The sequence below is a fragment of the Ranitomeya imitator genome, chromosome 1 (genome assembly GCF_032444005.1).
Source record: "Ranitomeya imitator isolate aRanImi1 chromosome 1, aRanImi1.pri, whole genome shotgun sequence".
Classification (NCBI taxonomy): domain Eukaryota; kingdom Metazoa; phylum Chordata; class Amphibia; order Anura; family Dendrobatidae; genus Ranitomeya; species Ranitomeya imitator.
In genome coordinates, this window is record NC_091282.1 from 596,423,027 (window position 1) to 596,495,115 (window position 72,089).

The 72,089-nt window shown below is 45.3% G+C and overlaps 1 protein-coding gene across 1 annotated transcript; it reads left to right on the plus strand.

The window, feature by feature from the left end:
* Positions 1 to 8,028: 8,028 nt before the first annotated feature.
* CHTOP (chromatin target of PRMT1) lies at positions 8,029 to 35,751 on the plus strand. Its single transcript, XM_069768038.1, has 6 exons — positions 8,029 to 8,168; positions 8,784 to 8,865; positions 9,491 to 9,641; positions 17,765 to 17,945; positions 34,996 to 35,127; positions 35,207 to 35,751. Exons 2-6 carry the CDS (start codon positions 8,801 to 8,803, stop codon positions 35,407 to 35,409), a joined length of 732 nt encoding a protein of 243 aa, XP_069624139.1. The 5' UTR covers positions 8,029 to 8,168; positions 8,784 to 8,800; the 3' UTR covers positions 35,410 to 35,751.
* Positions 35,752 to 72,089: the final 36,338 nt, after the last annotated feature.

Below are 72,089 nucleotides of genomic sequence, written 5' to 3' on the forward strand. Positions count from 1 at the left end.
GTTCTCGTGCCAGTGGGTTGCTTTTGCCCTTGCCGGTCCCGAAGAGGCCCTGGACGCATATTTCTATGGATTTTATTTCGGATCTCCCCGTCTCTCAAAAGATGTCGGTCATTTGGGTGGTTTGTGATCGCTTTTCTAAGATGGTCCATTTGGTACCTTTGTCTAAATTGCCTTCCTCCTCTGATTTGGTGCCATTATTTTTCCAGCATGTGGTTCGTTTACATGGTATCCCGGAGAACATAGTTTCTGACAGAGGTTCCCAGTTTGTTTCGAGGTTTTGGCGATCCTTTTGTGCTAGGATGGGCATTGATTTGTCTTTTTCCTCGGCTTTCCATCCTCAGACAAATGGCCAAACCGAACGAACTAATCAAACTTTGGAAACATATCTGAGATGCTTTGTTTCTGCTGATCAGGATGATTGGGTGTCCTTTTTGCCGTTGGCTGAGTTCGCCCTTAATAATCGGGCCAGTTCGGCTACTTTGGTTTCGCCGTTTTTCTGCAATTCTGGTTTCCATCCTCGTTTCTCTTCAGGGCAGGTTGAGTCTTCAGACTGTCCTGGTGTAGATACTGTGGTGGATAGGTTGCAGCAGATTTGGACTCATGTGGTGGACAATTTGACATTGGCCCAGGAGAAGGCTCAACGTTTCGCTAACCGCCGGCGCTGTGTGGGTCCCCGACTTCGTGTTGGGATTTTGGTTTGGTTGTCGTCTCGTTATGTTCCTATGAAGGTTTCCTCTCCTAAGTTTAAGCCTCGTTTCATTGGTCCGTATAAGATTTCTGAGGTTATCAATCCTGTGTCATTTCGTTTGGCCCTTCCTGCTTCTTTTGCCATCCATAATGTGTTCCATAGGTCGTTATTGCGGAGATACGTGGCGCCTGTGGTTCCATCCGTTGATCCTCCTGCCCCGTGGTTAGTTGAGGGGGAGTTGGAGTATGTGGTGGAGAAGATTTTGGATTCTCGTGTTTCGAGACGGAAACTCCAGTACCTGGTCAAGTGGAAGGGTTATGGTCAGGAAGATAATTCCTGGGTTTTTGCCTCTGATGTTCATGCTGCCGATCTGGTTCGTGCCTTTCATTTGGCTCATCCTGGTCGGCCTGGGGGCTCTGGTGAGGGTTCGGTGACCCCTCCTCAAGGGGGGGTACTGTTGTGAATTCTGTTGTCGGGCTCCCTCCTGTGGTCATGAATGGTACTTCGGCTGGTTCTGTCCATGGACTTCCTCTGGTGGGTGTTTCTGAGTTTCACAGGTGACGAGGTTATTTCGTTAGCTGCTGCTCTATTTAACTCCACTTAGATCTTTGCTCCATGCCACCTGTTAATGTTCCAGTATTGGTCTGTTCACTCCTGGATCGTTCTTGTGACCTGTCTTCCCATCAGAAGCTAAGTTCCAGCTTGTATTTCTTTGGTTTGCTATTTTTCTGTCCAGCTTGCTTTTTAATTTGTTGTCTTGCTTGCTGGAAGCTCTGGGACGCAGAGGGAGCGCCTCCACACCGTGAGTCGGTGTGGAGGGTCTTTTTGCGCCCTCTGCGTGGTCTTTTTGTAGGTTTTTGTGCTGACCGCAAAGTAACCTTTCCTATCCTCGGTCTGTTCAGTAAGTCGGGCCTCACTTTGCTAAATCTATTTCATCTCTGTGGTTGTATTTTCATCTTTACTCACAGTCATTATATGTGGGGGCTGCCTTTTCCTTTGGGGAATTTCTCTGAGGCAAGGTAGGCTTTATTTTTCTATCTTCAGTGCTAGCTAGTTTCTTAGGCTGTGCCGAGTTGCATAGGGAGCGTTAGGCGCAATCCACGGCTATTTCTAGTGTGTTTGATAGGTTTAGGGATTGCGGTCAGCAGAGTTCCCACGTCCCAGAGCTCGTCCTTATTATCAGTAACTATCAGGTCATTCCGTGTGCTCTTAACCACCAGGTCCATTATTGTCCTAACCACCAGGTCATAACAGTGGAGCTCCCTGTTCTATATTTCTGCACCGTGATATCAGTGGCCCAAAGTAATTTAACCCTTTAAAAACGTCAGTTACTTATTCAAATCTGTGAAAATCGGCCGTTTGCGCACTTTGATGCCAATTCTGATGCCCAGAAACCATTTCGGCCAGGCTACCGGGACCTGGTTTTGATGCGGGCGCCCTGTACTACACGTCTGCTCTGCACTGTGAGATCTGTAGCCCAAAGTCATTTAACCCCTTCCCGACCTTTGACGCCACGTAGGCGTCATGAAAGTCGGTGTCAATCCGACCCATGACGCCTATGTGGCGTCATGGAAAGATCGCGTCCCTGCAGAACGGGTGAAAGGGTTAACTCCAATTTCACCCAATCTGCAGGGACAGGGGGAGTGGTAGTTTAGCCCAGGGGGGTGGCTTCAACGCCCCCCCCCCCCCCTGTGGCTACGATCGCTCTGATTGGCTGTTGAAAGTGAAACTGCCAATCAGAGCGATTTGTAATATTTCACCTAAAAAACTAGTGAAATATTACAATCCAGCCATGGCCGATGCTGCAATATCATCGGCCATGAAGACACAAAAGAGAATAGTAAAACCAAAAACACTCAGTTTGAAAAAATGTTTGCAGTAATCCGCAAGTGCTAGTAAAAGATGTAAATAACAGGGTATTTGGTTGATACGTTTTTTGCAAAAAATGTATACTAAGCTGCTCTACCAATCTTCACGGTATACCCATATCAGAGCAGTCCTAACTAATGTATGCAATCCCTATCTGATGTATTTAAAAACCTGATCATCTGTATATTACCTGTGTGAACAGGGTTCAGAGAGGAAAAATCCATGTGTGCATACAGGGTAGAACAGCTTTTGTGCAGATAGCCCAAGAGGAGTGGTGGAACTCCCCAGTCTTGTAGACACAAGAGAACAATTATGGAAACAGGAACACATGGGCTACTTGCACAGTGAACAAGTCTGTAAGAACATGTTCACACACCACCAAGAAACCTGAAGACACAAAAGAGAATAGTAAAACCAAAAACACTCAGTTTGAAAAAATGTTTGCAGTAATCCGCAAGTGCTAGTAAAAGATGTAAATAACAGGGTATTTGGTTGATACGTTTTTTGCAAAAAATGTATACTAAGCTGCTCTACCACTCCTCTTGGGCTATCTGCACAAAAGCTGTTCTACCCTGTATGCACACATGGATTTTTCCTCTCTGAACCCTGTTCACACAGGTAATATACAGATGATCAGGTTTTTAAATACATCAGATAGGGATTGCATACATTAGTTAGGACTGCTCTGATATGGGTATACCGTGAAGATTGGTAGAGCAGCTTAGTATACATTTTTTGCAAAAAACGTATCAACCAAATACCCTGTTATTTACATCTTTTACTAGCACTTGCGGATTACTGCAAACATTTTTTCAAACTGAGTGTTTTTGGTTTTACTATTCTCTTTTGTGTCTTCAGGTTTCTTGGTGGTGTGTGAACATGTTCTTACAGACTTGTCCACTGTGCAAGTAGCCCATGTGTTCCTGTTTCCATAATTGTTCTCTTGTGTCTACAAGACTGGGGAGTTCCACCACTCCTCTTGGGCTATCTGCACAAAAGCTGTTCTACCCTGTATGCACACATGGATTTTTCCTCTCTGAACCCTGTTCACACAGGTAATATACAGATGATCAGGTTTTTAAATACATCAGATAGGGATTGCATACATTAGTTAGGACTGCTCTGATATGGGTATACCGTGAAGATTGGTAGAGCAGCTTAGTATACATTTTTTGCAAAAAACGTATCAACCAAATACCCTGTTATTTACATTTTTTACTAGCACTTGCGGATTACTGCAAACATTTTTTCAAACTGAGTGTTTTTGGTTTTACTATTCTCTTTTGTGTCTTCAGGTTTCTTGGTGGTGTGTGAACATGTTCTTACAGACTTGTTCACTGTGCAAGTAGCCCATGTGTTCCTGTTTCCAATATCATCGGCCATGGCTGGAAACACTGGTGTACCCCCCCACCGCCACCGATCGCCCCCCCAGCGCTCCGATCTATGTTCCGCTCCTCCGCTCCCCTCCGTCCTGTGCTCCGCTCCCCCGTCCTCCTGCCCGCTCCCCCGTGCTCCGATGCCACCCCCGTGCTCCGATGCCCCCCCCCCCCCCCGTGCCCTGATCTCCCCCCCCCTTATACTTACCGGGCCTCCCGGTGTCCATCCGTCTTCTCCCTGGGCGCCGCCATCTTCCAAAATGGCGGGCGCATGCGCAGTGCGCCCGCCGAATCTGCCGGCCGGCAGATTCGTTCCATGTACATTTTGATCACTGTGATAAAACCTATCACAGTGATCAAAATTTAAAAAAAAAGTAAATGACCCCCTCTATAGGTAGGGACAATAATAAAATAAAGAATTTTTTTTTTTTCCACTACAGTTAGAATTAGGGTTAGGGTTAGGAATGCGCACACGTATTCTGGTCCTCTTCGGATTTTTCCGCAGCGGTTTTTATAAATCTGCAGTGCAAAACCGCTGCAGATTTATCGCGGATTTACCTCGTTTTTTCTGCGGATTTCACTGCGATTTTCTATTGGAGCAGTTGTAAAACCGCTGCGGAATCCGCAGAAAGAAGTGAAATGTGCGGAATGTAAACCGCTGCATTTCCGCGCAGTTTTTTCCGCAGCATGTGCGCAGCGTTTTTTGTAAACTCATGGGAAACTGCTGCGGACCCGCAGCGGCGGAAATGCTGTGGATCCGCAGCATTTTCCGCATCGTGTGCACATACCCTTAGAATTAGGCTATGTGAACACGGTGCGGATTGGCCGCTGTGGATTCGTAGCAGTTTTCCATCAGCTTTACAGTTCTATGTAAACCTATGGAAAACCAAATCCGCTGTGCCCATGGTGCGGAAAATACCGCGCGGGAACGAGGTGTTGTATTTTCCGCAGCATGTCAATTCTTTGTGCGGATTCCGCAGCGTTTAACACCTGTTCCTCAATAGGAATCCGCAGGTGAAATCTGCACAAAAAACACTGGAAATCCACGGTAAAGCCACAGGTAAAACGCAGTGCCTTTTTTACCCGCGGATTTTTCAAAAATGGTGTGGAAAAATCTCAAATGAATCAGCAACGTGGGCACATAGCCTTAGGGTTAGGGTTGGAATTAGGGCTAGGGTTGGAAATAGGGTTAAGATTAGGCTTGTGGTTAGGGGTGTGTTGGGGTTAGGGTTGTGGTTAGGGTTAGGATTATGGTTAGGGTTGTGATTAGGGTTATGGCTAGAGTTGAGATTAGGGTTAGGGGCGTGTTGGGGTTAGTGTTGGAGTTAGAATTGAGGGGTTTCCACTGTTTAGGCACATAAGGGGTCTCCAAACGCAACATGGCGCCACCATTGATTGCAGCCAATCTTGCGTTCAAAAAGTCAAATGGTGCTCCCTCCCTTCCGAGCCCCGACGTGTGCCAAAACAGTGGTTTACCCCCACATATGGGGTACCAGCATACTCAGGACAAACTGGGCAACAACTATTGGGGTCCAATTTCTCCTGCTACCCTTGTGAAAATAAAAAACTGCTTGCTAAAACATCATTTTTGAGGAAAGAATTTTTTTTTTTTTTTCACGGCTCTGCGTTATAAACTTCTGTGAAGCACTTGGGGGTTCAAAGTGCTCACCACATATCTAGATAAGTTCCTTGGGGGTCTAGTTTCCAAAATAGGGTTACTTGTGAGGGGTTTTACTGTTTAGGCACACCAGGGGCTCTGCAAATGCAACGTGACGCCCGCAGACCATTCCATCAAAGTCTGCATTTCAAAACGCCACTACTTCCCTTCCGAGCCCCGACGTGTGCCCAATCAGTAGTTTACCCCCACATATGGAGCATCAGCGTACTCAGGACAAACTGGGCAATAATTATTGGGGTCCAATTTCTCCTGTTACCCTTGTGAAAATAAAAAATTGCTTGCTAAAACATCATTTTTGAGGAAAGAAAAATGATTTTTTTATTTTCACGGCTCTGCGTTATAAACTTCTGTGAAGCACTTGGGGGTTTAAAGTGGTCACCGCACATCTAGGCTAGTTCCATGGGAGGTCTAGTTTCCAAAATGGGGTCACGTGGGGGAGCTCAAATGTTTAATCACACAGGGGCTCTCCAAACGCGACATGGTGTCAGCTAACGATTGGAGCTAATTTTTCATTCAAAAAGTCAAATGGCGCTCCTTCCCTTCCAAGCCCGGCCGTGTGCCCAAACAGTGGTTTACCCCCACATGTGAGGTATCGGTGTACTCAGGATAAATTGCCCAACACATTTTAGGATCCATTTTATCCTGTTGCCCATGTGGAAATGAACAAATTGAGGCTAAAAGAAATTTTTTGTGAAAAAAAAAGTACTTTTTCATTTTTACGGATCAATTTGTGAAGCACCTGGGCATTCAAAGTGCTTACTATGCATCTAGATAAGTTCCTTGGGGGGTCTAGTTTCCAAAATGGGGTCACTTGTGGGGGAGCTCCAATGTTTAGGCACACAGGGGCCCTCCAAATGCGACATGGTGTCCGCTAAAGATTGGAGCCAATTTTTCATTGAAAAAGTCAAATGGCTCTCCTTCCCTTCCGAGCCCTGTCGTGCGCCCAAACAGTAGTTCCCCCCCACATATGGGGTATCGGCGTACTCAGGACAAATTGTACAATAACTTTTGGTGTCCAGTTTCTCTGTTTACTCTTGGAAAAATAAAAAAATTGTTGCTAAAAGATAATTTTTGTGACTAAAAAGTTAAATGTTCATTTTTTCCTTCCATGTTGCTTCTGCTGCTGTGAAGCACCTGAAGGGTTAATAAACTTCTTGAATGTGGTTTTGAGCACCTTGAGGGGTGCAGTTTTTAGAATGGTGTCACTTTTGGGTATTTTCAGCCATATAGACCCCTCAAACTGACTTCAAATGTGAGGTGGTCCCTAAAAAAATGGTTTTGTAAATTTCGTTGTAAAAATGAGAAATTGTTGGTCAAATTTTAACCCTTATAACTTCCTAGCAAAAACAAATGTTTCCAAAATTGTGCTGATGTAAAGTAGACATGTGGGTAATGTTATTTATTAACTATTTTGTGTCACATAACTCTCTCGTTTAAAGGGAACCTGTCACCTGAATTTGGCGGGACCAGTTTTGGGTCATATGGGCGGAGTTTTCAGGTGTTTGATTCACCCTTTCCTTACCCGCTGGCTGCATGCTGGACGAAATATTAGATTGAAGTTCATTCTCTGTCCTCCGTAGTACACGCCTGCGCAAGGCAAGATTACCTTGTGCAGGCATGTACTACGGAGGACAGAGAATGAACTTCAATCCAATATTGCGGCCAGCATGCAGCCAGCGGGTAAGGAAAGGGTGAATCAAACACCTGAAAACTCCGCCCATATGACCCAAAACTGGTCCCGCCAAATTCAGGTGACAGGTTCCCTTTAACAGACTAAAAATTCAAAATTTGAAAATTGCGAAATTTTCAAAATTTTAGCCAAATTTCCATTTTTTTCACAAATAAACACAAAAATTATCGACCTAAATTTACCACTAACATGAAGCCCAATATGTCACGAAAAAACAATCTCAGAACCGCTAGGATCCGTTGAAGTGTTCCTGAGTTATTACCTCATAAGTGGATAGTGGTCAGAATTGCAAAAAACGGCAAGGTCTTTAAGGTCAAAATAGGCTGGGTCATGAAGGGGTTAACCCTTTCAGTAACACGCTTCGGCGCCCACTTTGTTGCCCATTTTTGTGCCAGTTTTATAATTTATTTTTTTTTTAGCAGTTTTTAAGTGTATTCACATCAGGGCACCTCACTGCATTCTATGCTATTATTGTGATGCTTAATTTTGAGGTGAAACCTATAAAAAAACAAAGCAGAAAAAATTGCTGAATAAGAAACTGATCGAATAAGAAACCAATCGTTGCAGACAATGCAGAGTCAGTATACAGTCTGCCAACCACAAGATGGCACTCACCTGACTCTCCACAGGGCGCGCCGTGTGCATTAAGTTTAGGACGGTTGGGCGGGATCTTGATGGTGCGGTGACGTTGTGCTGGAAAGACGCCTCCATTTTGAATGTGAGGCTCCTTCCAGTGACTCCATTTTGTAGCGTTGTTACCCGTTGGGTGATTCCGGGCGCAGTATAAGAGCCGCCGTTCCTGCAGTCCTCTTCGTGTACACATCTGGGCTGACAGAGCAGGTCGCAGCGGTGGTCCCAGGACGTCAGGTGAGTGAGCCGGACTCAGAGAGGAGCGCATGTGCAGGAGGGGTGACGGGGTCAGAGCTCTGTGAGTGTATGTATATATAGTGCGGGGATGTGTATATATATATATATATATATATAATATATATATATATATACATACACACACACATATCCCCGCACTATATCCACACACACACACACACACACACACACACACACACACACACACACACACACACACACACACACACACACACACACACACACATCCCCGCACTATATATATACACACACACACACACACATACACATATATATATGGTCTGCGTGTGTGTATGGAAATATTATTGTCATTACTATCTAACTTTGTGCAAATGGGGGGGGGGGGGGCTGTATATATGAGTGGGGGACTCATTTTCGATGTTTGGACACTTGGGGACAGAACCTGCACGGTCCCGTATGGAAGGTGGGGGGGTTGATATGCAGCGTGTCACTATTGGTGCAGAAATGTATTAGTCCTCTCTATTTGGAGGGGGAGACTTGTCTTTATTTGAGGTGGGGAGGGCTTGCTTTTATTGGGGGGAGAGTTGAGCTGTAGTGGCGTTGCCTCAGCTGTGTCATCTCCTTGTTTTGCAGGTGGTCCCGCAGTAAGGATGACCTCTCCGTCAGCATCAAAAGTTGTATTAAAGAGCACTACCAAGCTGTCCCTGAACGAGCGGTGAGGAAGCTGAAATCCTCTGCACCACGTAACATAGAAAATGTAGCCCATGTCCTCCCGGCAGCCATGTTACACTGGGGTGTGGTAATACACAGTGAGGGGTGGCCTGGCACCCTCCCCCTTCTTCCACCTGTAATACATGGGTTCTGGCTGCAGCCTGGTAGCATGTGACCTGTGCTGCGTGATACCCGCTGTCGTGTCCGAGGCTGGCACACCGAGGTGTGGTCAGAGCTGTAAGAGGCATGATACGGGTCACCCTCCCTGCCCAGAGACCTTTGTTGTAGGGTCTTGTAAGAGGCGTCTGCTTTGCTGTCACATCTGTCATCATTTCCTCCATCTTCTTACCTGTTCTGTCTCCATTTGTGGTGTCCTCATTCTCCTCCCTGTGACTTTTGGGGTCCGCCCTCCTTTTCTGTGTTCCTATACTGTACATTCTTCTTTTTTTTTTTTAATTTTTTTATACTGCTGTGCACATGTGGAAGTTGCAGAGGATAGATCATGGGCAACATGTGCCCCCCCCAAAAAAAGTCCAGTGATGAAAGCTCCTGTGGGGGGCCTTGAGGTACGCACTAGTGTCTGTTGAATCTATATCTAAACCCTCCCCCCATTTTGTTCGACCTTGAAGCTTTACTAACATGCTGAAGAACAAACACCCGATGCCAGTGAATATCCGCGCCACGATGCAGCAGCAGAGCCTGGCCAGTGCCAGGAACAGAAGACTGGCGCAGCAGATGGAGAACCGGCCGTCTGTGCAAGCCGCACTGAAGCTCAAGCAGGTGAGACTCCTGCCCGGGGTGTGGCAGTCACCCACAGCGGGTCAGCTCCTGCTAACGGCCATGTATCCTTCTCTGCATGGTAATGGGAAGGTTCTGGTCTCATTTGCGGCTGTCACCCACAGCGGGTCAGCTCCTGCTAGCGACCATGTATCCTTCTCTGCATGGTAATGGGAAGGTTCTGGTCTCATTTGTGGCTGTCACCCACAGCGGGTCGGCTCCTGCTAACGGCCATGTATCCTTCTCTGCATGGTAATGGGAAGGTTCTGGTCTCATTTGCGGCTGTCACCCACAGCGGGTCAGCTCCTGCTAGCGACCATGTATCCTTCTCTGCATGGTAATGGGAAGGTTCTGGTCTCATTTGTGGCTGTCACCCACAGCGGGTCGGCTCCTGCTAACGGCCATGTATCCTTCTCTGCATGGTAATGGGAAGGTTCTGGTCTCATTTGCGGCTGTCACCCACAGCGGGTCAGCTCCTGCTAGCGACCATGTATCCTTCTCTGCATGGTAATGGGAAGGTTCTGGTCTCATTTGCGGCTGTCACCCACAGCGGGTCGGCTCCTGCTAACGGCCATGTATCCTTCTCTGCACGGTGAGGGGAAGGTTCTGGTCTCACTTGCGGCTGTCACCCACAGCGGGTCAGCTCCTGCTAGCGACCATGTATCCTTCTCTGCATGGTAATGGGAAGGTTCTGGTCTCATTTGTGGCTGTCACCCACAGCGGGTCGGCTCCTGCTAACGGCCATGTATCCTTCTCTGCATGGTAATGGGAAGGTTCTGGTCTCATTTGCGGCTGTCGCCCACAGCGGGTCGGCTCCTGCTAACGGCCATGTATCCTTCTCTGCATGGGAATGGGAAGATTCTGGTCTCACTTGCGGCTGTCACCCACAGCGGGTCAGCTCCTGCTAGCGACCATGTATCCTTCTCTGCACGGTGAGGGGAAGGTTCTGGTCTCACTTGCGGCTGTCACCCACAGCGGGTCGTACTAGCGGCCATGTATCCTTCTCTGCATGGTGAGGGAAAGATTCTGGTCTTGGCTGTAGTCCGCGATTAAAGCCCACCTTGTTTACTTGTGGAGCCATGTGCATGAGGAGTTCTCTGCACTGATGCATTGTATAAATCTTATAAAGAATTGGTACAAGGAGACCATACTGCAGAATTATTATTAAAGAAGACAACCTTTTATTTCAACAATATTCATAAAATATATAAAACCGCTGAACCAATGGGTGGTACCCATCAAAGAAGGAAAGCGCCGTAATGCATGTAGGGGACTTCAGTTACACGTTCAAAGTTTGGGTAAATGTATAATTTTTGTCCTTGCCTCTTCTCATTGCACATTTAGCTAGGGCTCTGCAGCAACCTATGATTAAATCCATGGAGGCACAGCCAGCACATATCTATACTCTATCTAGCTGTGCCCAGACAGTAACATTCTGTAAGCTCAAATTGCAGTTACACTTTACTTCATGTGATTACTACTGGTGCTTATGGTTTTCTTGGTATATGAATACCTGATCTGCCTTATATTATGAAATACTGAATAGGTTAATTGTATATGTATATAGCTGGCTACTATTATTCCGGACTATATACAACTCCTGTACTATGTAAGCTTAATGAAACTGGAGACAATGCAATCATGTGTACTTGATTTGATACCCCTTCTCTGACCTGTACTACCTATTGGCTCAGCTGCTTTATATACAGTACAGACCAAAAGTTTGGACACACCTTCTCATTTAAAGATTTTTCTGTATTTTTATGACTATGAAAATTGTACATTAACACTGAAGGCATCAAAACTATGAATTTACACATGTGGAATTAAATACTTAACAAAAAAGTGTGACACAACTGAAAATATGTCTTATATTCTAGGTTCTTCAAAGTAGCCACCTTTTGCTTTGACTGCTTTGCACACTCATGGCATTCTCTTGATGAGCTTCAAGAGGTAGTCGGCAAGAATGGTTTTCACTTCACAGGTGTGCCCTGTCAGGTTTAATAAGTGGGATTTCTTGCCTTATAAATGGGGTTGGACCATTAGTTGTGCTGAGCAGAATTCTGGCAGATACACAGCTGATAGTCCTACTGAATAAACTGTTAGCTGTTTTTTTTTGTTTTTTTTTTGTTTGTTTGTTTTTTTTTTCTTGCCATAATACAAATTCTAAGTAAAGAAAAATGAGTGGCCATCATTACTTTAACCCCAATTTTTACAATTCTGACCACTGTCGCTTTATGAGGTTATAACTCTGGAACGCTTCAACGGATCCTGGTGATTCTGATATTGTTTTCTCGTGACATATTGTACTTCATGAAGTGGTAAAATTTATTTGATATTACTTGTGTTTATTTAAAAAAAAAAAAAACACGGAACTTTGGCGAAAATTTTGACTATTTCGCAATTTTCCAAATTTTAATTTTTATGCAATTAAATCACAGATGTCACACAAAATACTTAATAAGTAACATTTCCCACATGTCTACTTTACATCAGCACAATTTTGGAACCAAAATTTTTTTTTTTTTTTTTTGTTAGGGAGTTATAAGGCCATGTTCACACAATGCGTTTTTTACTGCGGAACCGCCGCGATTTTGCCGCTGCGGGTCCGCAGCTGTTTTCCATGCAGGGTACAGTACAATGTAGCCTATGGAAAACAGGAACCGCTGTGCCCACATTGCGGAAATTCACTAAAAAAAGCCGCACTGAATTGCTGCGGTAAAAAAGAAGGACCATGTCACTTCTTTGTGCGGAACTGCAGCGGTTCTGCACCCATTGACCTCCATTGTGAGGGTAAAACCCGCAGACGAAAAAAAATATCTGCGGGTTTTCTGCGGTTTGTGGTGCAGAACCGCTGCAGCAGGAAGTGCGTGGGCGGAGTGTGACTGTCCCCCTGTGACCCAATCCCACCCCCCCGTGCCCTCAATCCCTCCCAGCCCCCCCCCTTATACCTACCGGGCCTCCCGGTGTCCGTCCGTCTTCTCCCTGGGCGCCGCCATCTTCCAAAATGGCGGGCGCATGCGCAGTGCGCCCGCCGAATCTGCCGGCAGATTCGTTCCAGGCATATTTTTATCACTGTGACAACCTCACAGTGATCAAAATAAAAAAAAAAGTAAATGACACCCCCCCCCCCTTTATCACCCCCATAGGTAGTAACAATAATAAAATAAAGAACTTATTTTTTTTTTTCCCCCACTACGGTTAGGGGTAGGGTTAGGGTATTTTCAGCCATTTTAACCCTAAAAAACTTCCTAGAAAACACAGACTCTGCAGAGAAAACTGCATAAAAAACCGCACTAAAATACGCATCAAAAAACGCACCTGCGTTTTCTGCCAAGAGCTGCGGTTTTTAGTGCAGAAAAAACAGCAGGGAAATCAGGAACGTGTAAACATAGCCTAAGGCCATGTTCACGCTATGCGGTTTTTACTGCGTAACCGCGGCGATTTTGCCGCTGCGGGTCCGCAGCTGTTTTCCATGCAGGGTACAGTACAATGTTACCCTATGGAAAACAGAAACCGCAGTGCACATGATGCGGAAAAACCCGGAAAAAAAACGCGCAGAATTGCTGCGGGAAAAAAAGGACCATGTCACTACTTTGTGCAGAATCGCAGCGATTCTGCACCCATAGAAATGCATTGATCCGCTTACTTCCCGCATGGGGCTGTGCCCACCATGCGGGAAGTAATGCGGATAATGTGCGGGTTATACCCGGGGTGGAGGAAAGGAGATCGGGACGTCAGAGGGTGAGTATACCATGATTTTATTATTTTTAACACTACTATTGATGCTGCATATTGCTGCATATGCAGCATCAATAGTAGGGGTAAATCCCGCAGCGGAACCCGCAGGATAAACCGCGATAAATCTGCAGGGATAACCGCAGCGGGTTTGCCCTGCAGATTTATCAAATCCACTGCGGGAAAACCCGCGGGACAAAAAGGAACGTGTGAATGTGGCCTAAGGGTTAAAAGTTGACCAGCAATTTCTCATTTTTACTTTTTTTTTTTTTTTTTTTGGGGACCACATCTCATTTGAAGTCATTTTTAGGGGTCTATATGATAGAAAATACCCAAGTGTGACACCATTCTAAAAACTGCACCCCTAAAGGTGCTCAAAACCACATTCAAGAAGTTTATTAACACTTCAGGTGTTTAACAGGAATTTTTGGAATGTTTAAATAAAAATGAACATTTAACTTTTTCATAAGTTTACTTCAGCTCCAATTTGTTTTATTTTACCCAGGGTAACAGGAGAAAATGGACCCCAAAAGTTGTTATACAATTTGTCCTGAGTACGCCGATACCCCATATGTGGGGGGAACAACCGTTTGGGTGCATGGGAGGGCTCGGAAGGGAAGGGGCGCCATTTGGAATGCAGACTTGGATGGAATGGTCTGCAGGCATCACATTGCGTTTGCAGAGCCCCTAATGTACCTAAACAGTAGAAACCCCCCACAATTGACCCCATGTTGGAAACTAGACCCCCAAGGAACTTATCTAGATGTGTTGTGAGAACTTTGAACCCCCAAGTGTTTCACTACAGTTTATAACGCAGAGCCGTGAAAATAAAAACATTTTCCCCAAAAAATTATTTTTTAGCCCCCAGTTTTGTATTTTCCCAAGGGTAACAGGAGAAATTGGACCCCAAAAGTTGTTGTCCAATTTGTCCTGAGTACGCTGATGCCTCATATCTTGGTGTAAACCCCTGTTTGGGCGCACGGGAGAGCTCGGAATGGAAGGAGCACTGCTACTTTTTTCAACGCAGAATTGGCTGGAATTGAGATCGGACGCCATGTCACGTTTGGAGAGCCCCTGATGTGCCTAAACAGTGGAAACCCCCAATTATAACTGAAACCCTAATCCAAACACACCCCTAAACCTAATCCCAACGGTAATCCTAACCACACCTCTAACCCAGACACACCCCTAACCCTAATCCCAACTCTTTTCCCAACCGTAAATGTAGCCCCAACCCTAATGGGAAAATGGAAATTTTTTTTATTTTTTCCCTAACTAAGGGGGTGATGAAGGGGGGTTTGATTTACTTTTATAGCGGGTTTTTTAGCGGATTTTTATGATTGGCGGCTGTCAGACTGAGACTCTTTTTATTGCAAAAAATATTTCTTGCGTTACCACATTTTGAGAGCTATATTTTTTCCATATTTGAGTCCAGAGTCATGTGAGGTCTTGTTTTTTGCGGGACGAGTTGATGTTTTTATTGGTGACATTTTTGATCACTTTTTATTCCGATTTTTATGAGGCAGAATGACCAAAAACCAGCTATTTACGAATTTCTTTTGGGGGGGGAGTGGGGCGTTTATACCATTCCGCGTTTTGGTAAAATTGATAAAGCAGTTTTATTCTTCGGGTCAGTACGATTACAGCGATACCTCATTTATATCATTCTTTTTTGTTTTGGCGCTTTTATACGATAAAAACGATTTTATAAAAAAATAAATTTTTGCATCGCTTTATTCTGAGGACTATAAATTTTTTTATTTTTTCGCTGATGCTGTATGGCGGCTCGTTTTTTGCGGGACAAGATGATGTTTTCAGCGGTAGCATGGTTATTTATATCAGTATTTTTGATCGCGTGTTATTCCACTTTTTGTTTGGCGGTATGAGAATAAAGCGTTGTTTGCCCCGGTGTGGGGCTTTTTTTTTTTTTTTTTTTTTACACTATATAAGATCGCTGATCTGACACATTGCCGTGCACTGTCAGATCAGCGTTCTGACGTGCACTTCTCCTGGCCTCCCGGCGCCTGCTCTGAGCGGGCGCAGTGAAGCCCCCTCCCTGTGCGATGCTTACCTATGCCCCGTCACACTGCGATCAATGTGCTGGGGGCGGTCCGTGACCGCTCCTGGCACATAGTGCCGGATGTCAGCTGCGATAGTCAGCTGACACTCTGCCGCGCTCCCCCCATGAGCGCGGCCGATCGTTATGACGTACTATCCCGTCGGTGGTCATACGGGCCCATCCACCTCGATGGGATAGTACGTCATGTCAGAAAAGGGTTAAGAAATGAAGGTTAGTCCGCCTGAAAAATTGTGAAAACTTTGAAAGAGTCCCCAAGTGCAGTTGCAAAAACCATCAAGCAATACAAAGAAACTGGCTCACATGAGGACCGCCCCAGGAAAGGAAGACCAAGAGTCACCTCTGCTTCTAAGGATACATTTATCCGAGTCACCAGCCTCAGAAATCGCAGGTTAACAGCAGCTCAGAGACCAGGTCAATGCCACACAGAGTTCTAGCAGCAGACACATCTTAATAATAATAATAATAATAATAATGAATTATAACAACGGTTAAGAGGAGACTTTGTGCAGCAGGCTTTCATGGTAAAATAGCTGCTAGGAAACCACTGCTAAGGACAGGCAACAAGCAGAAGAGACTTGTTTGGCCTAAAGAACACAAGGAATGGACATTAGACCAGTGGAAATCTGTGCTTTGGTCTGATGAGTCCAAATTTTAGATCTTTGGTTCCAACCACCGTGTCTTTGTGCGACGCAGAAATGGTGAACGGATGGACTCCACATGCCTGGTTCCCAATGTGAAGCATGGAGGAGGAGGTGTGATGGTGTGGGGGTGCTTTGCTGTTGACACTGTTGTGGATTTATTCAAAATTGAGGGCATACTGAACCAGCATGGCTACCACAGCATCTTGCATGCTATTCCATCCGATTTGCGTTTAGTTGGACCATCCTTTATTTTTCAACAGGACAATGACCCCAAACACATTTCCAGGCTGTGTAAGGGCTATTTGACTAAGGAGTATGATGGGGTGCTTCGCCAGATGACCTGGCCTCCAGTCACCTGACCTGAACCCAATCGAGATGGTTTGGGGTGAGCTGGACCGCAGAGTGAAGGCAAAAGAGCCAACAAGTGCTAAGCATTTCTGGGAACTCCTTCAAGATTGTTGGAAGACCATTCCCGGTGACTACCTCTTGAAGCTCATCAAGAGAATGCCAAGAGTGTGCAAAGCAGTCATCAACGCAAAAGGTGGCTTACTTTGAAGAACCTAGAATATAAGACATAATTTCAGTTGTTTCACGCTTTTTTTGTTAAGCATATAATTCCACATGTGTTAATTCATAGTTTTGATGCCTTCAGTGTGAATGTACAATTTTTATAGTCATGAAAATACAGAAATCTTTAAATTAGGTGTCCAAACTTTTGGACTGTACTGTATCTTATGAATATTGTTGAAATAAAATTTAGTATTTAATAATTCTGCAGTATGGTCTTGCACAATTTCTTTATAAGGATTTATTCATTAATATGTCCATGACCCATGGTCCTATAATAATGATTATGCCTCAGTTTGTTTAACATTTGCTAATACTGATACACTGTAGCAAACAATTTCTGCTCCTGATGGATGTGTGTGCAAAATCTATAACTCTAAAGTTACATCCACATATAAATATGTGAGGAAAGTTATGTATTATCCTCGATTCACAATTATTCAGCCACGGCTTGGGGTCTGGAGAAAATGTTGACATTCGTGGATGCTTTTTTGCACGAGAAACACAACTGTCGAGCATTCATAGGATTATTGGCTGCTGTTAACTTGCCAGCGGTGTTGCGATGCACAGGTGACTCTTTACCTTTCTTGAAGGACATGATGTGCTGGGAGAGTTTGGGGCTCCGTTCATCAGATTGTGATGGGATCAGCCGGCCGCTAATGTATGATTGCCTGCCAACTTCTTCTAGGCGGCCACATGAAGGCAAGAAGCTATGGTGTACTGTGCAGGTCTGACCTCTGCCACTCGCCAGACAGTGATGATGATCGGATTTGTGGTGTTCCCTGCACATCAGATGGTGGGGGTCCAGAGTGCAAGGAATGCAGCGCTGCATCAAATGGGGGCTCCAGAGGTCAGAGCGCACCAAGCGTAGGGATGCCTTTCAACCTTTAGGTTCTTGTGATGAGATTGGTTGTGTCACTAGGAGATGCAGGGCAGGTATTGCATTCACCCCAGAGACTGAGTCCATGGTGTATGGCTGGATGATTGCCTGATTAACTTACAGCTCTGCCTGCTGCTGTATAATTTTTTTTGTTTGTTTCTCTTCTCCTTTCACTGTCCTTTGGTTCAAAATGTGTAATCTGTCTAATTTCTTCCGCTAGAGCTTAAAGCAGCGGCTCGGTAAGAGCAATATCCAAGCCCGATTGGGGAGACCGTTGGGAGGGCTTCAGCGAGGGGCCGGTGGAATGCGTGGAGCTGGGATGGGGCTTCGGGGGTCACAAAGAGGAATCATGCGTGTTGGCCGAGGAGGCAGAGGAATGCAGCGTGGCGCTATGATACGAGGTGCGTCCATTCTGTTGTTCTGTTAACACCTTACATTTCTCCTCCCACAAATCCCCCCCCCCCCCCCCCAAAAAAAAAAAAAAAAAGCCCCTTATTGGATCCTATCCCTCCTCCAGAACCAGAAAAGAGATTGGGGAAAATCAAAGCACAGATGTTGTCCCACATGTGATAGAACATTACCAGTCACCTGGGACAAGAGACTTTGCATAGGACAAGTACTATGCGAAGAAACCCAGGACTTCGCCTCAGAGCTAAGATCCTTAATCAAAACGGAAGTCAAAAGTGCCTTTAAATCCCTCACGCAGGGAGATAAGGTCAGCGAGCAGAAAACTGCGAAATACTCCCAGTCTGAGTCCTCCAGGGACATAGGCTCAAATATATCATATTCCTCATCATCGGACATCACGGTTTTCCCTTAGATGAGGTAGTCTGGTTAAGGCGGTAAGAACTACTATGGGGGTGATAGACCCTCACCCTGACAAAACAGTACAGGACATGTTTGGGGGATTGGGCCAGAGGAAGCGGATAGCTTTCCCCTGAATGAGAACATTGAGGCCCTAATCAAAAAATTCTCAGGCTTTTTCCACTCTATCAGTACCTTCTGTTAAAAGAAAATACCCTTTGAGGCATCAACCTCCGTGGGATTAAGCCCCAAAATTAGATGTTGCCAAGGCCTCTAAAAAAAAAAAAAAAAAATAAAGAGAAAAAAATTTAATTGCCCTCCCCGTTGAAGACATGGGGAACCTTGAAAGACCCTTTAGATAAAATGGCTGACTCCTTTCTTAGAGACTTAGGAATCATCGGTGGGGGGGGGGTAATCTTAAGCCCGCTAGAGTGGCAACTTGTACCTCCTAGATCCCTTATGATATGAGTGGATCAGTTAGAGAAACTGTGAGATGGGATACCCAGAAGCAAGAAACTGAAGTTCATTCCCTTGATATGGGGGCAGCTGCTTCTTTAGATTCTTCGGCTGACTCAGGTTAACATCCAAGTCTGCAGCTCTCTCAAACGTAGCCTGTAGAGCACTTTGGTTCAAATGCTGGCTAGAAGATTTGCAGACCAAGTTAAAGGGAAACTGTCACCCCTAAAATTGAAGGTGAGCTAAGCCCACTGGCATCAGGGGCTTATCTACAGCATTCTGTAATGCTGTAGATAAGCCCCCGATGTATCCTGCTTTTTCTCATCTTTCAGATTATACTCACCTAGGCGGTCCGATCGATGGGCGTCGCAGTCCGGACCAGGGCCTCCCATCTTTATAGGATAATGTCCTCTTCTTGTCTTCACGCTACGGCGCAGGCGTACTTTGAGGGCAGAGCAAAGTACTGCAATGCGCAGGCATCGGGCCTCTCTGACCTTTGCTGGCACCTGCGCACTGCAGTACTTTGCTCTGCCCTCAAAGTATGCCTGAGCTGGAGCCGCAGCATGAATACAAGAAGAGGACGTCATTGTAAGAAGAGGAGGCCCCAGACCGGACCCAGACGCCCATCGGACTGCCCCTGGGTGAGTATAGTCTAACCTCTATTTATCATCTTTCAGGATACATCGGGGGCTTATCTACAGCATTACAGAATGCTGTAGATAAGCCCCTGATGTCGGTGGGCTTGGCTCGCCTTCAATTTTGGGGGTGACAGGTTCCCTTTAAAATTGTTCAATCCCATGTGAAGGAGAGGGTTTTTTTTTGTTTTTGTTTTTTTTTTTTTCCTTTTGTTTTAAATTTGGGGAAACATTGGATGACACTCTCCAGAAGGCAGGGGACAAGAAAAGTTCCCTAATCTAGCCACCCCCACACTCAAATGGTCATTCCTGAGCAGAAAATTCCTCTGTAGAAGGCCCCTGTGGGAGCAGGGTAGATTGGATGATGGGAAGAGGAAAGACAAGGGTTTCCTCTTCAGAAACTCTTCTAGGGATAGGAAATCCTCAAAGTAACTTTTTCCTGGGTGGGGGGCAGAGTATCCAATTTCCTTCCGGACTGGGAAAAGATCTCGACTGGATACTGAATCTTGTTGGATCAGGCCTTCAGATAGACTCCCTCCCCATAACTTTGTCGTGACTCCCTTACGGTCCTCTCCAGGAAGCCCTGGAGTGTGAGGTTTTGGATCTTATAAACCAAGTCGTTCTTCAGGAAATGCCCCCTCAATAAAGGAGGGAAGAATTATTCTCCCTATTGTTTCTGGTGAACAAACCAGATGGGTCTTAGCGGACGATCATAAAATTGCGGAAACTGAACTGCTATGTAAGGACTCAAAAATTCAAGATGGAAGTCAATGTCTACCGTCAAAATACTGTTTCCAAATTGTATGACCATTCTGGATCTCTGAGACTCATACTACCATGTCCCTATTCACAAAGACTCTGAGGTTCCTCAGGGTAGTGGTCTCCATAAAGGGGAGATAAGGTATTTCCAATAAAGTCTTTCCCTTTGGGTTATCAATAGCCCCTTGGGTGTTCACCAAATTAGTGGCAGAGGCAATGGCACACCTGAGAGAACATGACATTTTAATAGTCCCTTATTTGGCCGATTTTTGTGGGTGACTTGTCTCAACTCTGCAGAGGGCAGCTAAACAGAGTAATGACTACCCTAGTAGACCCGGGCTGGCTCCTAAACCTGAAAAGTCAAGGCTCTAGCCAAGCATTGCACAAGAGTTCCTAGGGTTAATATTGGACTCCTAGAATACAAATTTAAAAAATTGTCCGTCACATCCAAACATAGACTAGGTGAGAACAGGTGCCTACCGAGTCACCAACTCGTACACAAGGCAGCACTCTGTCGTGCCATAGCTTGCAAAACCTGAAATATGAAAATTGAATTGCATTACTGCACTAGAAATATGAAAAATTGAGAAAGCTTAGTGCATAAATTGGCCAATTCACGTGTACCTGGAAGCCACTTTAACCCCTATCTGACCTTGGACGGGATAGTACGTCCAAGGTCAGATCCCCTGCTTTGATGCAGGGCTCCGCGGTGAGCCCGCATCAAAGCCGGGACATGTCAGCTGTTTTGAACAGCTGACATGTGCCCGTAATAGGCGCGGGCAGAATCGCGATCTGCCCGCACCTATTAACTAGTTAAATGCCGCTGTCAAACGCAGACAGCGGCATTTAACTACCGCTTCCGGCCGGGCATGACGTCATCGCCGACCCCGTCACATGATCGGGGGTCGGCGATGCGTCTCCATTGTAACCATAGAGGTCCTTGAGACCTCTATGGTTACTGATCGCCGGTGGCTGTGAGCGCCACCCTGTGGTCGGCTCTCACAGCACACCTGCATTTCTGCTACATAGCAGCGATCATCAGATCGCTGCTATGTAGCAGAGGCGATTGCGTTGTGCCTGCTTCTAGCCTCCCATGGAGGCTATTGAAGCATGGCAAAAGTAAAAAAAAGAGTTGAAAAAAATGTTAAAAAAATAAAAAAAAATATAAAAGTTTAAATCGCCCCCCCCCTTTCGCCCCAATCAAAATAAATCAATAAAAAAAATCACATCTACAAATATTTGGTATCGCCGCGCTCAGAATCGCCCGATCTATCAACTAAAAAAAAGCATTAACCTGCTCGCTAAACAGCGTAGCGGGAAAAAAATTCGAAACACCAGAATTACGTTTTTTTGGTCGCCGCGACATTGCATTAAAATGCAATAACGGGCGATCAAAAGAACGTATCTGCACCGAAATGCTATCATTAAAAACGTCATCTCGGCACGCAAAAAATAAGCCCTCAACCGACCCCAGATCATGAAAAATGGAGACGCTACGAGTATCGGAAAATGGCGCAATTTTTTTATTTATTTTTATTTTTTTTTTATGCAAAGTTTGGAATTTTTTTCACCACTTAGATAAAAAATAACCTAGTCATGTTAGGTGTCTACGAACTTGTACTGACCTGGAGAATCATAATGTCACATCAGTTTTAGCATTTAGTGAACCTAGCAAAAAAGCCAAACAAAAAACAAGTGTGGGACTGCACTTTTTTTGCAATTTCACCACACTTGGAATTTTTTTTTCCCGTTTTCTAGTACGCGACATGCTAAAACCAATTATGTCGTTCAAAAGTACAACTCGTCCCGCAAAAAATAAGCCCTCACATGGCCAAATTGACGGAAAAATAAAAAAGTTATGGCTCTGGGAAGGAGGGGAGTGAAAAACGAACACTGAAAAACGAAAAATCCCATGGTCATGAAGGGGTTAAGGCGTTTCCAGGACTTAACTATACCAATCCTCTCTTAGAATAAAGTCTTCATCTGTGTGGGAACCTGTGAATCCTCTTAGACTGAAATCTGTTTCTCACACCTAGTCTGTTTGGATGTGACCGACCGTTTTTATAAATGTGTTCATTAGCCTTAGGTGTGTTTAATCACAGCAGGACCCTATCCCTCCACAGAGAAATAGATTTCAGTCTAAGAGGATTCACAGGTTCCCATACAAATGAAGACTTTATTCTAAGAGAAGATTGGCATTGTTAGGTCCTAGAAACGAGAAACGCCTTACCGTGGCTTCCAGGTACACATTAATTGCCCAATTTATGAGCTAAGATTTCTCAATTTTTCAAATTTCTAGTGCAGTAATTGAATTCAATTTTCATATTTCATGTTTGCAAGCTGACGCTACAGAGTGCTGCCTTGTTTATTTGGACTCTTAGAAGCAGGAGTGCCCTTTCCCTGTGCAGAAAAAAAGGGTGTTAAGACTTGCAGAACCTTTCCATGACGTTGCGGAAGGCCATGTCCCTGCTGGATTTTTTTGCTTGTTTGCCAGGAGTTCAGTGGGCACAAAAAAACCTCATTGGGACACATGGCTTTGAATTTGACCACTATTCATTCCCTAGATTGGTGGAGAGATTGCAGTAATCTGTCCAAAGGTGTCCCTTGGGTAACAAAGGTGTCCCGGATAGTTGCCACCGATGCAAGCCCCACTGGATGGGGGGGGGGGGGGAGGGCTCACTTGGACGACCGGGTTACTCGGGGTTTGGGGAGACCAGGAGCTCAAAGTATCCTCAAACCAAAAGGAGCTTTTGGCAGGAAGTTGCACCCTGTTAGAATTCCTGGATGCTCTACAGGGTCATCCTGTGCGGGTATTTTCGGACAATCGGGTAGTAGTGGCCTATCTAAACCATCAAGGGGAACCAGGTCCTGGGCCTTAATGGACATAACATCCCAGATTTTCAGTTTGGCAGAGAACCATTCCCTATCGGCACTACACATTCGGGCATAGAAAATCAAAAGGCAGATTTTCTGAGCCGCACTCAATTAAGACAGGGCGAGTGGGCTCTGTTTTCAACAGATCGTGGAAATATGGGGGTTACCGGTCATAGATCTGTTTGCCAATGTCAACAACAAATAGGTAGAGGTTTTTTGATCCATAGATCCCAGAGGGAACCCTCAGATTTTAGATGCTTCTATGATCCATGGACTCAAAGCCTGACATATGCCTGTCCCCCGGTCGCTCTCATCCCAGCGGTTCTATGGAAGATCAGCGAGGACAAATCAAGAATACTGGCCTTTTGGCCAAAAAGAACTTGGCTGAGGGTGATGTCTATCACCGATCCTTTTGGGTTCTACCAGAACTTCTGGACCTTCTTAGGGACCGGTGTTCCACTCCCAGGCAGGAAACCTTCGTTTGACAGCATGGAATTTGAAGGGATGCTGTTGGGAGATGGCGGGGTTTTTCTCCAAATTTAGGTTTACACCCTGCTAAAGAGTAGGTAAGTTGCTACCATAAGTCCAGGATGGGGTTTCAATCACTGATATCCTGGAATTTCTGCAGAAGGGGTTGGAACAAGGCCTGGCGATAAACACCTTTAGGCCATGTTCACACGATCCTTTTTTACATGCGGAATTGCCGCGATTTTCCCGCTGCGTGTCCGCAGCTGTTTTCCATGCAGGGTACATTACATTGTACCCTATGGAAAACAGGAACTGCTGTGCCCACAATGCGGAAAATAAAAAAAAAAAACCGCGCTAAATAGCTGCGGGAAAAAAGAAGTACCATGTCACTTCTTTTTTTCGGAGCCGCAGCGGTTCTGCACCCATTGACCTCCATTGTGAGGTAAAACCCGCAGATGAAAAAAATATCTGCGGGTTTTACTGCGGTTTGTGGTGCCGAACCGCTGCAGCAGGAAGTGCGGGGAAGCGGGCGGAAGTGCGTGGGCGGAGTGTGGCTGCCCCCCCGTGCTCCGATGCGTTTTCTGCCAAGAGCTGCAGTTTTTTAAAAAACAGTCCTGAAAAAAAAAGGATGGAAATCAGGAACGTGTGAACATACCCTTAATAGTTCAGATGGCAGCCCTAGGGGCCTTATATAATCAAGATTATACCGGTCAATCCATGGATTGCATTTATTAGAGGATTTATCTAGGCCAATTGTTAGCCAGAAGCTAGCACCATGGGATTTAAATCAAATCCCATCAGCCCTAACAGGTCCTCCATTTGAACCTCTAAATTCAGTCCCTCTCAAGGTTTTGTCACTCAAAACGTTCCTCCTTGTGGCTTTAACATCAGCCCGGAGGGTAAGTGACATACAGGCCTTATCTGTAGGGCCCTCCCTTAACTAAAATCCTAGATGATGGAGTTATTTTAACCCCTTCACGACCTTGAGCTTTTGTGTTTTCGCTCCCCTCCTTCCCAGAGCCATAACTTTTTTTTTTTTTTTTTTTTCCGGCAATATGGCCATGTGAGGGCTTGTTTTTTGTGGGACAAGTTGCACTTTTCAACTACATCATTGGTTTTAGCATGTTGTGTACTAGAAAACGGGGAAAAAATTCCAAGTGCTGTGAAATTGCAAAAAAGTGCAATCCCACACTTTTTTTTTTTTGTTTGGCTTTTTTACTAGGTTCACTAAATGCTAAAACTGACCTACCATTTTGATTCTCCAGGTCATTACAAGTTCATAGACACCAAACATGTGTAGGTTACGTTTTATCTAAGTGGTGAAAAAAAAAATTCCAAATTTTGCTAAAAAAAAAAAAAAAAAAAATTTAAATTGCGCAATTTTCCGTTACCCGTAGCGTCTCCATTTTTCGTGATCTGGGGTCAGGTGATGGTTTTTTTTTTTTGGTTTTTTTTTGCGTGCCGAGCTGGCGTTTTTAATGATACCATTTTTGTGCAGATATGTTCGATATGTCGGGCGATTCTGAACACGGCGATACCAAATGTGTAGGTTTGACTTTTTTTTTATTTTTTTTATGGTTTTGTTTTGGATGGGGCAAAAGGGGGGTGTGATTTAAACTTTTTTTTTTTTTATACTTTTGCCATGCTTCAATAGCCTCCATGGGAGGCTAGAAGCTGGCACCACTCGATCGGCTCTGCTACATAGCAGCGATCATCAGATCGCTGCTATGTAGCTGAAATACAGGCTTGCTATGAGCGCCAACTACAGGGGACGCTCACAGCAGGCCGGCATCAGTAACCATAGAGGTCTCAAGGACCTCTATGGTTACCATCCTGACGCATTGCCGACCCCCGATCATGTGACTGGGGTTGGCGATGCAATCATTTCCAGCCGGAAGCGCCGGTTAAATGCCGCTGTCAGCGTTTGACAGCGGCATTTAACTGGTTAATAGTGGTGGGTGAATCGCGATTTCACCCGCCGCTATTGCGGACACATGTCAGCTGTTCAAAACAGCTGACATGTCCCGGCTTTGAGGTGGGCTCAGCGCCGGAGCACACATCAAAGCGGGACCCGACCTCTGCCGTAATAGTACGGCGGAGGTCGGGAAGGGGTTAAAAACCTGACCCACCTTGCTTGCCCAAGGTAGCATCTTGTTTCCACAGATCCCAAGAGGTAGTTCTAACCCTAAGAATAGGGAAGAAAGATTCTACACCTTAGGCCGGCCTCACACTCTGCGTATAAAAATACGGTCCGTTATTTACGGCCGTAATACGTAGAAAAGTCCCCAAAATAGTGATCCGTAGATCATCCGTAGGCAGGGTGTCAGCGTATTTTGCACATGGCATCCTCCGTATGTAATCCGTATGGCATCCGTACTGCGAGATTCTCGCAGGCTTGCAAAACCGACATACGGACATAAAATGGATCCATGGGCTCAAATAACCGTAAAAATATATATATCTCTATCTATCATACATTGCTAGATAGGTAAAGCCGGAAATTGAATTACCGGCTTTTAAGCGATCTCCTTCTCAAACCCGACATGATATGAGACATGGTTTACATACAATAAACCATCTTATATCCCTTTTTTTTTTTTGCATATTCCACACTACTAATGTTAGTAGTGTGTGTGTGCAAAATTTGGGTGCTCTAGCTATTAAAGGGTTAAATCGCTGAAAATGGCGTGGGCTCCCGTGCAGTTTTCTCCGCCAGAATGGTAAAGCCAGTGACTGAGGGCAGATATTAATAGCCTAGAGAGGGTCCATGGTTATTGGAAGATGCACCTATTCTGGCACTTGGCCACTCTCTTCCCATTCCCATGTAGAGGTGGGATATGGGGTAATGAAGGGTTAATGTCACCTTGCTATTATAAGGTGACATTAAGCCAGATTAATAATGGAGAGGCGTCAATTATGACACCTATCCAATATTAATCCAATAGTATGAAATGGTTAAAAAACGCACGCACGCACACACACACACACACACTATTTTAATGAAATAAATACACAGGTTGTTGTAATATTTTATTATACTGGTAATCCACCTGAAGACCATTGTCACCTGGAACAAATGTAAAAAAAAAAACAAAAAAAACTATTCCATACCTTCCGACGATCGATAAGTCACTTCCCACGCTGTAAATCCATCTGAAAGGGTTAACTAATTTTACAAGCAGAAGCCTGCTAATGAACCCGCCCCTGCCTGTAAAAACCCAGCGAATGAATGGAATGTAGGTGAATGACCTGTAGTTACCTCGAGTTGCGGTGATGCGCCCTCTGCTGGATGTCCTCATGAACTCGAGCGTGGGAACTTTTCAGAATGTGCCTTTTCTGGGGTGGCTGGGGGCAGATGTTGTTAGCCAGGGGAGGGGCCAATAACCATGGACGCTCTCCAGGCTATTAATATCTGCCCTCAGTCACTGGCTTTACTACTCTGGCGGAGAAAATTGTGCGGGAGCCCATGCCAATTTTTTTCTGCGATTTAGCCCTTTAATAGCTAGAGCGCCCAAATTTTGCACATGCACACTACTAACAGTAGTGTGGAATATGCAAAAAAGGGATATGAGATGGTTTATTGTATGTAAACCATGTCTTATATGTCTGGTTTGAGAAGGAGATTGGGAAAAGCCGGCAACTCTGCTGCGTATTTCTCGCAAGTCACACTGTTGGTCCGTGTGTAATCCGTATTTTTCTCGCCCCCATAGAATTTCATTGTCAATGTATTGCGCAAAAAATATGCCAAAAGCAGCATGCTGCTATTTTCTACAGCCGTAGAAGACCGTATAATACGGATCAGTAAAATACGGCAGATAGGAGCTGGGCAATAGAGAATCATTGTACCGTATGCAATCCGTATTTTGTGCACCTCTCATACGTCCGTTAACCCCTTCCCGACCTGTGACACAGCGTATGCGTCATGAAAGTCGGTGCCAATCCGACCTGTGACGCATATGCTGTGTCACAGAAAGATCGCGTCCCTGCAGATCGGGTGAAAGGGTTAACTCCCATTTCACCCGATCTGCAGGGACAGGGGGAGTGGTAGTTTAGCCCAGGGGGGGTGGCTTCACCCCCTCGTGGCTACGATCGCTCTGATTGGCTGTTGAAAGTGAAACTGCCAATCAGAGCGATTTGTAATATTTCACCTAAAAAAATGGTGAAATATTACAATCCAGCCATGGCCGATGCTGCAATATCATCGGCCATGGCTGGAAATACTAATGTGCCCCCACCCCACCCCTCCGATCGCCCCCCCAGCCCCCCGATCTGTGGCCCGCTCCCCTCCGTCCTGTGCTCCGCTCCCCCGTCCTCCTGTCCGCTCCCCCGTGCTCCAATCACACCCCCCCGTGCTCCAATCAAACCCCCCCGCACTCCGATCCCCCCCCGTGCTCCGAACCACCCCCCCCTGCACACCGATCCCCCCCCCCCCCTGCACACCGATCCACCCGCCCGCACACCGATCACTCTCCCCCATGCTCCGATCCCTCCCCCCCCGTGCTCCGACGCCCCCCCGTGCCCTGATCTCCCCCCCCCCTGTGCCCTGATCTCCCCCCCTTATACTTACCGATCCTGGCGGGGTCCGTCAGTCTTCTTCCCCGAGCGCCGCCATGTTCCAAAATGGCGGGCGCATGCGCAGTGCGCCCGCCGAATCTGCCGGCCGGCAGATTCGTTCCAATGTGAATTTTGATCACTGTGATATAATCTATCACAGTGGTCAAAATAAAAAAACAGTAAATGACCCCCCCCCCCATTTGTCCCCCATAGATAGGGACAATAATAAAATAAAGAATTTTTTTTTTTTTTCACTAAGGTTGGAGTTAGAACTAGGGTTAGGGTTAGGGGTAGGGTTAGGGTTAGGGGTAGGGTTAGGGGTAGGGTTAGGGTTAGGATTAGGGTTTCGGTATGTGCACACGTATTCTGGTCCTCTGCGGATTTTTCTGCAGCGGATTTGATAAATCCGCAGTGCTAAACCGCTGCGGATTTATGGCAGATTTACCGCGGTTTTTCTGCGCATTTCACTGCGGTTTTACAACTGCGATTTTCTATTGGAGCAGTTGTAAAACCGCTGTGGAATCCGCAGAAAGAAGTGACATGCTGCGGAATGTAAACCGCTGCGTTTCCGTGCAGTTTTTCCGCAGCATGTGTACAGCGATTTTTGTTTCCCATAGGTTTACATTGAAATGTAAACTCATGGGAAACTGCTGCGGATCCGCAGCGTTTTCCGAAGCGTGTGCACATACCTTTAGAATTAGGCTATGTGCACACGGTGCGGATTTGGCTGCGGATCCGCAGCGGATTGGCCGCTGCGGATCCGCAGCAGTGTTCCATCAGGTTTACAGTACCATGTAAACCTATGGAAAACCAAATCCGCTGTGCCCATGGTGCGGAAAATACCGCACGGAAACGCTGCGTTGTATTTTCCGCAGCATGTCAATTCTTTGTGCGGATTCCGCAGCGTTTTACACCTATTCCTCAATAGGAATCCGCAGGTGGAATCCGCAGGTGAAATCCGCAGGTAAAACGCAGTGCCTTTTACCCGCGGATTTTTCAAAAATGGTGCGGAAAAATCTCACACGAATCCGCAACGTGGGCATATAGCCTTAGGGTTGGGTTGGAATTAGGGTTGTGGTTAGGGTTAGGGGTGTGTTGGGGTTAGGGTTGTGGTTAGGGGTGTGTTGCGGTTAGGGTTGTGGTTAGGGTTACGGCTACAGTTGGGATAAGGGTTAGGGGTGTGTTGGCGTAAGAATTGAGGGGTTTCCACTGTTTAGGCACATCAGGGGGTCTCCAAACGCAACATGGCGCCACCATTGATTCCAGCCAATCTTTTATTCAAAAAGTCAAATGGTGCTCCTTCCCTTCCGAGCCCCGACGTGTGCCCAAACAGTGGTTTACCCCCACATATGGGGTATCAGCGTACTCAGGACAAACTGGGCAACAATTACTGGGGTCCAATTTCTCCTGTTACCCTTGAGAAAATAAAAAATTGCTTGCTAAAACATCATTTTTGAGGAAAGAAAAATGATTTTTTATTTTCACTGCTCTGTGTTATAAACTTCTGTGAAGCACTTGGGGGTTCAAAGTGCTCACCTCACATCTAGATAAGTTCCTTTCGGGGTCTAGTTTCTAAAATGGGGTCACTTGTGGGGGGTTTCTACTGTTTAGCCACATCAGGGGCTCTGCAAACGCAACGTAACGCCCGCAGAGCATTCCATCAAAGTCTGCATTTCAAAATGTCACTACTTGACTTCCGAGCCCCGACATGTGCCCAAACTGTGGTTTACCCCCACATATGGGGTATCAGCGTACTCAGGAGAAACTGTACAACAACTTTTGGGGTCAAATTTCTCCTGTTACCCTTGGGAAAATAATAAATTGCAGGCTAAAAAATCATTTTAGAGAAAATAAAATTTTTATTTTATTTTCATGGCTCTGCGTTATAAACTTCTGTGAAGCACTTGGAAGTTCAAAGTCCTCACCACACATCTAGATTAGTTCCTTTGGGGGTCTAGTTTCCAAAATGGGGTCATATGTGGGGGATCTCCAATGTTTAGGCACACAGGGGCTCTCCAAACGTGACATGGTGTCCGCTAATGATTGGAGCTAATTTTCCATTTAAAAAGCCAATTGGCGTGCCTTCCCTTCCGAGCCCTGCCGTGCGCCCAAACAGTGGTTTACCCCCACATATGGGGTATCAGCGTACTCAGGACAAACTGGACAACAACATTTGCGGTCCAATTTCTCCTATTACCCTTGGCAAAATAGGAAATTCCAGGCTAAAAATCATTTTTGAGGAAAGAAAAATTATTTTTTATTTTCATGGCTCTGCATTATAAACTTCTGTGAAGCACCTGGGGGTTTAAAGTGCTCAATATGCATCTAGATAAGTTCCTTGGGGGGTCTAGTTTCCAAAATGGGGTCACTTGTGGGGGAGCTCCAATGCATAGGCACACAGGGGCTCTCTAAACGCGACATGGTGTCCGCTAACAATTGGAGCTAATTTTCCATTCAAAAAGTCAAATGGCGCGCCTTCCCTTCCGAGCCCTGCCGTGTGCCCAAACAGTGGTTTACCCCCACATATGAGGTATCGGCGTACTCGGGAGAAATTGCCCAACAAATTTTAGGATTCATTTTATCCTATTGCCCATGTGAAAATGAAAAACTGAGGCGAAAAGAATTTTTTTGTGAAAAAAAAAGTACTTTTTCATTTTTACAGATCAATTTGTGAAGCACCTGAGGGTTTAAAGTGCTCAATATGCATCTAGATAAGTTCCTTGGGGGGTCTAGTTTCCAAAATGGGGTCATTTGTGGGGGAGCTCCAATGTTTAGGCACACGGGGGCTCTCCAAACACGACATGGTGTCCGCTAACGATGGAGATAATTTTTCATTCAAAGAGTCAAATGGCGCTCCTTCCCTTCCGAACCTTACCATGTGCCCAAACAGTGGTTTACCTCCACATGTGAGGTATCGGTGTACTCATGAGAAATTGCCCAACAAATTTTAGGATCCATTTTATCCTGTTGCCCATGTGAAAATGAAAAAAATTGAGGCTAAAAGAATTTTTTTGTGAAAAAAAAGTACTTTTTCATTTTTACGGATCAATTTGTGAAGCCCCCGGGGGTTCAAAGTTCTCACTATGCATCTAGATAAGTTCCTTGGGGCGTCTAGTTTCCAAAATGGGGTCACGTGTGGGGGAGCTCCAATTTTTAGGCACACGGGGGCTCTCCAAACGTGACATGGTGTCCGCTAAAGAGTGGAGCCAATTTTTCATTCAAAAAGTCAAATGGCGCTCCTTCCCTTCCAAGCCCTGCCGTGCGCCCAAACAGTGGTTTACCCCCACATATGAGGTATCAGCGTACTCAGGACAAATTGGACAACAACTTTCGTGGTTCAGTTTCTCCTTGTACCATTGGGAAAATAAAAAAAATGTTGCTAAAAGATAATTTTTGTGACTAAAAAGTTAAATGTTCATTTTTTCCTTCCATGTTGCTTCTGCTGCTGGGAAGCACCTGAAGGGTTAAAAAACTTCTTGAATGTGGTTTTGAGCACCTTGAGGGGTGCATTTTTTAGAATGGTGTCACTTTTGGGTATTTTCATCCATATAGACCCCTCAAACTGACTTCAAATGTGAGGTGGTCCCTAAAAAAAATGGTTTTGTAAATTTCGTTGTAAAAATGAGAAATCGCTGGTCAAATTTTAACTCTTATAACTTCCTAGCAAAAAAAAATGTTGTTTCCAAAATTGTGCTGGTGTAAAGTAGACATGTGGGAAATGTTATTTATTAACTATTTTGTGTCACATAACTCTCTGGTTTAACAGAATAAAAATTCAAAATGTGAAAATTGCGAAATTTTCAAAATTTTCGCCAAATTTCCGTTTTTATCACAAATAAACGCAGAATTTATTGACCTAAATTTACCACTAACATGAAGCCCAATATGTCACGAAAAAACAATCTCAGAACCGCTAGGATCCGTTGAAGCGTTCCTGAGTTATTACCTCATAAAGGGACACTGGTCAGAATTGCAAAAAACGGCCAGGTCATTAAGGTCAAAATAGGCTGGGTCATGAAGGGGTTAAACTCGCTAGTGTGAGGCAGGCCGGCCTTTGACGTTAGATGTCTGGTTTAGTACCTAGAGTCCACCCAGAGGTATAGGAAGGAAGGATCTCTGTTTGTATTAATTCAGGGGCCTAGAAAGGGACTCAAGGCCTCCAAGAGTACTTTGGCAAGATGGGTAAGATGCAATAGCCTTGGCCTACTCATCTAGTGGGAGTATTGCCCTGGAGGGTCTGCAAGCTCATTCTTCAAAAGCGGTGGCAACCTCCCGGGCAGAGAGGTTGGAGGTATCGTTAAAACAGATATTTAAGGCTGCCACTTGGTCATCGCCTTCAACCTTTTTTAACCCCTTTCTGACATGACGTACTATCCCGTCGAGGTGGGGTGGGCCCGTATGACCACCGACTGGATAGTACATCATACGCGATCGGCCGCGCTCACGGGGGGAGCGCGGCCAGGTGTCAGCTGCCTATCGCAGCTGACATCCGGCACTATGTGCCAGGAGCGGTCACGGACCGCTCCTGGCACATTAACCCCCGGCACACCGCGATCAAACAGATTGCGGTGTGCCGGCGGTATAGGGAAGCATCGCACAGGGAGGGGGCTCCCTGCGGGCTTCCCTGAGACCCCCGAAGCAACGCGGATTCACGATGGCCGCGGCATCCAGGTCCTGCAGGGAGGGAGGTGGCTTACCAAGTGCCTGCTCAGAGCAGGCGCTTGGTAAGCCTGCAGTGCTCGAAGTCAGATCGATGATCTGAGAGAGTGCTGTGCAAATTGTCAGATCAGCGATCTGTGATGTCCCCCCCCTTCAAAAGAAATTCATGAATAGCTGGTTTTTGGTCATTCTGCCTCACAAAAATCGGAATAAAAAGCGATCAAAAAATGTCACGTGCCCGAAAATGTTACCAATAAACGTCAACTCGTCCCGCAAAAAACAAGACCTCACATGACTCTGTGGACCAAAATGTGGAAAAAATATAGCTCTCAAAATGTGGCAACGCAAAAAATATTTTTTGCAATAAAAAGCGTCTTTCAGTGTGTGACGGCTGCCAATCATAAAAATCCGCTAAAAAACCTGCTATAACAGTAAATCAAATCCCCCTTCATCACCCCCTTAGTTAGGGAAAAATTAAAAAAATTTATTTATTTCCATTTTCCCGTTAGGGTTAGGGCTAGGTTTAGGTTTGGGGCTAAAGTTAGGGTTAGGGTTTGGATTACATTTACAGTTGGGATTAGGGTTAGGGGTGTGTTTGGATTAGGGTTTCAGTTATAATTGGGTTTCCACTGTTTAGGCACATCAGGGGCTCTCCAAACGCGACATGGCGTCCAATCTCAATTCCAGCCAATTCTGCGTTGAAAAAGTAAAACTGTGCTCCTTCCCTTCCGAGCTCTCCTATTTGCCCAAACAGGGGTTTACCCCAACATATGGGGTATCGGCGTACTCAGGACAAATTGGACAACAACTTTTGGGGTCCAATTTCTCCTGTTACCCTTGGGAAAATACAAAACTGGGGGCTAAAAAATAATTTTTTGGGGAAAATGTTTTTTTTATTTTCACGGCTCTGCGTTATATACTGTAGTGAAACACTTGGGGGTTTAAAGTTCTCACAACACATCTAGATAAGTTCCTTGGGGGTCTAGTTTCCAACATGGGGTCAATTGTGGGGGGTTTCTACTGTTTAGGTACATTAGGGGCTCTGCAAACGCAATGTGATGCCTGCAGACCATTCCATCCAAGTCTGCATTCCAAATGGCGCTCCTTCCCTTCCGAGCCCTCCCATGCGCTCAAACGGTGGTGTCCCCCCCACATATGGGGTATCGGCGCACTCAGGACAAATTGGACAACTTTTGGGGTCCAATTTCGCCTGTTACCCTCAGGAAAATACAAAACTGGGGGCTAAAAAATTTTTTTTTTATGGCTCTGCATTATAAACTTCTGTGAAGCCCTTGGTGGGTCAAAGTGCTCACCACACATCCAGATAAGTTCCTTAAGGGGTCTACTTTCCAAAATGGTGTCACTTGTGGGGGGTTTCAATGTTTAGGCACATCAGTGGCTCTCCAAATGCAACATGGCGTCCCATCTCAATTCCTGTCAATTTTGCATTGAAAAGTCAAATGGCGCTCCTTCCCTTCCGAGCTCTGTCATGTGCCCAAACAGTGGTTTACCCCCACATATGGGGTATCGGCGTACTCAGGACAAATTGTACAACAACTTTTGTGTTCTGTTTTCTCCTGTTACCCTTGTTAAAATAAAACAAATTGGAGCTGAAGTAAATTTTTTGTGGAAAAAAAAGTTAAATGTTCATGTTTATTTAAACATCCTGTAAAACACCTGAAGGGTTAATAAACTTCTTGAATGTGGTTTTGAGCACCTTGAGGGGTGCAGTTTTTAGAAAATACCCAAGTGTGACACCATTCCATCATTGACCCCTCAAAATGACTTCAAATGAGATGTGGTCCCTAAAAAAAAAAAAAAGTGTTGTAAAAATGAGAAATTGCTGGTCAACGTTTAACCCTTTTAACCTAACTTTCAGGAGAAGGGTTCTTCAGGCTGTGGTCCCTCCCTAAAGTTACAAATCTCTGTAATCCTCGGTGGTGCTGTCATGGGGGAAGGAGAAAGATGTATTTTTTTTTTGTTTAGACAGTGTTTCTTTCTGATAAGCGGTATGATAAAAGATATATTTTTGTCATTAACATGGAGGTCCTCCTATGATCTGTACACCAACTGATGTGAGGGTGAGGTACCGCCCTTTTTTTTTATCTGTAGGTTCCCTGTCCCTGAAGGGCGGATCTCGTGTCTCCATAGTACTGTTATGGGCTCTGAGAAATCCCATTACCAGTAAGTAACTACTTCTTTTTCTGCTATTCTGACTGTTCCAGTTCTCCTGATCTTCTAGGTCAAAACATGCGAGGGCGAGGTGGTGCTACCAGGATGGGGTTGAGGAGAGGAGGCACCCGAGGTCGTGGAGGTCCTGGCCGAGGTCTCATGAGAGGGGGAGCACTGGGCCGTGGAGGCATGGGTGGCAGAGGTTGGTGATTGGTTAGACCCTACACAATGTGATTGGGGGTTGCTGTCAATGTGAGATGTAATTATAAGTTTCCCCACAGGCCGCGGAGGGGTGATGCTTCGGGGCAGGGGAGGCTTTGGCCGAGGCAGAGGCCGTGGTAGAGGAAGAGGAGCAGCCCGACCTGCACTGACCAGAGAGCAGCTCGACAACCAGCTGGATGCCTACATGTCCAAGACAAAGGGTCACCTGGACGCCGAGCTGGACGCTTACATGGCTCAGGCTGACCCAGAGTCCAATGACTGATGCAATAAAGCTTTATGTAAGGGAATGCCTTCTGACTGGCACTGGACTGCTGCAGCATCAGTTCATCACCTCGTTTTAGAGTTTGCTTGTTTTTTTTTTTTTTTTTGTTTTTTTTTTTTTCCCCTCAATTCTATTGATTATCAAATGTATGGAGACAGCTGAATTCTGACCCCTGGGGATTGCTGTCATGTGGTCGCTGTGCTGGACACTTCATGTTCTCTGCTTTTAGTGGCCCATAAATCTGAATTTGTACATCTCCATAACAATAGGGTTCATGTCCAGCTGCCATGAGTTGTTTGTTCCTGTGCAGCAATCATTAAACACTATATAGTTTGTACCTGATCCTGTCCATTACTGGCCACTCGGTGGGGGACAAAATTGAAACGTGTCTGTACCGTTGGGGTAGCTACACTATGGCTACTCCCTGGCTTATGTATCTATCTAAGATGAGATCTTCTCACAGCCGTGTGGTTAAAGCGGTGGTCCAGCCGATGGGCTGAGACTGCCACAAGAGGCTTAAGAGATGTATTCCTTTAACCCCTTCACGACATGCGCCATACTAGTACGCATGTCGTGTCTTCCCCTGTGATGTGGGCTCTGGCGCTGAGCCCGCATCAAAGTCGCGACATGTCAGCTGTTTTGTACAGCTGACATGTGCACGCAATAGCGGCAGCTGGAATTGCGATCCACCAGCCGCTATTACCTAGTTAAATGCCTTTGTTAAACGCTGACAGCGGCATTTAACTACTGCTTCTGGCCATCAGGCCGCAAATGCACGCAACGCCAGCGATGCGTCGGCATAACAACCAGAGGTCTCCTTGAGACATCTATGGTTGTTGATGCCGGCTTGCTGTGAACGCCACCCTGTGGTCGGCACACATAGCAAGCCTGTAATTCAGCTGCATAGAAGCGATCGTCAGATAGCTCCTATGTAGCTGAGCCAATCCAGTTGTGCCAGCTTCTAGCCTCCCATGGAGGCTATTGAAGCATGGCAAAAGTGAAAAAAAAAAGTTTAAATCACCCCATTGAAATGCAATAACGGGCGATCAAAATGTATCTGCACAAAAGCAGTATCATTAAAAAAGTTGGCTCTGCATGCAAAAAATAAGCCCTCACCCGACCCGAGATGCCGAAAAATGGAAACGCTACGGGTATCGGAAAATGGGGCTTTTTTTTTTTTTTTTTTTTTTTTTTTTAAGCAAAGTTTGGAATTTTTTTCTTCACCACATAGATAAAAAATAACCTAGACATGTTTGGTGTCTATGAACTCGTAATGACGTGTAGAATCACAATGGCAGGTCAGTTTTAGCAGTTAATGAACCTAGCAAAAAAGCCAAACAAACTAGTGTGGGATTGCACTTCTTTTGCAATCTCACCACACTTGGAATTTTTCCCCCCCCCTTTTTTTTTTTTTTTTTTTTTTTTTTAGTACAAGACATGGTAAAACAATGGTGTAGTTCAAAAGTACAACTCGTCCCGCAAAAAATAAGCCCTCACATGGCCATATTGCTGGAAAAATAGATTATGGCTCTAGGAAGGAGGAGAGCAAAAAACTGCATCTTGCAGGGGTTAATTTGGCACTGGATGACTGCCTGTGCAATTGTCCCTGCGGGTATCATATCCACAGCACAACCCCTTTTAAGGCTCCATGCTCATGAGATGGAGAATATTGGTGACGAGTCTCATAGAACATCTGTGCCCCCCACACACTCCACTCTTAATTACGTGCTGATCTGTCAATCTGAACCCATCCTGTGGTGTGCGGGAGGGGGCGCTGTAGATTTTTTTTTTTTTTTTTTGACTTGTCAGATTTCTTTTCAAATTTGGAGAAGGGAGTAGTTTTAAGATTAAACACCCTATAGGGGTACAATATAGCATCACTGCTCCCAATATGGCATGTAATCTCATCTAATTTCCCCTGTAGTTAAAATGAACCTGTCGGCATGAGCTCAGTAACTACAGACCATGCCAGGTTGGCACCATTGTACTGATTACACTGATGCCTGGTAAAGAAATCACTCTGGCTGTTTTATCATGTGCTCTGGGGTGGGGCCTTCATGTGGTGCTTTACTTGCGTATTCATCACTTTGGCATCTTGACAGGTCACTGATCCCTCACTAACCTGCCCCCTAGTTTACATAATGAATATTGTATATTAAAAAAATCAGTCTGAAGATGGCGTCGGCTTTTTTTTTTTTTTTTAATTTGTTATGTATACCATCAAAAAAGAATTAACACATTTTAGATGCGATCATGCTGCAGTATCGGCGTTTTTTTTGTTTTTTTTTTCCCCCCTTTTTATATATAATATTCATTATGTAAACTAGGGGCTGGGTCATTGACCTGTCAGATGCCATACAGATAAATATGTAAGCAGAGCAGCAAATTTAGAATCCCCCGTCACCCTGGAGCACAAGCCTATCCTTAAAACTCAAAACTGAAAATGCAGATTACACAACAACCACAAGATGGATTTCATCACCAGGTGTCAAGTGTAATCAGTAGATCAGTGCCGACCTGACACTGTAGTTACTGAGCCCAATCCTGATGACAGGGTCACGTTAAGGCTATGTGCACATTTTTTTTTTTTTATGCATTTTTCTGCTCAGAAATGGTCCAAAAACGCACTGGAATCCTTATGCAAGGTAATTCAATGACAATCCTGAAGTATTGTGTACATGATCAATAAAGTTCCTTTTGAGTATTTGCAGTATTTTATTTATTTTTTTTCCCTGCAGTATGTTAATTCTTTTTGTGTTTCTGCACTCATTGACTTCAATTGAGTCAGTCAAATCTGCAACACAACTGCATGTATAAAAATGTTTGCGGATTTGCTGAGTTTTGGTATACCGTCTTTTTATGGTGTTTCCCATGCTGTCACACAGATGACCACCGGCGTGGTAGTTCTTATCGGCAGTAAGGCCATCGGTCAGAGCGCTTGTGGGGTCATACTGTCAGCATGATTCTGCAGCTGTGACTGTCACGGGCAGTAATGTTACTGCAGACTGTCGGTCAGAGCACTGCGAGCTCATGCAGGTAGATGTCAGGGTGATCCCATAGATGTGACTGACCTTCAGGCGTGGGCCGATGAGGCTACTGCTCCCAACGGGATACGTCTGCTGCCACTGATAAGTGACAGCAGGTGCCGCTGATGGGAGAAGTATTATCTGCCTGTGCTCTGTTAAAAAAAAAAAGACATTCACATTAAAATAAAAAATTATACTCGCCTAACACCAAATCTCCGATGCCCTCGTCTCCTAGAAATAATGTAAAATTAACCACCATATACTCACCTGTCCTCCATAGTCCAGGTAATGTGAGTGTCCCACAGCAATCTTGCGTGTAGAACAGTCCGATGTGACCACTCTACCCGGCCGCTTGCGAGACACTGACAGGAGATAATCGCTCCTGCCGTGTATCACTGAGCTCCCGTGAGTTCATCGGAGTTGAACTCTTACGGCACTGCTGCGTGAGAACTTTCCACGCACCAGTAGTGCCATAAGGGACATCAGCTGATGAACTCCAGTAACCTCTCTCATGGCAGCTCACTGATACACTGACAAGAGGTAATCGCTCCCGCAGTGTATCGCTGGCTGTCTTTGAGAGCGGTCACATCACTGATATGAGTGCTCTCAAAGTGATCAGAATCGTGGGACATTATGGGATTATCTTCTCTGCGGACAGGTGAGGAATATTGTGGTTTATTTTTGTAGCAGGAGATGTTGGCTTCGGTGGATTAAGCGTTTGGTAAGTATGGTTTAGTTAAGAATATTAAAGGAGTCTCATTATTTCAAATAAAGGACTTTATTCTGGGTGTCTGTTTTTAGACAGTATCACTATTGGGTTAGTAATGGATAGCTGTCTTATAAATGCCTCTCCATTACTAACCTGTGGCCTTGATGACACCCGACAATGGGAAGCGCGAGGCTGTGCCAGATTTGGCTCATCTTTATAGATGATGGTTTTTAGTCTGGGAGGGGCCAATATCCACGGCCCCTTCCTAAGCTATTAATATCAGCCCACAGCTGTTTGCCTAGCCTTTGCTGCTAAGATTTTTTAGGGGGGCCCTATGTGAATTTTTTTTTTCTGGGGTCCCCTGTAAACTAGTCGGTAAAGGCTAAGCAAACAGGTGTGAGCTGATGGTAATATTCTGGGAACCTTTATGGCTATTGGCTCCTTCCCAGAATGTTAATGGTCCCCAGCCATCAGCTTTCCCTCTGCTGGTTATTAAAATTATGCGGAAGCCCAGACTTTTCTTCTAAAATTAGCAGTTGCTGTTTAGTTACAGCCGATGTATGTTCGTTCTATTAACCCTCTTAGGCTGCCGTCACACTAGCAGTATTTGGTCAGTATTTTACATCAGTATTTGTAAGCCAAAACCAGGAGTGGAACAAATAGAGGAAAAGTGGAATAGAAACATATGTACCACTTCTGCATTTATCACCCACTCCTGGTTTTGGCTTACAAATACTGATGTAAAATACTGACCAAATACTGCTAGTGTGAAGGCATCATAAAGGTACCTTCACACATAACAATATTGTTAACGATATCGTTGCTTTTTGTGACGTAGCAACGATATCGTTAATGAAATCGTTGTGACAGCGACCAACGATCAGGCCCCTGCTGGGAGATCGTTGGTCGCTGAATAAAGTCCAGAACTTTATTTCGTCGCTGGACTCCTGCTGACATCGCTGGATCGGCGTGTGTGACACCGATCCAGCGATGTCTTCACTGGTAACCAGGGTAAACATCGGGTAACTAAGCGCAGGGCCGCGCTTAGTAACCCGATGTTTACCCTGGTTACCATCCTAAAAGTAAAAAAAACACAAACACTACATACTTGCCTACAGCCGTCTGTCCTCCAGCGCTGTGCTCTGCTCTCCTCCTGTACTGGCTGTGAGCGTCGGTCAGCCGGAAAGCAGAGCGGTGACGTCACCGCTCTGCTTTCCGGCCGCTGTGCTCACAGACAGTGCAGGAGGAGAGCAGAGCACAGCGCTGGAGGACAGACGGCTGTAGGTAAGTATGTAGTGTTTGTGTTTTTTTACTTTTAGGATGGTAACCAGGGTAAACATCGGGTTACTAAGCGTGGCCCTGCGCTTAGTTACCCAATGTTTACCCTGGTTACCGGCATCGTTGGTCGCTGGAGAGCGGTCTGTGTGACAGCTCTCCAGCGACCAAACAGCGACGCTGCAGCGATCCGGATCGTTGTCGGTATCGCTGCAGCGTCACTAAGTGTGACGGTACCTTAAGCTGGTGACTGTGTTTACGTATCGGCTTAGCAGGGTGTTGGGCTGACACCTTTTTAATTATTAAGCCTAGAGCTACTTGTCAATAACTGCTTCCCTAATCCCATTACCCTGATGCCACACTGCATCAGCATGAAGGAGGTGTTAAACAAAAAATTTACATAAGGATTATTATTTTTTTAATCTTTATATCGCTCAAAAAAAGCATTCATTGCTGTGGAAAAATGCATGTTTTTGCCACAGCGGTTTTCCTGCCAAGAGATGCAGAAACTTCTGCAAGCAAAAACTCAATGTGCGCACAGCCTTTAACCCTTTCATGACCTTGGGATTTTCCATTTTTCTGTATTCGTTTTTCGCTCCCCTCCTTCCCAGAGCCATAACTTTTTTATCTTTCCGTCAATATGGCCATGTGAGGGCTTATTTTTTGCGGGATTATTTTTACTTTTGAACGACATCATTGGTTTTACCATGCCGTGTACTGGAAAACGGGGAAAAAAATTCCAAGTGAGGTGAAATTGCAAAAAAAGTGCAATGCCACACTTGTTTTTTGTTTGGCTTTTTTGCTAGGTTCACTAAATGCTAAAACTAATCTGCCATTTTGATTCTCCAGGTCATTACGAGTTCATAGACGCCAAACATGCCTAGGTTCTTTTTTTTATCTAAGTGCTGGAAAAAAAAATTTCCACTTTGCTAAAAAAAAAAAAAACACAAAACCTGGCAGGTCCCGCCTTTGATGCGGGCTCACCGCCGGAGCCCACGTCAAAGCGGGGGTTCTGACCTCGGATGTACTATCCCGTCCGAGGTCAGAAAGGGGTTAAAGCAAAAAAAAGTGTCTTCACTGAGAGCCTTGGGCTGTGCGGACGTTGAGTATTTGCTTGCAGAAATTTCTGCATCTTAGCAGGAAAAACGCGCATTTTTGGATGGAGTGGACATGTGCTGAGTCCAAAGTGCTGCCGATTCCTGGCCGGGGGAACATACCCTTAGATGGAGGTGTAGTCCTCAGACGGCCCCAGCTTCTGCGCCAGACCATCCGGCTGCTGTTACAGCTTTTCTATACCAAAGCAGTGCCGACTTTTGAACGCAAGTGATTCCGCATGTTTTCATTGAACCGTGCGGAATCACTGCGCCCAATACATTGGACAGGATATTTATCTTGCGAAGCTGGATGCATCCCTGCTTGCATAGTGGAGATGAGTTTTCTGCTCCATCCAAGTGCTGGCAATCCGGACCGTGGACACGAACCCTAAGGGTATGTTTCCACAGTCAGGAACGGCTCGGGATTTGATGCAGGTAAAATCTGCATCTAAGGTCACCTGTGTTTTTGATGTCTTTTCCTTGAGCGATTTTTTTTTTTTTTTTTTTTTTCCAAATCAGGTGTTTGTTTATGTCACTTGAAATAAAGCTAATTGAAAGTTGGCTTCTGGGTTAAAATAAAGTGATTTCCTGTTTGCTGATATATTGGGGATATGTTCCCACGGACAGTAAACGCTGCAGGTTCGATGCTGCGTACATCTGCAGCATTCAGCTGTTAGGCTAAGTTCACATTAGCGTTGTGCAGGGCTGCGTCGGGTGCACCCGCGGCGATGCAGGCCTCATGCGCCCCTATATTTAACATGGGGAGGCGCAATAACATGCGTTGTCTTGTGACGCATGCGTCATTTTGGCGTAACAGAAAACGCTGCATGATGCAGTTTTTTCTGCACCAAAAATGAACGCATGCGTCACAAAAAGCTGCGTTGTGCGTTGCCGACGCAGCACCGCACAACGCAAATGTGAACTTAGCCTTACAGCATAGGCTACTTTCACACTTCCGTCAGCCCGACGTACTGACAAACGTAAAAGAAACTGCACAACGTGGGCACCGGATGCATTTTTTTTCAACGTATCCGCTGCCCATTATGCATTCCGGAGAGGAGGTGGCGGAGTTTCGCCCACGCATGCGCGGTTGAAAATGGCAGACGCGACGCCCGAAAAGTTACATGTAACTTATTTTTGTGCTGACGGTCCGCCAAAACATGACGCATCCGTCGCACGATGGATGCGACGTGTGGCCATACGTCGCAATGCGTCGCTAATGCAAGTCTATGGAGAAAAAACGCATACTGCGGGCAACTTTGCAGGATGCGTTTTTTCTCCAAAACGACGCATTGCGACAGCCGTCAGAAGACGGAAGTTTGAAAGTAGCCATAGTGGATGGGATTTCAAGAAACTCCATGCCCACTGTGTGCACCAATGCCCGTGGCTCGCCCGCAGAGACAGACATGTGGCGAGTCTTTCCAGACCACAGCATGTCAATTTATATAGTGGAGACACTCAGTCTCCGCTTCGTAAATTACCCATAGGCCAGCGTCACACTTAATGTATTAAAAATCAGTCCGATTCTCTTGGCCAAGAATCGCACGAGTACTCTAAGGTCATCCGTGTGTAATCCGTTTGCAATGCAATCATGTGACTTACTCGCATCTATGTATCCGTATGCATTGTGATTTTAACATGAGCTTTTACATACAGCAGTTCTCTTGTTTGCACATAGTTTTAAAATGAAGTATTCTCCAAAATAAAAAAAATTATATATAACACACACACACACTGATCTGTCTACAGTATAACCACAGAGTGACAGGTTAGAATAGCAATATACACATCTAATATATAATTGCCTAGAATACTACTTCCTGCAATTTGTGCCAACTTCCGTGGCTTTGGCCGGAGCTAATGTCTGGAGATAAGTGACGTCAACAGTGTCCAGTGTCTGATTGGTCGCTCGCAGCAGGCAGCAACCAATCAGAAACGTGCCGTACTGTGACACACTCCGCCCGCCATTTTGGTGTGATTTTTGAATTTTTACCTCACAGCAAGTTTCTACTGCGTGGAGGCGGGCCCAGTGACATTGCTCTTCAAGCTCCTGCCGAATTTCGTCAAAAAAATGATAATACCATTTACCAAAACTATATATATTTAGTTGTGAAGTGGTTCAGTGACATTTTCACACCAATTTTGAACTTTTGTTTGGTGTTTTCTCCATATACTGCCTATTATTCACTGACTGTTATACTGAGAGACTGCCGTTTATTAACCTCTTCTTTGCCACATTGGGTATATTGCTCTATTATTTGCCACATAAGGACATTGTCCATTATTGCCCAGCAATTTCTCTGCAATATAAACTGCCTATTTATTAATATCTGCATTCCTGCAAAGAACTATTGCCTATTATTAACTGGCTATTTTCCTACTACCTGACACTGCCTCTTATTAACCTGTTGTTTGCCACCACCACGCTTAAAGCTGTTTAGCTTAGCCAACATGAGCTCTAATAGTAAGGATACTAATGACACAGAGCCCAAAGCTGCTGATGGCGCACGTAAGATTATGTCTGATAGAAAGTATACTAATAATGCAGAGCAAAAAGACGCCGATGCCGCACGTAAGCGCAAACAGCGTGCTAACAAGAGTACAGAGGATAGATGCAAGCGCATGGACACTGTTAAGTATACTAATGACACAGAGTCCAAAGCTTATGATGGCGCACGTAAGATCAGGTCTGATATAAAGTATGGTAATGATGCAGAGCGAAAAGCCGCCGATGCCGGACGTAAGCGCAAACAGCGTGTTAACAAGAGTACAGAGGAGAGATGCAAGCGCCTGGACACTGTTAAGTATACTAATGACACAGAGCCCAAAGCTGCTGATGGCGCACGTAACATCAGGTCTGATAATAAGTATACCAATGACGCTGAGCGAAAAGCCGCCGATGCCGCACGTAAGCACAAACAGCGTGCTAACGAGACTACAGAGGACAGACATAAGCGCCAGGACACTGTTAATGCTGCTTGCAATAAACGCATTACTAATGAGTCTTTTGAGGACAAATCTAATCGATTAAGTAATAAAGCTGCTGCTGCACGCTCTCAACGTTGCAAACATAATATTTCCACGTCCTCAGTCATAGATTCTGCCCACAATACAGCTTCTTTGTCTCCATTCATAGAATGTGTGCAGCTTGAAGCTCCTTTAATCGTTGGTAAATCTGCACGTAAGCGCAAACACTGTCCTACTTACACTCCAAATGATAAACGCCGTCGCCTGCACACTGTTAAGTCTGCTTATAAGACATGCTTCACACCTGACTCTTCTAAGGCAACAAACAAACCATTACCAAATGCAGCTGGTGCACGCCGTGAATGGCGCAAAAAAACCGCTTGCACCTCCATATTAATAAACTCTGACCACGATACACCTTCCAACTCCTCAGTGATTGAATCTGTGGACAGTGAAGATCCTCTACCAGGTCCACGCTTTATATATGTTGGCTTACAGAAACATTCCAATGCTCCGTTATCACAACCTGTACCTCAACATCCTACAGGTTTTACTAATGATGACAGTTCCATAGTAGAACACTCCTGTGGTCCTTTGAACTATTTATGTGAACATTGTCAAGCATTACATTTTAATGCTGAGATACCAGCAGATAAAAATTTTACTTTGTGTTGTCACAAGAGTAAAGTGCATATACCTATACCCCAATATCCCGAGGTCTTTAAACGATTGCTGACAGGGGAGAGTGAGTTCAGTAAGAATCTCATGGAAAATATTCGTAGTATTAACAGCTCATTTGCTTTCGCCTCCATGGGTGCCAATATATCCCCTCCACCTGGACATGGCCCTTACTGTTTCCGTATACATGGACAAATATATCATCGTACTGGAACTCTACATCCCAGTGATGGTCAAGTTCCAGCTTATGCCCAACTGTATATTTTGGATACCGCTACCGCGAATGAACAACGTTTAAACTGTGAACAAAATCAAAAATGTCATCCCACTTTGATGAGTATAATTGCTCTTCAGTTAGACAATGTGAATCCCTTTGTTGCTGCCTACAAAATGTTACGAGATGTGGAACATGAAGAACATCTTAAAGCTGAAGCTAATGGCACTCTCATGCCAAATATCATCATGGCCCTTAAACAAGATCGGAATCAAGACCCTCGCCGATATAATAATCCAACTGTCAATGAAGTTGCTGTCGTATTTGAAAATGACAATGGAGAGCCACCGTTTAATCGTGATATTTTAATACATTTACAACCGGACCCCAAAAATCCTTTGGCGCCAAGAACACAACAGGTCAGCATTCTACACAGTAATTTAGATGATTTACTCTATCCTTTATTTTTCCCTTACGGAGACCAGGGCTGGCATGATGGCCTCAAGCAACAAGGGCAAAGTCCACGCAGAGTTACACAACTGCAATATTACTGCTATGTGCTGTCTGTCCGTAATCAGTTTAATCCACTCCTGAATGGTGGCAAACTCACTCAGCAGTACTTAGTGGATGCTTATGTGAAAATCGAGGCAAATCGCCTAAATTATATCCGTCAACACCAAAAGGATTTGAAAGTAGAGGATTATTGTGTACTCCAGGAACATCTCCAGAAAAAATCCATTGAGAAGGGCATCCCCATTGGAAAAACGGTCATTTTACCATCTTCGTTTGAAGGCAGTCCCAGGAATATGCAGCAGCGGTACCAGGATGCCATGGCTATTGTGACTAAATATGGTCGTCCTGATCTATTCATCACCATGACCTGTAATCCGAAATGGAATGAGATTACTGAGAATTTGGAACCTTGGCAGCGTGTGGAACATAGACCTGATTTGGTGGCACGTGTTTTCAAAATAAAACTGGAAGCACTCTTAAAAGACATTAACAATGGATTATTTGGGAAAGTTTGCGCTATGGTTCATGTAATTGAATTTCAAAAACGTGGCCTTCCACACGCTCACATTTTGATTATTCTGGACAGCAACTCCAAATTAAGGACTGAGGAGGACATAGACAATACAGTGTGGGCTGAAATTCCCAATCCTACCCACTACCCTCAGCTCCATAAAATTGTTCTCCAACATATGATTCATGGTCCGTGTGGAGAACACAACCCAAATTCTCCCTGTATGGATCTGGGGAAGTGTACAAACGGTTTCCCTAAAGATTTGCAACCAAGAACCATCATAGCTAAGGACGCCTATCCTACTTACCGCAGACACTTTGGCCCATCTTTTCAACACCATTCTAACATGATTGATAATTCGTGGGTGGTTCCATATAATCCGTTCCTGCTATTAAAATACAAGTGCCATATAAATGTCGAAGTTTGTGGTTCCATTCAGGCTGTGAAATATTTATTTAAATACGTCTACAAAGGACATGATAAAGCCAATCTTGAAATCTGCCAGACTAACATCCAACATGATGAAACACACCAATTCATGGATTCAAGATATGTCAGTGCACCAGAGGCAGCTTGGCGAATATTCTCATATCCAATGCATAAACAATCTCATAGCATCATTCGCCTTGCTGTACATCTACCGCATTCTCAGCCACTCTATTTTCATGAGGATGACTCTATTGGAAACATCAAACAAAAGCTCCATCAAAATTCTACACTTATGGCCTACTTCAAGCTTAATCAGAACGACCATCATGCTCATATTTATTTATACCGTGAAATTCCCGAAAACTATGTTTGGAAAGAAGGTTCTTGGGAAGTTAGAAAGCGAGCAGGTGGTTCTGTGATTGGACGAATGTATACTGTCAGTGTGAAAGACCAAGAACGCTACTATTTAAGATTGTTATTGTTACATGTCAGAGGTGCAACCAGTTTTGACAGCATAAAAACTGTACACGGAGTCACACATGAAACCTTCAAAGATGCGGCATTAGCTCTTGGCTTACTATTTGATGATAGTCTGTGGAGAAATACATTACTTGATGCCAGTATTGTCAACATGCCAGCAGAGCTACGTGACATGTTTGCCTACATTTGTATTTTTGGTCCTCCAGCTAAACCTCGGGACTTATGGGATGAATTTAAGGAACACTTTGTAGAAGACTACTGCCATGCATACCACTCCGACACTCTGGAGTGTGTCAATTGTGAAGGCTATGCTATGACAGATGTCCAACATGTTCTTAAAGCTCATGGCAAAACTTATATTGATTTTAATTTGCCACGTCCAGTCAAGAAACAACACCTCCTCCCACAGTATGATAAAGATTATGAGTTATCAGCAGCTGCTGAAATGAAAGCTACTCTAAATGAGGACCAACTTTTTGCTTTTGATGCTATCACTCAAGCTTTAGAAGACACTAATTCTACAGCAAAGTGTTTTTTCCTTGATGGTCCTGGTGGCAGCGGAAAAACGTACCTATATCATCTACTCCTACATCAGCTAAGAGGACAAGGAGACATTGTGTCACCTGCTGCCACTACTGGAATTGCCGCCAACTTGCTACAAGGTGGACGAACCATTCATTCTCTTTATGGGATTCCAATTCCTGTGAATGAAACATCTGTTTCCAGGATTAAGAATGATACCGATGCAGCAAAAGATTTGCACAGCACTAAACTTTTTATTATTGATGAGTGCACAATGCTATCCAAATATGCATTGCATGTCATTGATAGAGTTTTACGTGATGTCATGACAACAAATGTAGCTCACAAAGAAAAAACACCGTTTGGAGGTAAAGTGATTGTTTTTGGAGGCGACTTTAGACAATGTCTTCCTGTCATCCCTCATGTGACAAGAACTGATGTTGTAGAGAGCTGTATAAAATATTCACAACACTGGCAACATTTTACTCGCCTGCCACTTATTAACAACATGCGCTCCATTGATCCTCACTACAGCAGTTGGTTGCTTCAACTGGGAAATGGTGAACTATCTAATGAACATAACCTTGGAGATGATGTAATTGAAATTCCTCCAGACATGGTATGTACTGGCTCTTTAATAATTGAAATTTTTGGAGATAATCTTTGTATTGATGTGAATGACACCGAAAGTATAAATACAGCTGCATCTCATGCAATTTTATGTCCAAAAAATGAGGACGTTGAGAAAGTCAATTCCCAAGTCATGGATTTATTGATAGGTGACTACTGAATATATCAGTGACGATTCCATCGATCCTGATGAAGCTGATGACCTCGATCAATACCCACTTGAGTTTTTGAATTCACTAACACCAACTGGTATGCCTTCACATCGGCTGAAACTTAAAATTGGCACCATTGTCATGTTATTACGTAATGTGAACACGAACAAAGGTCTCTGCAATGGTACGCGGCTCATTGTCACTGCCTTACATGCCAATATCATACTGGCTAAAGTAATTAGTGGGTCAGCAGCAGGAAATGTGGTATTCATTCCACGAATTGATTTGTGTCCATCAGAGACTGGATTACCTTTTAAATTAAGACGGAGACAATTTCCCATCAAGCCCGCATTTGCAATGACCATAAATAAATCTCAAGGCCAGACCCTCCATCGAGTTGGCATTTATCTACCAGAACCTGCTTTTGCCCATGGTCAATTGTATGTTGCTTTTTCCAGGGTGAAGCAATGTTGCAATGTGAGGGTTAAAGTGGTTAATACACCACTTCAAGGACAATTATTGGCTGATAGTACTAAAGTCTTCACACGTAATATTGTGTACAAAAATATTTTAGTTTAAACTTAATTTTCTTTTTTTTCATTATTCAGTTTTTCTAATAACATAGACAGCAATAGGCAAATTCTATGTGTAGAGATAAGGAAAAAAAAATAAATAAAAAAAAAATTTGTGTAGCCATAGACATATAGATTTTAAGTACTTATGTAGGAAATACGTATATAACATACGTACTCATTAGCATACAGGGTTAATAACTCTATATCATATCTACATAAATTTAGAAATATGATATATCAATACATATTTTTATAGGTAAGTAGAACACACATTAAGTACAAGATGTAAGATGTGTATCATTCAAATGCCTGTATTTGGTGATAGGAACCTGTATTTGAAGCTCCAGCAGTATAGCTGCTGAGAGATTTCATTTTGTTTTTAAAAAGGGTGAGGTTTTTGTGAACAGGTAAGAGACGGGTGGGATGGCTGTTCACACACATCTCTATCTTCAGGTGTGTTCTGTACATAGAAATAGATATATAGATAGGTACATTTTTAGATAGATAGGGAAAGAATAGAGAATTTGCTTTCACATCAACATTTTTCTGCTATTTGGAGAATTTATGGTGGAAAAAAGGCTATTTCTGCACTTCCTGCCTAAGGGCTGACCCACGCCACTCTTGCTGTAAGTTGCATGCAATGTATACGGAATTTGTACTTCACTTGCGGCAGGTGCGGCACATGTGGTTTCTGCTGTTTTCGCCACAAAATCTCCACTTACCAGTGTTTTTGTTGTGGCTGCATTTAATGCAATTGCCGAAGCCGCGTTTGCTGCATTTACTGCAAGTTAACTCCAAGCTTCATCTACATTGCATGGCACTTGCTGAAAGTGTGTTGTAGGTCAGTTCTTTGGTGCCAAGTGTGGAAGTTGTATTGTTTTTAACATTACTTCTGCAAATATCAGAAACATGCAGATGTGAAAGAGGTCTGAGTATTAAGAAATAGGAATCAGTTAGTTAGGACCCATCAGTTCAAAGGCTACCGTGATGTGGTTGATGGGCATGCTTATATTAGCCCATCGGTGTACTATGAACGTTGATTTCTTAAATTTTACACTTCTGTAAAAATAAACACAAAAAATTTGGGTACACAAAAAGGCTTTTATTTCTGTTGTACCTATTAGAATTATTTAAAATGAAGGCTTAGCTAAGCCCAAGAGATGATTAAAAACGTTTCATACCAACCCATCAGATGTAAAATTACTGTGAAAATACCTGATGGGCACACAAGTATGCGCCAGTATGGGTACTAAGAGCCTTTCCACATAATAATGAAATATTTTAAAATGTCATAGAACATACCAATATACATAGTTATTGATACATATTATTTATTATTTACATTATTGTTCTTAAGCAAAGAACCGTTGTTGTGGCATTTGCCACAACACGCAAAGTTGTCGTCTGATGTCTTTCATCCCTCCCCTCATAAGCATGTTCATGGATCCTGTGTAACTGTACCTTAAATAACAAGAATTGTCAAGAGCTGGTGAGTGCAGCCATTTTTTGTTCTTTCTTACTATTATTTATTAATTGTATTATTCTTACATTTGAATAAATAAAGTATATATGGATTCTAGACTCCCGATTCTTTAGAATCGGGCTGCCATCTAGTAGAATATATTTATACTAGCTGAAGAGCCCGGCATAGTAAATATCTGTGGTTAGTTATAGCACCTCACTTCTCTTATTTTCCCATCACGCCTCTCATTTTCCCCCTCACTCCTCTCATTCCCTTCTAACACTTGTCATTTTCCGATCACTCCACTATTTTCCCTCACTCCTCTCATTTTGCACTCACACCTCTCATTTTCCCCTCAGTATATACATGTTTGTCATCTCCCTTATATATAGTATACACCTGTTTGTCATCTCCTGTATATAGTATATACCTGTATGTCATCTCCCCTGTAAATAGTATATACTTGCTGTATGTCATTTCCTCTCTATACCTGTCATCTCTTTTATATAGTATATAAGTGTCATCTCCTCCTGTATATATCTGTCATCTCCTCTTGTATATAGTATGTACCTGTATGTCATCTCCTCCTGTATATAGTAAATACCTGTGTCATCTCCCCTGTATATAGTAAATACCTGTGTCATCTCCCCTGTATATGTGTGTCATCTCCTCCTGTATTAGATCGCGTTCACACATTATTTGGTCAGTATTTTTACCTCAGTATTTGTAAGCTAAATTGGCAGCCTGATAAATCCCCAGTCAACAGGAAGCCCTCCCCCCTGGCAGTATATATTAGCTCACACATAGACAGGTCATGTGACTGACAGCTGCTGTATTTCCTATATGGTACATTTGTTGCTCTTGTAGTTTGCTTATTAATCAGATTTTTATTTTTGAAGGATAATACCAGATTTGTGTGTGTTTTAGGGCGAGTTTCATGTGTCAAGTTGTGTTGAGTTGCATATGGCGACATGCATGTAGCGACTTTTGTGAGATGAGTTTTGTGTGGCGACATGCGTGTAGCAACTTTTTGTGTGTCGAGTTGCATGTGACAGGTTAGTGTAGCAAGTTGTGTGCAACAAGTTTTGCGCGTGGCGAGTTTTGTGTGGTGCGTTTTGAGTATGTGCAAGTTTTGTGTGAGGCAACTTTTGCATGTGTTGCAACTTTTGTGCATGTGGCAATTTTTCCGTGTGTGCAAGTTTTGCGTGTGGCGAGTCTTGCGTGAGCCTAGTTTTGCATGTGGCGAGTTTTGCGCGGCAACTTTTGTGTTTCGACTTTTATGTGGCGAGGTTGGTGTCTGTGTGGTGAAATGTGTGCTGAGGGTGGTATGTGTTCAAGCACGTGGTAGTGTGTGTGGTGCATTTTGTGTGTGTTCATATCACCGTGTGTGGTGAGTATCCCATGTCAGGGCCCCACCTTAGCAACTGTACGGTATATACTCTTTGGCGCCATCGCCCTCACTCTTTAAGTCCCCCTTGTTCACATCTGGCAGCTGTCAATTTGCCTCCAACACTTTTCCTTTCACTTTTTCCCCATTATGAAGATAGGGGCAAAATTGGTGAATTGGAACGCACTGGCTTAAAATTTTGCCTCACAACATAGCCTATGACGCTCTCGGTGTCCAGACGTGTGACTGCAAAATTTTGTGGCTGTAGCTGCGACGGTGCAGATGCCAATCCCGGACACACACTCGCACACACACACGTCTTTATATTACATGAATGAATGATAGAAGAAAAGCCGGTAATTCACCTGCCGGCTTCTGTAAAATTATTGCAGGAGCCAACAGGATAGAAGACATGGTTTACAGATGGTAAATAGATGCAGAATAGGTAGATAAATAGATGGCAGTGACCAATCCAATTAGTAGTGTGTGTATAAATTATGGGACATGTATGTAATTAATGATTCTTTGTTTTTGTTTTTTTGGGGGGGGTGACATCAAGCCCACAGCTTAGTAATAGAGAGGTGTCAATAAGACACCTGTGTACTGCCCCTATTGGACAAACAGTAGATTTGGTTTCCAGTACCATCTCTATGCTGACGACACCCAATTATACACTTCTTCTGATATCACACCGACCTTTTTAGAAAACACCAGTGATTGTCTTACCGCTGTCTCTAACATCATGTCCTCCCTCTATCTGAAACTAAACCTGTCAAAAACTGAACTCCTTGTGTTCTCTCCCTCTACTAACCTACCTTTGCCTGACATTGCCATCTCCGTATGCGGTTCCACCATTACTCCAAAGCAACATGCCCGCTGCCTTGGGGTCATCCTTGATTCTGACCTTTCATTCACCCCCTACATCCGATCACTGGCTCGCTCTTCTTACCTGCATCTCAAAAACATTTCTAGAATTCGCCCTTTTCTTACTTTCGACTCTGCAAAAACTCTGACTGTTTCACTTATTCATTCTCGTCTGGACTATTGTAACTCTCTACTAATCGGCCTCCCTCTTGCAAAACTCTCCCCGCTCCAATCTGTCCTGAATGCTGCAGCCAGGATCATATTCCTCACCAACCGTTACACCGATGCCTCTACTATGTGCCAGTCATTACACTGGCTACCCATCCACTCCAGAATCCAGTACAAAACTACTACCCTCATCCACAAAGCACTCCATGGCTCAGCACCACCCTACATCTCCTCCCTGGTATCAGTCTACCACCCTACCCGTGCCCTCCGCTCCGCTAATGACCTCAGGTTAGCATCCTCAATAATCAGAACCTCCCACTCCCGTCTCCAAGACTTTACACGTGCTGCGCCGATTCTTTGGAATGCACTACCTAGGTTAATACGATTAATCCCCAATCCCCACAGTTTTAAGCGTGCCCTAAAAACTCATTTGTTCAGACTGGCCTACCGCCTCAATGCATTAACCTAACGATCCCTGTGTGGCCTATTTATAATAAAAAAAAAAAAAAGGTTCCTCGCATCATGTTCTCATACACTTTATGCAGTATTAGCCCTCTGTGTCTGTACTGCTACATACTTAGGCAGGTAACTGGTTCATGCAGCTTTACATGAACACCTGAGCCTTACACTATAGCTGGTCCGAATAACTAAAGCAATTGTTACCATCCACCTCTCGTGTCTCCCCTTTTCCCCATAGTTTGTAAGCTTGCGAGCAGGGCCCTCACTCCTCTTGGTATCTATTTTGAACTGTGATTTCTGTTATGCTGTAATGTCTATTGTCTGTACAAGTCCCCTCTATAATTTGTAAAGCGCTGCGGAATATGTTGGCGCTATATAAATAAAAATTATTATTATTATTATTATCCATTACTAAGCCAATAGTTACATGTTAGATAAAGATACCGCCATAATAAAGTCTTTTAAAGAAATAAAACTGCGCACAGCGGCCGGAAAGCAGAGCGGTGACGTCACCGTTCTGCTTTCCGGCTGCCCGGCGCTCACAGCCAGAGCAGAGAAGCAGAGCGCCGGAGGACAGACAGCGGTGGGTAAGTATGTAGCGTTTGTTTTTTTTACTTTTAGGATGGTAACCAGGGTAAACATCGGGTTACTAAGCGCGGCCCTGCGCTTAGTAACCCGATGTTTACCCTGGTTACCGGGGACCTCGGGATCGTTGGTCGCTGGAGAGCTGTCTGTGTGACAGCTCTCCAGCGACCAAACAGCGACGCTGCAGCGATCCGGATCGTTGTCGGTATCGCTGCAGCGTCGCTTAGTGTGACGGTACCTTAAGGCACCTTGCGCATTAGTTTTTAGAATCCACTTAGCTTCACGCTGCAAAAGTAACTTGCCATGATTACCCCCCTGCTCAGGGAAATTAACCATCTCAAGCCCAGCAAACCGTAGGAGATTGGGGTCACCGCAGTGTTCCTCCTGCATGTGCTTCACAAAACGCACCCGCCCCTTCCCAGTGGACACTGAATTTGCCTATAAACCTTTATTTGCCTATAAACGGTCGAGAAATATAGGTGACTTAGTAGTTAAAAGTCGCCTCTCCCGGATTGAGAATAATTGGACTAAAAAAACATCGCCACACGGTAACTTTAAATGCGGTAGTTGCAGCTTCTGCCACTTGTATAAAACTGACAATCCCCTAAAACTGGGATCTACAGACCACTTAGTAAGGGATAATAAGTGGCTTAGTAAGGCAAAAGTAAATTTATTGTATAAGTTATTTTTTGCCCATGCAACTGATTTTATATCGGAAAAACCATAAGACCTCTAATGGTCCGGTTTCGTGAACACTTTAATTCAGTGTCCATTGGGAAGGGGCGGGTGGGTTTTGTGAAGCACATGCAGGAGGAACACTGCGGTGACCCCAATCTCCTACGGTTTGCTGGGCTTGAGATGGTTAATTTCCCTGAGCAGGGGGGTAATCATGGCAAGTTACTTTTGCAGCGTGAAGCTAAAGGCCCCTTCACATTAAGCGACGCTGCAGCGATACCGACAATGATCCGGATCGCTGCAGCGTCGCTGTTTGGTCGCTGGAGAGCTGTCACACAGACAGCTCTCCAGCGACCAACGATGCCGGTAACCAGGGTAAACATCGGGTAACTAAACGCAGGGCCGCGCTTAGTAACCCGATGTTTACCCTGGTTACCATCCTAAAAGTAAAAAAAAACAAACACTAGATACTTACCTACAGCCGTCTGTCCTCCAGCGTTGTGCTCTGCACTCCTCCTGTACTGACTGTGAGCACAGCGGCCGGAAAGCAGAGCGGTGACGTCACCGCTCTGCTTTCCGGCTGACCGACGCTCACAGCCAGTACAGGAGGAGTGCAGAGCACAGCGCTGGAGGACAGACGGCTGTAGGTAAGTATCTAGTGTTTGTGTTTTTTTTACTTTTAGGATGGTAACCAGGGTAAACATCGGGTTACTAAGCGCGGCCCTGCGCTTAGTTACCCGATGTTTACCCTGGTTACCAGTGAAGACATCGCTGGATCGGTGTCACACACGCCGATCCAGCGATGTCAGCAGGAGTCCAGCGACGAAATAAAGTTCTGGACTTTATTCAGCGACCAACGATCTCCCAGCAGGGGCCTGATCGTTGGTCGCTGTCACACATAATGATTTCATTAACGATATCGTTGCTACGTCACAAAAAGCAACAATATCGTTAACGATATCGTTATGTGTGAAGGTACCTTTAGTGGATTCTAAAAACTAATGCGCCAGGGATTCAAGCTTCAGGAGGCTAATTTGCATATTCCAGGTGCCTTCTGGGAGAAGCGAAGTCTCCCTAAGCTAGAAGATCGTTGGGTACAGCCGGGACCAGCTGCTTCGAAAGCATCACCAAACCAGGGATTCAAGCTTCAGGAGGCTAATTTGCATATTCCAGGTGCCTTCTGGGAGAAGCGAAGTCTCCCTAAGCTAGAAGATCGTTGGGTACAGCCGGGACCAGCTGCTTCGAAAGAATCACCAAACCAGGGATTCAAGCTTCAGGAGGCTAATTTGCATATTCCAGGTGCCTTCTGGGAGAAGCGAAGTCTCCCTAAGCTAGAAGATCGTTGGGTACAGCCGGGACCAGCTGCTTCGAAAGCATCACCAAACCAGGGATTCAAGCTTCAGGAGGCTAATTTGCATATTCCAGGTGCCTTCTGGGAGAAGCGAAGTCTCCCTAAGCTAGAAGATCGTTGGGTACAGCCGGGACCAGCTGCTTCGAAAGCATCACCAAACCAGGGATTCAAGCTTCAGGAGGCTAATTTGCATATTCCAGGTGCCTTCTGGGAGAAGCGAAGTCTCCCTAAGCTAGAAGATCGTTGGGTACAGCCGGGACCAGCTGCTTGGAAAGCATCACCAAACCTGTGATTTTGCCTGTAGGATATTATTGCAAGAGAGCTTGGCTGAGTAGATTACACAAGAAGGAAAACACACAGCAAGTCAGCAGGATCTAGGAGCAACATGGCAGATGTGACAACCTACATGGTGAGCTGCAGCATGTGCTACATGTTCACAGATCGACCAGAAGAAGAATCCAATTTCACCTGTCAGAAGTGTAGACTAGTGGCCCTTTTAGAAGAAAAGGTGCGGGGTCTGGAAGAAAGAATAGCAACTTTGAAACTCATCAAAGAGAATGAAGACTTTCTAGACAGAACAGAAGCATCTCTACTGGTCACAGAAGGTGCAAAAAGTGTCAGAGAACCTCCAAAAGCAGATGAGTGGAAGCATGTGACCAAAAGAAGCAAGAAGACCATGGAGAAATCACCAACCACACAACTGAAGAACCGATATCAAATCTTTGTAGAAGATGAAGATGGCACACCTAAGAATGAAGCAATACCAGCAAGCAAAAAAGAAAAGGGCACACAGCAACAAGTGACAGCAAAAAGTACAGCCAAGAAGCAACGAAGAGTGGTGGTGGTGGGAGACTCACTACTGAGAGGCACCGAAGCAGCCATCTGCAGACCGGACATAACTGCAAGAGAAGTATGCTGCCTTCCAGGTGCGATGATCAAGGATGTGACCGATAGGATACCAAAGCTCTTCAGCTCCAAGGACGTCCACCCATTTCTTCTGATACATGTTGGCACCAATGACACGGCAAGGAAGGACCTACCGACAATCTGCAAGGACTTTGAAGAGTTGGGGAAGAAAGTAAAGGAACTGGATGCACAGGTAGTTTTTTCTTCTATCCTTCCAGTAGACGGGCATGGCACCAGGAGATGGAACAGGATCCTTGATGCAAACAACTGGCTAAGACGATGGTGCAGACAACAAGGATTTGGATTCCTGGACCACGGTGTGAATTACTGGTATGATGGACTCCTCGCCAGAGACGGACTACACCTCAACAAACCTGGGAAACACACATTCGCCAGAAGACTCGCTACACTCATCAGGAGGGCGTTAAACTAGAAGAAGAGGGGACGGGAAGAAAAACATTAGACTCGAACAAAGACAACCCAGGAAAACATACTCAGAAGGGAGGTAAGAACATTTCTAAAACAATCCACAGTGAGGAGATTGGAACAAAACAAAATCCTCTAAACTGCATGCTCGCAAACGCCAGAAGCCTGACAAACAAGATGGAAGAACTAGAAGCAGAAATATCTACAGGTAACTTTGACATAGTGGGAATAACCGAGACATGGTTAGATGAAAGCTATGACTGGGCAGTTAACTTACAGGGTTACAGTCTGTTTAGAAAGGATCGTAAAAATCGGAGAGGAGGAGGGGTTTGTCTCTATGTAAAGTCTTGTCTAAAGTCCACTTTAAGGGAGGATATTAGCGAAGGGAATGAGGATGTCGAGTCCATATGGGTTGAAATTCATGGAGGGAAAAATGGTAACAAAATTCTCATTGGGGTCTGTTACAAACCCCCAAATATAACAGAAAGCATGGAAAGTCTACTTCTAAAGCAGATAGATGAAGCTGCAACCCATAATGAGGTCCTGGTTATGGGGGACTTTAACTACCCGGATATTAACTGGGAAACAGAAACCTGTGAAACCCATAAAGGCAACAGGTTTCTGCTAATAACCAAGAAAAATTATCTTTCACAATTGGTGCAGAATCCAACCAGAGGAGCAGCACTTTTAGACCTAATACTATCTAATAGACCTGACAGAATAACAAATCTGCAGGTGGTTGGGCATTTAGGAAATAGCGACCACAATATTGTGCAGTTTCACCTGTCTTTCACTAGGGGGACTTGTCAGGGAGTCACAAAAACATTGAACTTTAGGAAGGCAAAGTTTGAACAGCTTAGAGATGCCCTTAATCTGGTAGACTGGGACAATATCCTCAGAAATGAGAATACAGATAATAAATGGGAAATGTTTAAGAACATCCTAAATAGGCAGTGTAAGCGGTTTATACCTTGTGGGAATAAAAGGACTAGAAATAGGAAAAACCCAATGTGGCTAAACAAAGAAGTAAGACAGGCAATTAACAGTAAAAAGAAAGCATTTGCACTACTAAAGCAGGATGGCACCATTGAAGCTCTAAAAAACTATAGGGAGAAAAATACTTTATCTAAAAAACTAATTAAAGCTGCCAAAAAGGAAACAGAGAAGCACATTGCTAAGGAGAGTAAAACTAATCCCAAACTGTTCTTCAACTATATCAATAGTAAAAGAATAAAAACTGAAAATGTAGGCCCCTTAAAAAATAGTGAGGAAAGAATGGTTGTAGATGACGAGGAAAAAGCTAACATATTAAACACCTTCTTCTCCACGGTATTCACGGTGGAAAATGAAATGCTAGGTGAAATCCCAAGAAACAATGAAAACCCTATATTAAGGGTCACCAATCTAACCCAAGAAGAGGTGCGAAACCGGCTAAATAAGATTAAAATAGATAAATCTCCGGGTCCGGATGGCATACACCCACGAGTACTAAGAGAACTAAGTAATGTAATAGATAAACCATTATTTCTTATTTTTAGTGACTCTATAGCGACAGGGTCTGTTCCGCAGGACTGGCGCATAGCAAATGTGGTGCCAATATTCAAAAAGGGTTCTAAAAGTGAACCTGGAAATTATAGGCCAGTAAGTCTAACCTCTATTGTTGGTAAAATATTTGAAGGGTTTCTGAGGGATGTTATTCTGGATTATCTCAATGAGAATAACTGTTTAACTCCATATCAGCATGGGTTTATGAGAAATCGCTCCTGTCAAACCAATCTAATCAGTTTTTATGAAGAGGTAAGCTATAGACTGGACCACGGTGAGTCATTGGACGTGGTATATCTCGATTTTTCCAAAGCGTTTGATACCGTGCCGCACAAGAGGTTGGTACACAAAATGAGAATGCTTGGCCTGGGGGAAAATGTGTGTAAATGGGTTAGTAACTGGCTTAGTGATAGAAAGCAGAGGGTGGTTATAAATGGTATAGTCTCTAACTGGGTCGCTGTGACCAGTGGGGTACCGCAGGGGTCAGTATTGGGACCTGTTCTCTTCAACATATTCATTAATGATCTGGTAGAAGGTTTACACAGTAAAATATCGATATTTGCAGATGATACAAAACTATGTAAAGCAGTTAATACAAGAGAAGATAGTATTCTGCTACAGATGGATCTGGATAAGTTGGAAACTTGGGCTGAAAGGTGGCAGATGAGGTTTAACAATGATAAATGTAAGGTTATACACATGGGAAGAGGGAATCAATATCACCATTACACACTGAACGGGAAACCACTGGGTAAATCTGACAGGGAGAAGGACTTGGGGATCCTAGTTAATGATAAACTTACCTGGAGCAGCCAGTGCCAGGCAGCAGCTGCCAAGGCAAACAGGATCATGGGGTGCATTAAAAGAGGTCTGGATACACATGATGAGAGCATTATACTGCCTCTGTACAAATCCCTAGTTAGACCGCACATGGAGTACTGTGTCCAGTTTTGGGCACCGGTGCTCAGGAAGGATATAATGGAACTAGAGAGAGTACAAAGGAGGGCAACAAAATTAATAAAGGGGATGGGAGAACTACAATACCCAGATAGATTAGCGAAATTAGGATTATTTAGTCTAGAAAAAAGACGACTGAGGGGCGATCTAATAACCATGTATAAGTATATAAGGGGACAATACAAATATCTCGCTGAGGATCTGTTTATACCAAGGAAGGTGACGGGCACAAGGGGGCATTCTTTGCGTCTGGAGGAGAGAAGGTTTTTCCACCAACATAGAAGAGGATTCTTTACTGTTAGGGCAGTGAGAATCTGGAATTGCTTGCCTGAGGAGGTGGTGATGGCGAACTCAGTCGAGGGGTTCAAGAGAGGCCTGGATGTCTTCCTGGAGCAGAACAATATTGTATCATACAATTATTAGGTTCTGTAGAAGGACATAGATCTGGGTATTTATTATGATAGGAATATAGGCTGAACTGGATGGACAAATGTCTTTTTTCGGCCTTACTAACTATGTTACTATGTTACTATGTAAGGTCCCTTAGGACTAAATGATAAGCTAGACATGGCGATCTTTATCTAACTCGTGTGTAGGAAGCAGTCTGTAATCAGAGTTTGTTGTTTTTAACACTGTATAAAGAAAGAGAAGATACCACACAAAAAACGTTGTTGTTTTTTTGAGTCTGTTTCTATAAAAGGAAATGACATCACCTTGCAACACACATGGACCCGTAGAAGCGCCTGTACGCGAAACGGCCGTCGTCCTCCCCTGTCACTCCCCCGCTCCCTCGTATACTCCTGCCGATGCCGCATCATGTTTGTGAAGGCTTAAGTGCTAAATAAAGGACATTTTTAGCTGAAGACAGATGGTGAGTACCGCATTTCTTTCTTATACCTGCTCACTTTGATTCCTGGATTCTGTATGCAGAGCACCACCTGGATCTCATCAGAGGCCAGTAGCGTCCACTCCATGTAAGATCACATGTAAAATTGCTTTGATACACAGCTTTTCAGTGCCGGTCAGATTTTCTCTCTATCGATTGTATACCCATACCTGTCTATCGTTGTGTCCCACACAGTAATCTATATCTGGGGAATATACATTTTTCAACCAGGATGGTGCCAAGATGTGACCACCCCAGCTGAAAACTACTGGTGAATGAGGAGATGCTAGGAGCGGAACTTAAGTGACTATCGGCGACGTCACTGAGCCTGCGCTACCTCACAGCCTGACATGCTGAACTCTGGAACGAGGGAAAGTGCCAGTTCATTTTCCCACGCTCCAGAGTTAAGCGCATTTTAGGCTGTGAGGGAGCGCAGCTTCAGTGACTTCACCGCTAGTCACTAAAGCTCCGCACTTAGCAGCTCATTCACCAGTGGTTTTCAGCTAAGACTGTCGCATCTTGGCACCGTCCTGGTTGAAAGCTGTATATCACCAGATATGGATTACTGCATGGGACACAATGACTGACAGGTATGAGTATATTGTTGGCTTGTTATTTTTATTACAAGAGAGCGGGGGCGTCGGGGAATTGGGTGTGGTAGTAAGTATGGTTTAATATGGAACATTAAAGGAGTCTGGCAATATCCATGGGCCCCTTCCTAGGCTATTAATATCAGCCCTCAGCTGTCTGCATAGCCTTTGCTGGTTATTAACTTAAGGGGGACCCCATTTTCTTTGGGAGGGGGGGTCCAGTAAAGGCCAAGTATACAGTTGTGAGCTGATATTGATAGCCTGGGAAGCTCCATGGGTATTATCCACTTCCCAGGCTATAAACATCTGCCACCAGCTTCTGACTTTCCCTCTGCTGGTTTTGAAAATTGAACAGGAGCCCTTTTTTCCATAAAATAATCTTATTAAATACATGTCCAGTGATTTGCACACACTGTACTAATTGTATTTGTCACTGACATCTATATATCTACCTATTCTATATGTATTTATAGTGCTTTGAAAAAGCACTATTTTGTTATTCCACCGTAGTCAACTTCTTATTATTATTCAGTCCGCAATTAATGCGGCCCGAACCGCTGCACGCACAGACTCCAGTGAGGTGTCATTTCGAAGCCAGCGTTCCTGGGAGGTGTGCTAAGTATTTTTCGTGTCGATCGTATTTGTAGTTTTGGCGCAATTGGCGTTTGAAAATTTTGTCTCAATGCATTTCAATGGGGAAATTGTTCCAATAGGGGATAATGGCTGATTTCTGAGGCAATTTCAAAATAACTGCCAACTGCCACCTGGCTGATTAGCTCATTGATATGCGCAGTCAGACCCAGTTACTATGCCAACGCCTACGAACTCTACATGACCCCACCAGGACACAGTTTTGCCAGATAATTTCAGCTCTTAAAGTGACCTGCACACCAAATCTGACCCTGAGGTGCCCAGCCCACCAAATCGGACCCTGAGGGGCCCCGCCCACCAAATCGGACCCTGAGGGGCCCCGCCCACCAAATTGGACCCTGAGGGGCCCCGCCCACCAAATCGGACCCTGAGGGGCCCCGCCCACCAAATCGGACCCTGAGGGGCCCCGCCCACCAAATCGGACCCTGAGGGGCCCCGCCCACCAAATCGGACCCTGAGGGGCCCCGCCCACCAAATCGGACCCTGAGGGGCCTCGCCCACCAAATCAGACCCTGAGGGGCCCCGCCCACCAAATCGGACCCTGAGGGGCACCCAAGTGTGAAAGTCTTGCAGGGGCAGCCAGGGCACTATCCCAAAGCACTATCTGTAGTTCCTTCAGGAAATACCCATCTAGTTACTGTATGTAATCCATCTCTTCTATCCTGTCGGCTCCGGTGATTTTACAGAAGCTGGCAGATGAATTACCGGCTTTTCTTCTATATTTCTGTGCAATATAAATATATAAACCCTAACCCATCTCTTTAACCTATTACTAACAACTGGTGTTTTCCCCTCAAGCTTTAAACATGCCTCCATCACACTATCCTCAAAAAGCCCTCTCTTGACCCATCCTCTGTATCTCGCTATCGCCCTATATCACTTCTCCCTTATGCCTCCAAACTACTGGAACAACACGTTTACCTTGAACTGTCCTCCCATCTCTCTTCTTGCTCCCTCTTTGACCGCTTACAATCTGGCTTCCGGTCACACCATTCCACTGAAACTGCCCTAACTAAGGTCACCAATGACCTCTTAACCGCCAAGAGCAAGCGACACTACTGTCCTCCTTCTGGACCTGTCGGCTGCCTTTGACACAGTGGACCATTCCCTATTACAGACCCTCTCATCCCTTGGCATCACAGACTTGGCCCTATCCTGGATCTCATCATACCTAACAGACCGGACATTCAGCGTCTCCTACTCACACACCACCTCCTCACTTTGCCCCCTATCTGTCGGAGTCCCACAAGTTCAGTCCTTGGGCCCCTGCTCTTCTCCATTTACACCTTTTGGCCTGGGACAGCTCATAGAATCTCATGGCTTTCAGTATCACCTCTATGCTGATTACACACAGATCTACATCTCTGGACCAGATATCACCTCCTTACTAACCAGAATCTCTAAGTGTTTGTCCACTATTTCATCCTTCTCCGCTAGATTTCTCAAACTTAACATGGACAAAACAGAATTCATCATCTTTCCCCCGCGACCCCCCCAATGAACCTATCCATTACAGTAAATGGCTGCCCACTCTCCCCAGTCCCACAAGCTCGCTGCCTCGGGGTAATTCTTGAGCAAACACTGCGATGGGCCGAGTCCAACGCTAGTGTGAAAGTAGCCTGACTTGGGTATGTGTGTGTGTGTATATGTATATATATATATATATGTATATATATATATATATATATATATATATATATATATATATATATATATACTAGCTATTGAACCCGTTCTACACCCGGGTGGCGAGCATTTATATTGGTATATGGTCTCCATCATGTGCTGCTCCCATCCTGCGCCCCCGTTCTGTCATGCGCAGCTGCCATCCTGTGCCCGTTCTGTCATGTGCTGCTGCCATCCTGCGCCCGTTCTGTCATGTGCTGCTGCCATCCTGCGCCCGTTCTGTCATGTGCTGCTGCCATCCTGCGCCCGTTCTGTCATGTGCTGCTGCCATCCTGCGCCCGTTCTGTCATGTGCTGCTGCCATCCTGCGCCCGTTCTGTCATGAGCTGCTGCCATCCTGCGCCCGTTCTGTCATGCGCTGCTGCCATCCTGCGCCCGTTCTGTCATGTGCTGCTCCCATCCTGCGCCCGTTCTGTCATGTGCTGCTCCCATCCTGCGCCCCCGTTCTGTCTTGCGCTGCTGCCATCCTGCGCCCGTTCTGTCATGTGCTGCTCCCATCCTGCGCCCGTTTTGTCATGTGCTGCTGCCATCCTGCGCCCGTTCTGTCATGTGCTGCTCCCATCCTGCGCCCATTTTGTCATGTGCTGCTGCCATCCTGCGCCCGTTCTGTCATGTGCTGCTCCCATCCTGCGCCCCCGTTCTGTCATGCGCAGCTGCCATCCTGCGCCCGTTCTGTCATGTGCTGCTCCCATCCTGCGCCCGTTATGTCATGTGCTGCTGCCATCCTGCGCCCGTTCTGTCATGCGCTGCTGCCATCCTGCGCCCGTTTTGTCATGTGCTGCTGCCATCCTGCGCCCGTTCTGTCATGTGTTGCTGCCATCCTGCGCCCGTTCTGTCATGTGCTGCTGCCATCCTGCGCCCGTTCTGTCATGCTCTGCTGCCATCCTGCGCCCGTTCTGTCATGCGCTGCTGCCATCCTGCGCCCGTTCTGTCATGCGCTGCTGCCATCCTGCACCCGTTCTGTCATGTGCTGCTCCCATCCTGCGCCCGTTCTGTCATGTGCTGCTGCCATCCTGCGCCCGTTCTGTCATGTGCTGCTCCCATCCTGCACCCCCGTTCTGTCATGCGCAGCTGCCATCCTGCACCCGTTCTGTCATGTGCTGCTCCCATCCTGCGCCCGTTATGTCATGTGCTGCTGCCATCCTGCGCCCGTTCTGTCATGCGCTGCTGCCATCCTGCGCCCGTTCTGTCATGTGCTGCTCCCATCCTGCGCCACTATTGTATTATATGCCCCCGTATGCTGCTGCCATATAAAAAAAAAAAAAAATACCATACTCACCTATCATCCGGCTCCACTGCAGGTGTGTCTTCAAGAAAATGGCGCCGGAAAGCGCGGATTGCGCAGGCGCCGATTCCGGCAGCAGGAATCGGCGCCTGCGCAGTACGCGCTTTCCGGCGCCATTTTATTGAAGACACTGCCGGAAAGCGCGTACTGCGCAGGCGCCGATTCCGGCACCAGGAGGAGAAAGAGAATGGCGGCGGAAATGCCGTAAGTAACAAATGGCTGTGGCATGAAGTGCCACAGCCTCATGGCACAGCAATTTGTTACTTACGCCAGTTCCGGCGCCATTGTCTTGCTTCTCCTGGTGCCGGAATCGGCGCCTGCGCAGTACGCGCTTTCCGGCGCCATTTTATTGAAGACACTGCCGGAAAGCGCGTACTGCGCAGGCGCTGATTCCGGCACCAGGAGGAGAAAGAGAATGGCGGCGGAAATGCCGTAAGTAACAAATGGCTGTGGCATGAAGTGCCACAGCCTCATGGCACAGCAATTTGTTACTTACGCCAGTTCCGGCGCCATTGTCTTGCTTCTGCAGTGTGTCTTCAATAAAATGGCGCCGGAAAGCGCGTACTGCGCAGGCGCCGATTCCGGCACCAGGAGGAGAAAGACAATGGCGCCGGAACTGGCGTAAGTAAAAACTTTCTGTGCCGGGCGCACATACGGCGCCCCCGTGCTCCCGACCCCCTGCTCTCGGCGGCATCTCCCCGTACTCCCGACCCCCTGCTCTCGGCGGCATCTCCCCGTACTCCCGACCCCCTGCTCTCGGCGGCATCTATAATGTAACGCTGGGAGCGTCGCGCCTGCGCAGTCTATTAAGGCTTCGGACAGAGTGACGCTCCCAGCGTTATATTAGATATATATATATATATATATATATATATATATATCCTAATCTGTCAGAAGGATTTTACTGTACACCGCACATGAATTACCGGCTTTTCAAAGGACACCGGTGCGCACCCATAGATTTGCAGTGGTGAGACTTGGCCGATATACTGTACATGTAAAATCGCAGCATGCTACGATTTCACTCGCACGTAGAATACGCCCGAGAAAAAGAACGGTGATGTGAGCTTCCCCATAGATTAGCACTCGTCCGTATTATACGCTAGTGTGACATCGGCCATACACTTTCATTAGATGCGGTAAAACCGCATGATCTTCCTAGTCACATGCGCAGTAAGCTGTGTTCCTGCACTTTATATGTGTGTGCAGTGGACTATGTATAGATTTATTGTCACTGGCAATACTGTAACATCTGTCTTGAAAAGCTGCAGGTCGCACCCAGGTGTTAATATGTATTTTCCTGAGACAAGTAGACTTCTGTCTCCAATCTCACCCGGGGGTCCTGTTGGAAGCCAATAAGAAAGGTAACATTTGACACCTCCTAGCTCTTGGAAGAGAAATGTCAAATACGGCCTGATAGTACCTCTGTGAGAACTTTTACACAAAGGATCTCAAGAAAAAAAAAATTCATTGGGGAACGCGGCCGTGGTCCAATCAAAAAACAAGCAATTATGATATTACCTTGAGGGGCTGGTCTAGAAACCTGACCTCCAGACCAAAGCTTTAAATTAGGGCTGTATACAGAGAAACGTATTCACATGTGAGGGCAGCCTGAGACGGTGTTCCACCAACTCCATCCACCCCCCCTCAGGGAGCAGAAAGCAAACTACCAGTTAGATGATTTCTGTAAGTTTCTCCTGTTTATTTTTATACTGTTTTGCATAAGTTGTATGTCTTTTTATTATGATATTTTTATACCTTTTCTTACTGTAATCACTGAACCTTTTTGTATAAAACTTTAACAAGTTGAACCTTGAATGTTCTAAAAGAATCCATAGCCTAAGGTGTGTGAGCCTTATGAGTGGTAGACTTTCTTAGTGCTAAGATTTCCGGCACTCATTGCCCGTTTATTCGGTGAGTGGTGGCAGCGTGTATGAGCGGGTGTGTGGCCTGGGTCGGGATGTGATTTTATGCTCCCATTACAGCATAGGACAAAGGTTGAATGCTGGACTGAGTGTGGAGATGGGTTGTGCCTGCAAGGGTTAATCTAAGTCACGTGCTGAGCGGGCACGTGACAAATTAGTTACACCACGGAGTAGGGATCCGTGACAATTGGTGGCAAAGCGGTGGGATAGAATTATTTCTATTAGAGCATTAGTGCATGGTTTAAGCAATTATTCCCTGTACTAAAGAATTGGTATCTTTGCGAGGAGTGCACCAGTTCTACAAGGTTCAACTCCGTGCTTACTTAGACATACTTGCAAACAGTTTCCCTTCCCCGTTTTTCTTTTCTATTATTTGGCAAAGGCTGTTCATCGATATGGCAGCCCAGTTAGGAGGAGCTGCTGATACATGCAGGACTTAGAGCAAAGTGCTGAAACATCTGGGCAAGGAGAGAGCCCACCTCAGAGAGACCCAGCAATGCCAGCTCTTGCATAGGAGATACCTGATGGAAATGCCAGCAATGCCAGTGCTGAGGAGCCTATGGACTGTACTTTGCAAATGGACTTACAACGACTGGAAACAAGTGATCCCAATCTGCACATGCAGCTTATTCTACAGCACTGACAGGCTGAGAGAGAGGCTGCAGAACGCCGGGAGGACAGAGCTTTCCAGCTTCAGATGGCTCAAATAGAGCGGGGTATCAGTCCTCCGCTAACCCCCTCCCAGGACATAAATCTAAGGAGACCACGTCTGGAAAACTTTCCTGTGAAGGCGAAGGATACGGACTTAGATACTTTCCTTCGGAGGTTTGAAAAAAAAAATGCAGGCAATACCATCTACCCCGTGAGCAGTGGGCACAGTATCTAACCTCAGGGTTGAGAGGCAAAGCCCTGGAAGATTTTGCTGACCTCCCACCAGAGCTAGATGGGAACTATGAGGCCATAAAAGAGGCCCTGATCAAGAAATACAACCTAACACCAGAAGTGTATCAGAGAAAGTTCCGGAACCTACAACGTGGATCAACTGACAGCTATGCAGATGTGAGCACCTTGAAGACCACGTTCCACCAATAGATCAGGGGACTTTCTGTTAACAGTTTTGAGGACTTAATGGATCTTATGGTCAAAGATCAATTTCTTCACATGTTCCCCACGGATGTACGACAATTTGTGTGTGATCGGAAGCCACAAAGTGTGGATCAGGCTGCAAGGATTGCGGACGGCTGTGTGGATAACAGGATGCCTGAGGTGCGGAAGCCATCGGGATTCAGCTGGGAAGTAAGCCAAACGGGGACCCTTCTTCCTCTGCTGGCCGATCACCAGTGCTGTCCAAGCCCACCTTCTATGGGGCCCCGGGGAACAGACATTCTCTAGGTGATACACGCTACGATAGTCACCATTGGTCTCAGGGACACGAGCAGAGGTGACCTTGGTGCGTCCAGCCATGATAACCCCTGCCGATATCATACCAGGAACGACTGTCTATAACCGGGATTGGAGGGGTCAACCCTGCCGTGCCCATGTGTACCTGGACTGCGGAGCAGGGAAAGGTCTGAGAGAAGTGGGAGTATCAGAGGCTATTCCCACCAATGTGTTGCTAGGCACGGACCTGGGGAGGATGGTGTCCTACTATGTTCTTCCCTTGCAAGTAAATGATACAGAGAAGGTGGAAGAAAGTGACCCACCCGAGATCCCGTGCGAGGAGGGAAAATGTCCCAATGCACAGGACTGTAAATATGTCGCAGCTGTGACCCGCAGTCAGGCTGTGGCTGAGACTCGGGCCCAGAGATTAGAGGATGAGTCTCAGACAGAACTACCAGGACAGGAGGTCCATACTGTGGTCCCGGAGACTCTTTACATGGCAGGCCCACCAAGGTCCCTGATAACAGACAGAGGACTCCGCTTCAGACCAGCGCCTGGCAGTCACACTAGGCCAGGGCCTGCAAGCTGACAGTCAGAGCTTCCAGGAGGCCCTGTGAACAGATGTCAGTCTGGAAGAGGTCAGATATCTTGCAGACCAACCCCCTGCTGCTTCTGGCAAAGAGAGAATATACTGGGACCAGGGCAGACTGTATAAGGGTACCGTCACACAGTGCAATTTTGATCGCTACGACGGCACGATTCGTGACGCTCCAGCATCGTAACAATATCGCTCCAGCGTCGTAGACTGCTGTCACACTTTGCAATGTACGACGCTGGAGCAATAATTTCATGACGTATATGTGCGATGTAGAAGCCGTTGGTTACTATGCGCACATCGTATACGATATATGTTACACCATGCGATCATGCCGCCACAGCGGGACACTAGACGACGAAAGAAAGTTTGAAACGATCTGCTACGACGTACGATTCTCAGCGGGGTCCCCGATCGCAGGAGCGTGTCAGACACTGCGATATCGTAACTATATCGCTCGAACGTCACGAATCGTGCCGTTGTAGCGATCAAAATTGCACTGTGTGACGGTACCCTAAAGAGACACTCCCCATGGATTCTACAGAATCTGAGGACTATGAAAGGCGGCTGAGCGTCCCTTATCCATTTAAGAAACAATTATTGAGAATTGCCCATGAAATCCCTTTGGCCGGACACCTTGGAATACAAAAGACTAAAGCTCGTCTGACACATAACTTCTATTGGCCCAAGATGGGGACCGATATTGCCAATTACTGTCGATCATGCGTAGTTTGTCAGAGTTAAAAAGTCCGGGAATATACAGAAAGCTCCATTGATACCACTGCCTGTGATCGATGAGCCTTTCCAGCAAGTGGCTGTGGATATCATAAGGCCACTTGCAATCCCTAGCAGCTCTGGCAAAAAGTACATCCTCACAGTGGTGGACTATGCTACACGATACCCAGAAGCTGTGGCACTGTCCTCCATCTGAGCAGACAAAGTGGCGGATGCTTTACTGACTGTGTTCTCTCGTGTGGGTTTCCCCAGGGAAATGTTGACCGATCAGGGAACCCAGTTCATGTCCAATCTGATGGAAAGCCTCTGTGAAAGAATACAAGTACAGCATTTTGTGGCCAGCGCCTATCATCCCCAAACCAATGGACTCTGTGAGTGTTTTAATGGAAAATTAAAGCAAATGCTCAAAATGCTGGTGGAGACTGAAGGGAGAGACGGGGAGCGGTACCTTCCCCATCTGTTTCCCTACAGAGAGGTACTCCAGGTGTCTACCGGATTCTCCCCCATTTGAAGGGGAGGAGGGTCAGGGGGCCACTTGATTTGATTAAGGACTGTTGGGAGGATGACCCTAGAACTACTGGCGTCTCAGTGGTCGAATATGTACTGCGGCTCAGAGAGAGAATGCAAAAGGGAGACCTGTGTCTTACCTGTCTGTAGCCTGCCTGAAGAGGGGGCGGCTGAACTGGGACCAGGACTCAGTACATGGAGTCAGCAGAGTTTAACCATGAGCTATCCCACAGTCAGCGGTCTGAGCTGATGGGGGTGCTCAGTGAGTTCACCGAAGTCTTCACTGGGGAGCCTGGGAGCAGGGGTGTCATACTGCATTCCTCGATGGCTGCAAACAGGTCGTTTTCAGGATTTCCTTGCATTGCACAGGTGATAATTTAATCACCTGCAGAGAATGATTCCAGCACCTTGTGCAATGCTAAGGAAATCCGGAAAACATGACCTGTTTGCAGCCCTCTAGGAATGCAGTTTGACACCCCTGCCTGGGAGGACACACTTAGCAGCTCACCATGGAGACTGTGGTACTAACCCCCCAGTACAGCAGTCTGCATATCGTGTGTCAGCAGAGATGAAGACACACATGAGGGAACAGATGGAGGAGATGCTGAACCTCAAGGTGCTACAAAAATCCCAAAGTGCCTGGGCCTCACCTGTGGTTCTTGTCCCAAAAAAGGACCGTACTACCCTGTTCTGTGTAGAGTACATGAAATTATATGTACTGACTACATGTGAAGTCTACCCCATGCCGAGGATAGATGAGCTGTTAGAGCAGCTAGCTAACGCATCGTACCTCACCATATTTTGTACCTAAGTAGAGGATATAGGCAGGTACCCCTGCTCAGAGAAGTGGCTTATGCCCCCATTGAAAAGGAATGTTTGGCAATTGTGTGGGCTCCATGGGCACATCTTCACCGTGATCACAGATCATAACCCATTGAGTTGGCTCAACAGAGTAGTTGGGAACAACGGGAAATTGCTTAGATGGAGTGTGATATTACAGCAGTGTGATTTCACAATTCAGCAAAAGTAGGGAGTCGATCATGGCAATGCTGATGGCCTATCTAGCCAAGATGGGGTGGAACCAGATACGTGCTCGGGAGCTGACCTGTAAGTCAACCCCCACGTGTGGTGAAATATGTGTATTGTGTATATACACTATATATATAATCTAATATATAAAGCTGAATGTGTGTATGTGTGGGTGTATGTATGTATGTCCGGGATTGGCATCTGCACCGTCACAGCTACAGCCACAAAATTTTGCACAGTCACACGTCTGGACCCCGAGAGCGTCATAGGCTATATTGTGAGGTGAAATTTTAACCCTGCGCGTTCCAATTCACCAAACAATTTTGCCCCTATCTACATAATGGGGAAAAAAGTGAAAGGAAAAGTGTTGGAGGCGTTGAATCTACAGCCACAAAATTTTGCACAGTCACACGTCTGGACCCCGAGAGCGTCATTGGCTATGTTGTGAGGTGAAATTTTAACCCCGCGCGTTCTAATTCACCAAACAATTTTGCCCCTATCTACATAATGGGGAAAAATGTGAAAGGAAAAGTGTTGGCGGCGTCGAAGCTACAGCCACAAAATTTTGCACAGTCACACGTCTGGACCCCGAGAGCGTCATAGGCTATGTTGTGAGGTGAAATTTTAACCCCGCGCTTTCCAATTCACCAAACTATTTTGCCCCTATCTACATTATGGGGAAAAAGTGAAAGGAAAAGTGTTGGAGTCGTCGAAGCTACAGCCACAAAATTTTGCACAGTCACACGTCTGGACCCCGAGAGCGTCATAGGCTATGTTGTGAGGCGAAATTTTAACTCCGCGCTTTCCAATTCACCAAACAATTTTGCCCCTATCTACATAATGGGAAAAAAT

Bases quoted from the DNA above. Each gene is read 5' to 3' on its own strand.
- CHTOP (XM_069768038.1), top strand. From the start codon at position 8,801: ATGACCTCTCCGTCAGCATCAAAAGTTGTATTAAAGAGCACTACCAAG. The intron at 9,642-17,764 runs GTGAGACTCCTG...TTCTTCCGCTAG, and splicing joins CCGCACTGAAGCTCAAGCAG to AGCTTAAAGCAGCGGCTCGG. The intron at 17,946-34,995 runs GTGCGTCCATTC...CTGATCTTCTAG, and splicing joins GCGTGGCGCTATGATACGAG to GTCAAAACATGCGAGGGCGA.